Source organism: Pungitius pungitius, chromosome 8 (assembly GCF_949316345.1).
Source record: "Pungitius pungitius chromosome 8, fPunPun2.1, whole genome shotgun sequence".
In the NCBI taxonomy this organism is placed as follows: Eukaryota; Metazoa; Chordata; class Actinopteri; order Perciformes; family Gasterosteidae; genus Pungitius; species Pungitius pungitius.
In genome coordinates, this window is record NC_084907.1 from 12411605 (window position 1) to 12483693 (window position 72089).

Consider the following 72089-nt stretch of genomic DNA (forward strand, 5'->3'; position numbering starts at 1 on the left):
GAAATGGTCTCGATCGGTGGCTTGAAAGACGAGTCGTCAATAAGTCAGCCGAGGGCTCTGTTTGTTTTGATAGTTTTTTAGTTGTTTTTCTGTGTCTTCCTCCCTGCTTCCAGGACACTTCTTGCATTTTCCAGATTTTTGCCCTGCTGCTAGTTATTGTAGGACGTGAGAGGCCTCTTTGTAGTGTGTGAGATGACACCGTGCCGCTTCATTGATGATCAGCCTCACATGTTTGATTCCATCATTGTTTTGGGCTTCTCGGGTACAGGCTGCAATGCAGTATATCAGTCTAAAGGAAAAGGCTGTGATGTTTCAGTCCTCCTCAATCTCACCACACGTCGTAAATCAAAGGCAGGCTTCTCAATCGGGTTTGCTTCTCCTCCTGTGAGGGAGGTGTACAATACCTTCGTGGGTACGCAATCTTGGTCAATTTTGTCCATTGACCCCTGAAACAAAGGGGCTCAATAAATTATTCAGTGGAATGATGAATGATATTGGTTTTTGGTATCAGATGTTTTTCAACATGTGTTTCTGGTCTGATTATGTTGAGTTGTGAACCAGACCGGTAATCAGGTCCTCGTACATACACATTTAAATTGTACATATGCAGGCTCAGTGGGACTCACGCCTGTACAAATAACTCAACGTCTCATTGTAGTTAATATAATGAAAACAATTAAAATCTTTTTTTGGGAGGGGGCTAAAGGTGGGGCCACGCCCCATTGCCCAGGCGCCACTGGTTGGATTTATTGTTATGTATATACATTATATTCAGCCAAACAATGTATTCAGCCAGTGGATGTCTCATAATGCTTTTAACAGATGGACCAACCATTGCAGATAAAAACAAACATTTAACCGGAATAAACTAGAAAGGTGATAGTTCAACAAGCATATTCCGTCACATTACTTTGATTTGATATTGATATATGAAGAGCATTTAGAATTTCACAAGCATGTGGCCGCATGCCTCTCAGAGCAAAGAAGAAATCACTTTGTTTAGGTAGTGGCGTGATTAAATCCATTTAGCTTTTTAGTACAGCACTTCACAACAAAGCCCTTCTCACACCATGTAAAGGCTCAGGCTGCAGAATAGGGCACAATATGTTGTTATATTTCCCTATATTCAATGCATACAATGAGCTTTTGTATGGAAGTGTTCAACCTTTCCTCTACTTGCCCTTCATTGGCAGCAGAACCCCTGCATCAGTGAACGACCCAAACACGGTAAGACGTTGAGATTAAATACTGGACGGTTTGCTTTTTCATGTCCTCCTCTCTCTTTTTATACCTTACCATAAAATCGCAACTCGATCCAGGCTCTTTCTACCGACACGATATCCCCGAGACCAGCAGCGGAATGGCAGGTGCCCACAGCCTGGTGGCGCATTACAGTGTTGCGATGGGTGTTTCTTTCTTTCTTTCTTTCTTTCTTTTTTTTGTTGCCACGCGTCACCAGTGGGCGCTTCTTTCCTGCGTACAAGAGCGCGCAGCCCGGGGATGCGCACAACGTGAAGTCCCACTCGGCTCAGAGGCTGTCCTCTCTGCTCTTCTGCAGCACGAGGACCATCGGGGAGCATCCCTCGGTACGGAGCAGCGCAGCGCGGGTCCTCCCCTGCTCGTAACCCCCCACCCCCCCCACCCCCCTTCTACCCCCCAAAAAGAACACTCCCCAGTTGTGGGATTTAAAGCTGCCGAGCTTCGTTGTTAGTTGTCCAATCCTCTTTTTTTTTGTAGGACGGAGAGCACTTGGAGGGAGAAGCGCAAAGTGCAGCGCGCAAATCGCCAGCGGAGCGCAGAGCGCCCTTCTTCTTCGGGCTTGTGGAGAGAACAAGAGTCCAGACAGTGAGAAATGCCATCCGCTCACTTGTCTACACGGAACCTGGGATTACAATCTATGCAGTTTAACAAAGGGGAAAAGAGAATCTAAATCTAAAACAAGTAAGTGTCCAGCCGAGAAATCCTCACTTCACGTTGTGTGTGTCTCCTCTTTTATTGTGCAAACGGCGTGGCTGGATTTCTATTTATTTTAACACAGAAGTTATTTTGAATCAGAATGAAAATGAATAACCCAGAAAAGGCCACGTCTCTGAGGCGAGATGGAGTGTAGAAAAGAGGGTCACCGCGTGCTGAGCGCGTGGATGCTGATGATTGCGTTTTCTAGTCGAGTCTCTAATGATTCAAATGGTCCTACTGGGATTTGTACCGCTGGGGCTGGTTTCCGGCATCCAGGACAAAGTCCATATGGTGCTGCTCTGAGAGACAGCATCAGGGCTGGGATAAAAAAAAAAAAAGAAGCTCTCCCTACAAGTTGAAAATGTGTCTCTGCAGAGGGAAGAAAGTGAGCGTTTTATTCTGCGATTTTATTTTTCATGAAATTGCATAATCTATTCTGCATTGAGGATTATGCTAGATGCAGCCAACAGGGGAGTGTTGCTGCAGGAATGAATGCCAAAGCTCTAAAGAAATGCCTCTGAAAAATCAAATATTTGGCCACCAGCAGTATGCACAAAAGCATCCTCTTTTCCTTTCTTCCCCCCCCTCCCCACCCCCAGACGGACACAACAGTGATGGGGAAATCGCTCAGCCTGCTCCATCTTCAAAGTGTTTTGTTTACTATTAATATTCATCAGCACGGATTCTAATTGTTCTCCCCTCTGTGCATGCGAGAGGTGAAACATCTCTTCCTTAATTCACGCAGAATTCTTGGCGACGTTCGATTGTTCAACCACAGTTGTTTTACAGAAAGCCCCCCCCCCCCCCGCCAAAAAAAAAAAAAATCTGTGAAATGGATTCAGTTGCAACAAATCTAATTAATAAATAATAGAATGTAAAGAGCCTGTCTGAGTGTCTCTTGCTCTTCATCCTTGGACCCCCCCTCCCCCATCTGAGTGTTTGTGGCTGGATCTGGGATGAGGATCTTTAGATGATCCGGCTGGCTGGTGATGGGGTTGAGAAATGGACCGTCGCTCCCCTCTCTCATAAGTGCACTTCTTCTCCTGCCCCCGTGTTAGGCATCAGCTGAGGGATGCTGCCTGGGGGGGGGGAGTCACTGGGGGCATCCTGCATTCTGTTTTCTGCATGAACCTCCACAGGTCTGCAGAGCCTGCTGCCCAGATGTTGCCCTTCCACTGTGGCAGGCTGGATATTTTGCGTGAGAGGCTACATTGTGGAAGTGGAAGTTGAAGATACTTTGTATCTCCGCCGCTTCGTGTTGGACTGACATTCCACAAGTACTCACACATGTTGAGGTGGGACCGCGTTTGTTTTTTTTTTCCAGCGTGCAGCCTTGGAATGAAAGGAGAGAAACATCCAAGGAGAGAATATGCATTCACCCGAATTCCCACATTACTGCCAATTGTAACAGCTGTCGAGGCGGCGCCGTTTTCTTTTATTCGCAACCACAAAAAGTTGAAACAGGAAGAAAGTCCCTCCACTGAGAGGTGGCAGTGTTGTGACGCAATCAGTGTCAAACGATTAACACATCGGGTTGTGTGTGTTCTTACTTCACAAGCAGAGATTTTTGCTCTCGATAAGAGGCTTCTGCCTTTAATTGTGAATTGTTACGCGTCTTCTTTTCTGCTCGTGCGAACGTGGACTGGTGCCAGGCCCCTTGAAGTAAATTAGGAGGCATCAGTGGACGGTTTATAGTGAATTCTTCATTCATTGAAGCACAGAGCAGCTGTGTATTCAGACCGAGCCCCCCCCTCTACTGGGTTCTCTACTCCAAGGATCTCCTGCAGAGTGATTTGATGGAGACAGTGATGAAGAGGATACAATGTTCTGGGGTGAATACATATATCCTTTGTGCCACTGGTGCTCTATTTTGAGAGTGAGTTTCCCTTTTTTTGTCTCCTTGATCTTAGAAATTTTGATCTCGCAGCTCTGTGCACAACTTGTGAGGTGAATACAGACCTTTAGCGTGATGGAGAAACTCCTATCCCCTCCCTCCCTTTATCGGATTCTTTTGCAATTATGCTGCCCTCAAGGGTGGGGGGGGGGGATGCATGCCTACATCCACCTTTCCTATCAATTATGTACCAAAACACTAACCAAGAAGGCATCTCAGTTACTCTGGAATGCATTTAGTCCAATGACTTCCATTAGGTTTATCTTCTGCAGAGGTGAAAGCGTGATGCCTCATTACATTTGGCAGAGCAATCTTTTGCTCATCATTTTCAGCTGAAAGAAAAACGCCCGCCTCCCCTTCAACGTTTCAGCGACCCAGAGAGGAGTTTTTTTCTCTTCAGTTTTGCGAGCATCAAGAGTTCTCTCTTTTTAATCCTTTTTCTTTTGGTTCATTAAAGCGTTTCACTTATGTGCAGCTCAAGGCTTGACACTGGTGCAGTTTTTTGAAGGTCAAAAGTGATAAAAAAAAATGCTTTTTGCAGCTCGGAAATGGCTTTTGCAGCGGCACGAGACACTTAAGCTCTCCTCAGAGAGCCAGCGCAGAGCTGCCGTGGGTGACACACCCTTGTTACACAACGCTTGGACAAACTGGCACATATGTTGCTTTTAATCAACGGTTAATTCAGTCAATTCTTTCTCAAAAATGAAAATGTCACCGTGGGCTTTAGAAATGAAGCCGTGCTCTGGGCCAAACATCCATCATGTCAGCGCAGACGCTGCGCTATGAGCTGAGCAACAGCCAACCTCTACCAAAATCTTTTCTTTTTTGAGGACATTTTCTTCTCGGGGATCTCGAGGCTTTTTGGACTGATGGGTTATGGCGACGAGCTAGACGAGTTGGTGCTGCACTCAAACCGAAAACTGCAGCAGTTTTTCTCTTTTTCTCTCCTTAAACCCAACTATTCAAGTTGCAAACCCCAATTTTTTAAAAGACACCAGTGAATCCGCTCTGGAACTCGCTGTGCCTACAATTACACCAGATGCGGAATAATTACTGGCATCAGGAGAATGGAGTTAAGCCAACACTGGGCATTAAAATGTGATCAGGCAAATGGTATGAATCCCTCCCCCTCGATGAGATTATGTCGCCATGCTTTCCATGTTGAAGCCCTGCCACAATCCTGCAGTTTCAAGTTGGTCTGAACCAACTCAGTAGTTAGTATGTTTGGAGAATTAATCCCCATAACAGGGTTGAGTTGTGACGGCTGGCTTGAATTCTTAATCCTGGGAGTGTAAGTTTCCACTTAGTGTGATCGAGGCTAAAGCAAAGTCTCAGGGCTCATGAGAAGGTCACTGATCGAGGGACACATGGGGATCTGATACAGGTGAGCGTAATGGTGATGGGGGCGGGAGATTGACCTGTTAGAACACAAACCTCCATCACAATATATTTTATGCAGTTACTCTATATTTCTCTGTGGCAACAAATCATAGAAGTCAAATACTACTAATAGGAATCATGCTGCCACACAGGGATCTCTGGGTCAACCTTTTACGTAGTACAATGGAATGAAAAGCAACTATAACAGCAATAGTAGTAAAAAGGAGAGAATGAAAAAAATAGATCAATTAAATAAAATCAGAAAATAATAACATACAACCTTAAAACATTAATTGTTTTATTAATGAAATTGACTGGCCTTTACCTACCACTTTCTTTCTTCTGTCCAGCTAAATTTATAACGCAAGATTAGCCACTGCAATATGACTATTGAATTCCAAAATGTATCCACTTGCTCTATCTGTGTTATTCGCAAACGCGTTACAGCCCAAACATGTTATTCCCCTGATGACATTAATGCTAACGGCAGACTGAGGATCACAGACACACAACACGCAACCTCCCAGCCTGCTTTACGTCTTTAATGATCTGCCCCTTTAAATTGCGTGGTAGAAAACCACTAGAAGTACTAATTGTATTGGTTTAGTCTGTAGCCCTTTTCTGAAGAAATGATCCATTTACACATCAATAAAAGGACTTTGCATGTTTTGAGGATTGCTGGTACACAGTCAGCTCCTGTTAAAAGTCAAATGGGAAGAGAGAACTGGATCTTTTCACGTCATCATTTCCTTCCTCATTCCTCTCCAAAATTGCATCGTTGAGCTTGTTAGGCGGGATGACAACATTTAGCAGCTGTTTCTTCTTCTGTGCCACCGAAAAAATCACAGTGCCGGATTTCAACCCTCAAGCTTTCAGTCTGCAGGCTTCTCCCCCCCCCCCCTACCTCCTCCCATAACTCCTCCCCTCCTCAAGTTTAACGTTCTCTCCACTTACAGCATCTCCCGGATAAAATGAACCAATTATGTAACTTAGCAGTGCCATAATCATCATTTTGTCTGTGTTTTTTTGCTGATGAATGCTTGTCGTATCTGACTCAAAATGTCATGTTTTAATCACATGTATAATTACTTTTCCTTAAGATTAAAATTCTTGTATTCAAGGGAGAGCATTCACAAGCAATTGGATGAGAGTCTTATTCGCCCTCGCCAACTAAAGATGACGTTACCATGGAGACAAATTGTTCTGCTATCAATCACTGGATGCCTTGCAGGTAAGATGTTTTTACACATATTATACTTGAGACTGCAGTTTATGTCAAAGTAACATCTCGTCTATAATTATATAGTACATTATATATTCATTTTGTTTTTTTCCAAAGCACATGGATTATGATGATTTTCCCATTGTGCTTTTTCAGTTGGGTTAAAGGCTATCAACACGGTTTCATTCTTAGGTAGCAGTGTTTATATGGAGCGGGGAGTCTCATCCATCAGTGAGCAAGAGATCTTCTCAACCAAAATACCGATTAGGCTGCAGTCATTACGTGCACGGTGTACCCAGCAGGATGTCCTTCTGTCAGGCACAGAGTCCGACCCCCATCCCCGCTCATGGCCCGTTCAGATCATTATTGGGACCCACACAATGACCCCCCCCCCCCCCCTATTTGCTACTATCTTGCCACTACGTCTCATTCTGCCCTTGTGCGGCCACCCGGGATTTGAGAAGCACAGACACTCCACCAGAATGTCAACCCTTGTTGGAATGACATTGTAAATCCCAATGAATGGTATTCAAATTGGCTCATGGGTAATTCACGCCCCAGTGCTCAAGGGAGCCAGATGCCAGCCGTCTCACCTTCCTCACGGACAAGTGTTTTTTAACACAGGCTTGTTATACGTGCTGGTTCGTGTTCAATGTTGTGATGGAAAGCCCTTAACTAAATCACTGCAATCATTGTGACATCTGAAGTGACACGCTGTCTGGGTGTGTATGCTGACATGACACTCTGACACCTCCGATGTTAGCTCGCGTGGCATTTTACCCAAAGTCACATTAGGAAGAGCTCGTTCAACCAAGCTGTGAGGGGAACAAATTCGATGTGACGCTATAGTTGTTAAATCCTTTGTTGGTTGTTGCGCTACCTTTTTAGAATTGATACAGTTTCATTTTCACCCCGGTGACTCGTTGTCACCCTTTCGACCCCTCCGTCTTCCGCACAGGGAAATGTGTGGGTAATATTACTGGTTAAAATCATGTGTAGAGTAGCTGCCCACATGCTGCAATCTGTGAGCAGTAGGATATTAATTGTGCCTTCTCCAGCCGTCTGTTGGCTCTGCTTCCATTTAGCAGCAGACTGTGTTCCACGTCCTTTCCTTCTAAGCGGCTGGCAGATGAGTTATTCCTCGTGGCCTCATTTAACCGCTGCATGCAGAGTATACATAGATGTTCTGAAAATATCAAAACTGTCACTTGTCCGGGAAACGTTAATTACAGTGGAAATATGTAAAATAGCTGGACGATTGCCTCAACCTAAGTCCTCAGCTACTATTATTATGGAGTAATTGAGTTCAGTTAAAGGACTCACAGTTGTCTTTGTGAGTTCTGTGTAGCTGTATTTAACTGGCCCAAACCCCCTAGCCAGCTAAATATTTACAAAGTAATCATTGCATTATATGAAACCATTGTAGTAATTTTATTTACTTGCATTTTTTACAAGGGTGTTGTGAGGCAGGGATATTAATTATACTGGACAACAGCAACAATGTGATGATTTAGCGTGATAACCTAGTGGCACAGTGAGGCCCCTTCCCATGGGAAAAAAAAAGGCCGAGCATGCAGAACGGAAGTGAATACACATAAGCCATGGTCAGTGCTTTTGTCACCATTCCAAGTGTCAAATACAAAATGTGTCAGCAATAGCAGTTAATGCCTAACAAGGGTAAGTGGGATTTGCTCTTCTTATCGCAGAGGGCTCACACAACACTTCTCAGGGATTGTCCTAATGCATTTTGTTCCTTTTTCTTGGAAAACTGTTCATATTTATATATATATATATATATATATATATATATATATATATATATATATATATATATATATATATATATATATTGAAAAACTCATACACAGTGTGTGTGTCAGAACACTGCTGTATTTCAGCAAGATGAACTGTTTGTCCTCACGGGGTCTGTATTTTCCCAGTATTTTCTCCTAAGGTCAAAGAGACACTTTCTCTGGCTTGTACTGCGATAGACTTTCTCCCCTTTCCCCTTCCCCAGCCTGTACAGACGATGTCATATTTCAAGGGCCAAGATGGAGGACCGAGCCAAGCGACCTCATTTTACCGATCAACACCCCGGACCAGCGGGCCACCGTCACGTGCGAGGCAGAAGGGAGCCCTCCCCCGCAGTACAGGTAAATTACCACATCAAACATTCATTTCCTCACAAGCCCCCCCCCCCCCGGGCTCAGCTGTGCAGGCGCGTCGTCTTCTCATCGCCGGCTTCTCATCGCCGGCTTCAAACTCATTGCTGCTTAATTGCTTGTGAATCTCCATTTGCTCGCTTCCGCGGGAAATCAAAGAGGGCAGCGATAGCGTTGATTGCTATTGATTCGTCAAAGAACAACGTTTTCTGGACATAAACGCTCAAGAGAGATTACGCACCATCTGACAAAAAGAGCCTCGGCTTAATTGAGCATCCGTTTCTAATTGAAAAAAAGCTTATCTAAGTCAGCCGGGGCTGTGATGGAGAGTCAGAGTCGGGGCCTCTGTAGTTGATGAATATGCCGACACCTCAGATACGAGGGAGGTTGACTTTACTAATGATAAGGTTTAAGCCACAGCCCAACTGAAGCGGCTGATTTATGCCGCACGGCTAAAGAAATAATTAAGAGAGAAAAGGAGATTCCAGCGACTCCTTTTTACCTTGAATCCTTTGATATCTCCCCGGCTGTTCCCTAACGTGGAGCCTGCCCTGAAAAGAAAGCAGCTGCCGGTGTTTTCTTTTGGAGGTGGATTGTGTTTCGGAGCTTGGTCAGCACCATGTAGATGCTCAGCAAGCAGGGAAGAGAGGCAGTGACCTTGTGAGTGACATTCTGTTAAATGCTTACATTTGGCTCAAAACATGGTCAAGGCCAGACCATCAGTTGCCTTTTTTCGTTCTTGTGGTGTGCAAGATGTTCTGTTTTCATCCAAAAATGAGTGAATGAGGGTTAACATTTTGTTCCCTTTTCTCATTTATGTTCATAATAAGTCAAATCAAGGCTTTAAGGATATAGTCTGTTGTATCCAGTGCAGATTGTGCAGAAATAAAATATTCATTACTTGAATAAAGTTGTGGAATGTTTAGCAACTAAATGGCAAATCTGATACTTTGGTAGCAAATCAATTCCAATATTTTGAAAGCGTAGCGCTACTAGTTTCTCTAGCGTATCATTAGCAGGACTCGATGCTGACAGACGGAAAATGATGAGTGATTGATGCACAAACAACATCCATGTTGAAATCAGGAAGAGGAGATGGAGTCAACGCAGCAGCAACTAGTCAGGCTACAGGAACAAATGAAGGCCTCCGTCCACAAGCAATGGTTTGGTGAAACCCCGTCTCAAGATCTGTGATTTTAAACTTCCAATAATGTAAAGCAGTGCATGCCATTTATTATAACCTCTACATTTGTATTTAATTGAGTACACCATTACCCTCATTACTCTGAATTCATGTAAAGCTTTTGTTTTTGTTCATTTTTATTGTACCGTAGCTTGAGTTCATTAACTATCCAGTATTTGGCAACACAAAGCTTCTGGCTGGAGTGCTTTTTCATGCAGGTCAGTAGGTCCACTGTTTGGAGGCACTGCCCTCAGTGGTGAATATAAAACTAGTATCTGAAACCAGGTTGTAAAGGAAGGCTTGAGGTTTCAATGAGCCAAGTCACGACTGTGGATTGACAGCTCTGGTAATGCTTTTAAAGACACAAGATTTCTACCCTTAATCTTACTTTGAGGAGGGAGGGAGGGAGTTTTTAGTGGCTTTATTTGGGTTGCATCATTTCTTCTGATACTGATCGTCCTTGGCTGCTTTACCTCCAGGCTAAAAGCCGACTTGCTTTTGTCCCCATGATAAAATTGAAAGTGTAACTTTGTGTCAATTTATTTCCCAAACACTGAAATTAGAACCACAAGATGTCCTGTGCAGACTGAAAAAAAAGACTGAAATCGTCACTCTGACTGTAACCAGAGACTATTGGCCTAAACCCTGCAAATGAAGAGGATGTAAATTAGATATGCCATGCAAGCCATGGTATTACATTCGGAGCTGCAGACTTAATTTCTTCAGTTACTGCAGCTATTAAGAAAATTCATCCATTTTGGTTTAATAGCCATTAAAAAAAGGAGGTCACCCAATATTTGATTAGTTGGAGAAGATGATGTCAACACGGTGGCATTGACAGTATCAGTTCTCCCACAATAGGGTGTTTCAGCCTCCCTGCATATCCCACAGTGGTGAAATATAGAATGAACAGTCAAATACTATTTCAATCCAGAGGAGCAGTGGACAGATCCAGGACAATGAGACATTAAATGTGTTATTCATGTGGATCACCACACATCAAGAGGCTGTATTTTTATACCATGTGAAAAAAGCGAAACGTTTTAATTTTAACTTAAAAAAATAGGGACGGACTGACAACATTCTATTGAAAGATCTTTATACTAATAAAGTACACATAATAGTGCATCTTTTTAGCTGTATATTGTTTGCGTTGTTAGAATATATAGAGATATTGTGATTTCCCTTAGCTGTGTGTCTCTGGCCTCCAAGCCTTGGTTCCACACATTTGTTAAGAAAAGAAAAGACACATTAGTTTCCCCAAAACATCTCAGCATTCCACAAATTAGTGTAAATGCATTTGTGAAGTGGCGGATGAACACAGATTGGATGTTCCAGCCAGCAGGACTAAATAAATAAATAAATCATGTTCAACCTAATGGAGGAACATGTGACACGGAGTGACTCACCAATGCAGCTGGAGCTCTTTGTTAGCAGGACTAACTTACTGTTGAGACTGATCAACAGTAAAAAATAAGACATTTAAATCATCCACAATGACAGTGTTGGGAATCAGGAATCAGGAAACGTTTATTGCCATAATATGTGAGACATAAATGGAAATTGTCTTGGCGGTTGGTGCATGACAGAAGACAGTACAATAATGACAACATAGTGCAGCAATAAGATAAAAATAAAATAAAAGTATAATACAATATATGCTATGGGTTAGTACGCTAAAGCTAAAGCTATGGGTTAGTAAGTAAGAGGAGATAAGATCAAATTACAATTAAAGTGCACCAGCTAAACAAAGTGACAAGTGAAAGTGACAAAGTGTGTGTACATGTAGAGAGCGAGAGTCAGTCAGGGGGGGCCCCGGCTCTGTTGATGAGGCCGACTGCCGAAGGAAAGAAACTGTTTCGTGTGGCGGGAGGTCTTAGTCCTGATGGACCTCAGCCTCCTGCTGGATGGGAGGGGCACAAACAGTTCATGTCCAGGGTGGGAGGGGTCGGCTACAATCTTTCAGGCCCGCTTCAGAGCCCTGGAAGCGAACAAGTCCTGGACAGACGGCACATTGCAGCCAATCACCGTCTCTGCAGAGCGGTTGACACGCTGCAAACTGCCCTTGTCCTTGGCTGTGGCTGCAGCGTACCACACGGTGATGGAGGAGCAGAGGATGGACTCGGTGATGGTCATGTAGAAGTGCACCATCATCGTCTGTGGCAGGTTGAGTTTCTTCAGCTGCCTCAGGAAGAACATCCTCTGCTGAGCCTTAAGGGGGACAAACTAAAACCCAACTGCTCTACTGAAATTCAGTGGACCAGTCGTTGTTGACATGCTGCCTGACAGGTTTGAGGTCCCGTCTAGTCGGCGTGCACACTGGCGTAGAAAGAGCGCCTACCACAGAATGGAGAATACCTGCGTGTCGTTTGTGTTTAAGCTCAGAGCTTCGTATGGTGGGATTTTCTTCTCATCACATCGCCCCTCTCATCCGACTCGCCCCACTCGCCAACGCCATGAATATAGGAACGCGGAGCCCTGACAGCTCTCCAGTTGACGAATAGTCCAGTGTAGCGCCAGAGCACACTCCAGGGCTGCGAGCGGTGCTTTATGAATACACCTGTCACTGTGTTTACTATGAATCTGCTGTAACACAGGATCAAGGGCACAGCAGTGATTGGAAAGGGGGAATAAAAAAGTGCTGTGGCTGGTGTCTGCCATCATGTAATGTGACTTCGGGCAGATGTATGACTCTGCCTTTGTTTACGGGTCTGTTCAGGGGAACAGGAACATAAATAGAACTGGGAGGGTGATTAGAAGACGTTTTTTTCTGGTTTATTTATTTAGTTGCAGCATCGACTCAGATAACGGGGCTGAATCCAGAAATTGCTTCGGATCGTATAGGTTTTTTTTATCTTACGGAGGGTGATTTTTCCTTTTGTATAGATAGTTATATAAAGACAAATTGAATTTTAGTTATTTCTTATTTCACCTTTAAAATAATAAAAGCAGCATACATCCAAGCTGTTAATTGTGATTGTACTTGGTATTTTATGTGCTCGTAAGGGTTTGTGAATGTTTGCTTACATGTGTGTTCATGTACTATATTATTGTTAATTCTTTTCTAAGCTGGCACACATCAAAACATTCACCTTGATACAGGGGGTTCATTATGAAATTGTATTGTGTAACATTTCACTTTAAAGCCAAATGAACACCAATTTCTTTTCAAAAGCAGCAGCGATGATCTACTAAACCCAATTGTACGAGTACCCTGGTCAGCAGTTAAATTTCCATTATCAGCTCCAAGCTCTGCTCAGGAGCATGCGTGTGCGTAGCTGTGTGCGTGCGTGTGTGTGTATCTGTGTGCGTGTGCACACAGACTGCGGTGTGTGTGTGTGGTCACTGCTGTCTGTGTGGGTGTCTGGCCTGAAGCAAATGGCAGGTGAGCCGGTGCTGCAGCGCGATCCCCAGTCTATCTGATGAGTAGACCTCGTGCAAAATTAATGTGAACCTCAAGGTCACGGGGAGTTCATTGGGAGCATGCTCAGCTCAGCCAGCGCCCTGCAGCACGTCCTCCCTGTAGGAGCTGCTCTGCACCGAGCGGGGGGTTGGACACTCGACTGTTAGACATGCATCGTTTACCCGGGAGAAGAGCATCTAAGAGGGGATTGTAAATGGAGGATACAGAAGACAAATGTCACCACGTAAAATGTATTCGTCAGTCTCTGATCATCACAATGATCAATGGCGTACTCCTGAGACAGTTTGTTCACTTCAAATCGCTTTTTCAGACCTGAAGAGGTATTTCAGAAGAAAATGTCATTAATAAAAAATACATACAGCTGTTGGTCGTTAAAAATGAAAAAGAATAACCACATATAAAGCATCTCCATAATCACCCAGCTTTCATTCCTTTTTGTGGTGTGGGTGTCTAATTATAATAGCACTTTGATGGACTCAAAGAATCCGGAATACCAATCCCCAAATTATTTTGGTCAAAGGCTCTTAAATAAACCGTCAGGTGCCTCAGCCAGATGCAGCTGATGGCTGCACGCGCGGCGATGCTCATCCTCCTACCAGACCTGCCGCAGCACGACCAACAAAGGGATGCCTCTTAATTCATGACAACTACTTTGTATTGACAACTTAAAATCCTCTTATTACGGCAAACTGTTGTAGAAAGCCTTGCCTTGTTTATATCCACAGCGAGGGGACTGGATGTTTTGTTCTTCTCCATTAATGACTTCATGAATAAAAAATGACTCACCAACTTTTGCTGTTGGCTTATTACCAAGGTAGCAACCAAAGTAGTAGAAATCATAATGCTGTGTTTTGCAGCTGCAAACAGACAAATATGCACCAAATATAAACAGTCCACCAAACAGCGGTGAAAGAACACTCCATTAACAGCGGGTGGAGTTTGTCATTAGTGGGTTTTATCCGCCTGGTGTAAAGCAGCCCAGCGGGGTTTATGTACGCCGCGTTCTGCTCAGGTTTCTTCCCTTTTTCCTTCACTTGCATCTCAATGTCACCGTGACGGAAAAAAATATGCGACTTTTTTGTTCGCAACCTGCTGTTAATGACGAGGAGGGACGCAGTCAGAATCCTCCTTGAAATGGCCTAGTTACCCACAAGGCCGTCTGCTTTATCCCCCATTACTTCTGCTTGGCCTCCACCTTCAAATTTCAAATCGCGCCCACCGTATTACAAGAACAAAGTTCCCTGTGTCTTCAAATAGCAGAGCCTGTCTCTGGATGTTCTTTTTCTGCAGCAAGAGTGGGTAGGTGGCCCACTGATTGTGTGTGATACGCACCGACTAAACACCGTCACACCCCCCCAGCTGTCCGCTCCCGGTGGGTGGGTGTGTGATCTGTCCAGGCGGCCCACCTTCCTCCCCCATTAAGTTCAATCATGCTGGGTGGCTGCGAGTCTAACAAGCGCCCCTGTCCTTTTCCGTTTAACCTCCTCCCGCACACACAATAATCCTCCCTTTGGCACAAAGAGGGACGGGTAGAATTCACTAGAACTTCATCAGAAAATCCCTTAACTCGCAACGTCCACGTTGCATACCAGAGACTCGGTTTTCCTGTACAGCAACAAAAGCTTTTTGCATGATCAGTATTGTGCATGAGTAATATCAGTGTTGGAACAGTGACAAAATCAGTCAGATTAAGTGACTGGCACAGACTGTTAGATGAATAATGCAAACTACAAGATGAGAGACATCTTGGTCTTTTGTAATCTGTCAGGCGGGAGACTTGGGAGAGCCACGGCTGGCTTTCAGACGCTGTCTGACTGCCTGTTAGTTTGCCTCCGAGGGCAAAGGGAACCATATTGATTTGATTGTTTTCTCTTCATCATTTGAATTGTCATTTCACAGTCCTGTCTCATAGGTAGACACTTTAATGATTCCTTATTTTTCAAATTCTATAAGGCTTCGGGAAAAGTCATTTTTCCTCTGTGTTAATGGTTAAAATAAATTCCTGTTACCCTCTGTGCTCTTTTAGGTCTCACTTTGTTTGCGTCACTGTCATTCCCAGCAGACTGTATATTTCTGGTGAATGTATTCTGAGGCGTGGTCATTGTTCAGCAAGAACATTGTTTAGTGTTTTGTCTCCATTGCTCGCAGTGATTAATAGCTGCCACTTGCTTAACTGAGCTAGCGTGACAAAGTGTCTCGTGACCTTTCTTCGGAGGAAATGGTCTGCACACAATGCAATATAAAAGGTGTCAGAAAGCAATACGTCATGAGACCTCAAAGCGTAGACGTAAAAGTAATGAGACGACAATCAGAGAGCTGCACAGTCTTTAAGATTTCTAATTTCATTTGACAAAAAGGTTCAGGCACATCCAATCGAGATCAAAGAACGTATCTGAACGACATCATGCTCACAAATTGTGCAATATTTATTTTTTTAAATTAAGAGTGCTGTGATTAATGAATGAAAAGTCTATAGCTGATCTGGCGATCGAGCTAAATGCTAATGTCCAAATGAACAAAAGGAGCATTGTAGAATGGTGACGTTTTGATTAATTTGATAGATTAAATAGATAACTGTTGTTCCTCATAGTTAATTCATGTTATCTGAGATTAGCTTTAACGTCAACCCACCTAACAATACTCTAAACGGTTAGTAGTACTCTAATAACACCCTAGGCATTAGGACACATCCTCTGGGGAACATGAATATCATGTTTATCAATGCATCCTGTATTTCATGGCATACTTCACTCTACACCATCAACCTCCTGGTGGCGCTAAAAGTAAATTCACTAAAGGCATTAGGATATACTAGATCCCTGTTTCAGAGCATGTTATGTACATTTCAATCTTTGTGTTTCAAAAATAGCAACACTGCTCCCTCACTCTATGCTTTAATGCAGGATTTGGGGTTTTCATATGTGCAATTAAACAATAGATATGAAACAATTCCCACCTAACTATGCAATTGGGAGGATAGTCAATAGTCCCCTACGATGATGGATATTAGTAGAAAACTAAATTAATGGCATCCGTTGTTCGTCTTGAAATATAGGAATGTATTTTTTTCTTCCTGAATTGCCGTAAAGGATATTCACAGCATCCCGATTCCTCTGATAACGATACAGAATTCTACTCCAATTACTCAGCTTTTATCTCCCCAGAATGACCGATGCAATCGATCCCTGTGATCGACACTGTGAGCGAGCATCTCCAGAGGCCTCAGCCACTGATTGTGTTTGCGTTTTTCCAGATGGTCACTAAACGGAACGCTCATTGATCTGGGGAATGACTACCGGCGTCACATGTCTGGGGGCAGCTTGATCATTAGCGACCTGGACAAGGACCAAGACACCGGGGTGTACCAGTGCACGGCCTTCAACGCGTGGGGGTCCATCCTCGGCCGCAGAGCCAGCCTTCAATTTGCATGTAAGTGATCCCTCTATTGATGACTCTGAAAGCGTTATGACGTCCTGGCATGGCTTCGGATCTGCTGTTTATCAGTCAGACGTGTGTAATGTGTTTGTGGCTCAGGCCTCGTTGATCTCTTTTTAAATCACTATGCCAATTTCTCGTTTAGATTGCCTGTGAATGGATTTTTTTTTGTAAGGGAGATGGTAATCGAATGAAAAGTCAGATGCAACAAACACTCACGGTGGGTGAGGCAGCTTCTGACTTCTTCTGAACTCCATTGATTCTCATTAGCGGTTCCATCTCGTGACAGCATCTTTGCCCGGTCCAAAATTGGCTCATACTCTGCCAAGTGATGAACCAGCCCCTGTGATGCGGACTCAACACAAAGGAAACAAACGCAAATGAAGCCCTAAAAAGTGTTTGCGTCTCTGTAATCACATCTTCATGCATTATACATACAGCAGATCAATGGCAGGCTGCATGCCGCTCTGTCCGGACGCCGCGCTCACATACCAAAAGGCCTTGTTGGGAAGGTGATGCCGCGGCGCGTTGTGCGACAGTTCCTTCCAGACCCGGCACCGCTGAGGCTCCGCTCCCCTCCTGATCAAGCCGGTGACTATTGATCATGTCCCGAGGATAGAGAGCCTTTTGCTTCCTCTCAGGAGATGGACTGCCATTATCCCGTTAGCCAGCAATGAATCCTACTTGTGGGGATCGGGTGAAGAGCAGAGCTGCTTGACATTTATTGTCTTGCCTAATGCACAGCGAGGGAGGTCTGGGAGATCAGCATGGCTGATACTGGGCTTCTCCTTGTAATGAGGCCACTGCCCTGAGATAGACATGTCGGGCCTTCACACACCACACAAGACAAAACGGCTGCAATAATGCATAGAATGAATAACGTCATCAGCATTAGAAATGTATTTCTCATGGGTCCTTCTTTGCCTGAGTTGAACTCAATCTGGGTTTTATTTTTCATTGGTTGTTACATTCTACTAAACCTTTGCATTTGGTAAATGATGTGTCTCTGCCATTGATACCAATAACTATTTAAAAATGGATTACTGCCGGAGGTCCCAAGTCCCCAAAACTCTCCAATCAGAGGTCTGTATTCTTGGTAATTGCAAAATGTATTCTAATTTAACTATAACTATGGTTATTGAATTAATTGTTTTTTTTGTGTGTATTTGTAGTCCCCCCTCGGCTCTATTGAGCCCTTTAGCATCTCCATTCTCCCGTTTCAGCTTCGGTGCTCTGATCTCAACCCACAGCCAGCGTGTGATCAGCACCAAACACTTTCTCACTAGCTGGTGAACACGGTGGAGCACGCATCTCCTCCAGAGTTGGTTTAACAACAGAATGAACGTTGGACTTCAATTTCATCACCATAACACCATAATAAATGCGTTAACAAGGTGACAATGTGTCTGTGTTAAAAGCAGCGCATCCATGGCTGAACACACGGGTGGTGTTTTTACAACCTGTTATCATCCCACCGCTCCCTTCTGCTCTCATGATCTCCTGTTTCCATTCTCAAATAATTGCCTTTTGATTTTAACACAACAGATGAAGTTGGAGAAGGAAGCAGATTGTTGTGTTGAAAATAGAAAACGCACATTGAGGCTGCTGCATTGTGTGGCCTGTGCAGCAGGTAAAAGTTGCTTTGCTCATGAACACTGTCGGTCCCAACATATAACAAGGATACGGGCGGCGCCATCGCCCAGACTGATCTTCTCCGAGTAATGGCTGCTCTCTCTAATCTCCAGGCCAGCCATACACATTTTTTTATTTTATTCCTGCTTCCCAATGAATCCATGCAGCGACAGGGAGTTGGGCCTGTGGCTCTCAGAGTTACAGTGTGCGGTCAGTTCACTCCAGTGAAGCCCATTCTTCTTGTGCACAGTGGCGGGGGGGGAAAGACAGAGGTGAAACCCTTTCAGCAGCGAGCCCAGCTTCATCTCAGCTCCTCCTCCGTACCATTTTGCACAACCTCGGTGAAGTAGTCCTCCTACTACAAAACCGCGGCTGCTCTCGTTATCAACTGCTATTATGCCAGAGGTCTGTTTCAACCAACACAATATCGGGACTGTCATGCAGAAATGGAGTGTATTGCCTAAGGCCCCCTGATGGGAGCAGAGGACGTAGCCTCCTCCTGTGACCTCCTTGGTGTCCTGCCGTGACTTGGCTCTGTTTGATTCCACTGCGGTCATCTGAGAGCTGCTCATTAATCTCACCAACACTCTGTCCCACTTTTCTCCATAATCTTCCCTCCCCTAATTTCCCTTATCGGTCACACTGACTTTCCTTTGTTTGTGTTTGGATGGCTTCCTCCAGGCTGTTAGCCAGAGGGTGCAGACAAAGTGCGGAGGGGCTGCGGGCGGCTTACCTCCATCAGTCATGAAGCCAGGGGTGGTTTATCATCCCAGGTTTGGTTTTTTTCTGTCTGCCGGCGACTGCTCGTTCATTTGTGAAGGAGATAGATTGTGCTGAACGTGTTGATGGGGAAGCTAATGTTTTTAAGGGAAAGATTATACCACATTTAATAATGATGTTAGTTATTGCTGCTCGCACTGCAGACTGTCGTTGGCCCCCCCCCTTCTCATTTCATCCCATTCTCGCCTAATCTTCTGGTGTCGCAGGGTGAGCATCGGGAGGTCAGGCCCATCTATTTGATTGGCCCCACAGATGTCTTTGAAAGTGTCGGGGGCTGTCGGGTCCCTTGGCATCCGATGATGACTTATAAAGTCCCAGCGCTCAAAATGTAACATCAAAAACATGCCTCTAGAATCTCTGAAGCCACTTTTGGAAAAAAAGCTTAAGTCTTCTACTTTTAGAAGTCTGCTTTTCAAAGAGAGTTGAGGATGTGGCTTGACGTGACATAAAGAACACACTTTGTTTGTCTGATAAAAGGTTCAGTGCCGTGGATGAAATCTTTTATGGTGTGTTGCAGTCTAATTTGAGTTTGATTTCTTTTTTTTTTTTACTCATCAGATCTTGATAACTTCAAAACTCAATCGGCGAGGAGCGCTGTCAACGTCCGTGAGGGGCAGGGGGTGGTTCTGCTGTGTGGACCCCCTGCGCACTCTGGAGGTAAGCTTCCATCTAGGCATGCCGCTTTTGTGCTTCCTATATAAACGTGACTCATAAGAAGTTCTATAATTACAATAAAATAACCTCTGAACAATCGCTCCCTTTTATCCAAGCGGAATCTGTTTTTGCACCCATTCATGTGCACAGTACTTAATAATTACCCCGTGAAGTATTTCATGCACAAAATGTTAATGTTTCTTTTTTTACCCAGCAAGGTGTACAATGTCTAAGTCCATGGGGAGATCCTGGTTGTGTGTGTGTGTGTGTGTGTGTGTGTGTACGATCAGGGTAGCTGTCTTGCTAATTTCACATACTGCTAAATCTATCAGCCTTATATTGTGTGTGCAGACGTATGACTTGTTTGCTCAAAAGCCCTTTAATGGCTCCAGGGATTTACATTAAAAAAAAAGTATATATATATAATTTCATGCCTTTATTGACTGCTGAATCCTTAACTTATGGAACGAAAGTGATCAACAAATGAAGCATTTTCAATTGGCAACACTTAAAACAAGCCTCATTTAGTCAGTTGCAGGTCAAATTTGGGCATTTGCTGTCCACCATCTGTACATTAGTTGCATAGAAGAGATGATATGATCCATGGGAGCTAACAACAGAACAACATGAATAAATCAGCAACTTATTGAAATTCACCTCGTATTTGCTTGAGCAAAGAGAAGGGGACACATCGGACTGAGGGCTGCAATCTAATGAGTGTCCTCGACAAGCAGCAGCGGGTTTCCAAACATTTGTCTCAAAGGAAAAATTTGGGATTTTGGAAAATCAGCTTATTAGTTTTGTTGATGAGAATGAGATGATAAGGTTTGATGCCTCCATTTCTGTCCATTAAGTTACAGCAAGCAGCTGGCTAGCATAGCTTAGCATAAAGAATGTTTACGATGTGTATCTATTGTTAAAACTGTATATAATAATATTTGAACAATTTGAACTTATTTGACTTTATAAAATTTCCCATTTAAGCAAAATAGGTACAAAGTGGCAATTTTTGTACGGCTGGGGTTCTGTTTCCAGTCTGAAGCGAACGAGCTGCAGCTTCATAATAATTCACCATATCATCAAAACAAATGGGTTAATTGTTCAACCGTGAAGCAGAAAATGTCCTCCTTCAATAAGTAGGAGACGCAGAATGCTCAGCAGCGAGTCTGTGACCACGTGGACAAAGGCTGCTGCCTCGCTTGTCTCCCTCTTGATGAAGTAGCCTGCACATTGGAACAACCCATTTTCTTCATTGTCCAGCCGGTGTATGGGATGATAGGTCAGACTACTCTGTGTGAAATACAGTTTGACAGCTTTCCTCAGACCTGGGTTCATGCTGCTGTAACTGTGGGGCTATTGTGTGTTTTTTTTTTACATTTTTTAAAGTGAATGAAAGTAAAGCAGAGTCGACCTGCTGTCCCTTTCTTCCTTTCTCACCCTGCTGCTCCTTATCTTTCTCTCTCTCTAACACCTTTCTCTCCTCTCCACGCTCGTTTTCCTGTTTTTTTTCCCTCCGGAATTTCGAAAGCATCAATTTACTTCATGACCTTGAACACCATTCAACTTTGGTTTTGTCAACTTTGAATTCTGCAAAAGGCTTTTACAATCTCAACAACCAGATATGATTAATCAAATTCTAAATTGTCAAATGGAAGAGTAATTGTGCTCCACTGTGTTTACTCAATGCACCTTATGTCGTATTCCCAGTGTCCACCTGACTGCCAATCAGAAGCAGCGTTGTGTCCGCATCGCTGCTCACAGCTTCGGACGCTTGATTCCGCCCAAAGACGCCAGGCCCGCTCCCCTGGTGCAGCGAGGCGGGGCATCGGATGTGATTGACAGTCCTCACACATTCCTTTTGACTCTGAGCCCCTCAACTCCAAAGTGGTAGATTACGGCGAGCATTTCCTTCGCTCTTGCTCATCTGTGCGGCGCGCACTTCTGCAGAGGACACAGTGATTCCCCGCGGCAGGCTCCTCTTTTTGTGCGGTAGACCTGCCGCTTCTGAAGAGGGCGTTGGTCCCTACTTCCTAACGTCAATCCATGCCTCCCTCCGTTTGTCCGTGTCCCCCAGGAAGCTCCCAAGGAATGGAGGCCGTGTGTCAGGGGAGGGCCACTGACGCGCTGTAATCTACTTTGTTTCGCTCCCTTTCCCCGAGTCTCCCATTGCTTCTGCACTGATAGCCGTTACATTGGCCATGCCTTGGTGTATCTTCACGGGGGAAGTTAGATAAGGGAAGGAAAATGAGGTTATATGCTAGTATTTTTAGGCATCTTCTTCTGGTTCAGCCGTCCCGGCCGTAGAGGTCACTGTTAGCAGGTCGGCCATCGATTGCCGCGCTTTAATTGTGTTGAAATTGTTTTCTCCATTCCAGAGCTGACATTTGCGTGGATCTTCAATGAGTACCCACACTTTGTCCAACAAGACAGTCGGCGGTTCATCTCTCAGGAGACCGGGAGTCTCTACATTGCAAAAGTGGAGCGCTCCGATGTCGGCAACTACACCTGTGTGGTTAACAACTCTGTGACGAGGGAGAAGGTGCTCAGCTCCCCCACGCCTCTGGTCCTTCGAAGTGACGGTAAATCCTTTTAACCATGCTCAACTACCCGGACTGAGAGTGGAAGTAATCCCTGGTTGTAGACTTTAATATACTACACTATAAGAACTCCCATCTGATAGTTTGACGTTGGACTGTTAACATCTAATGATACTGTCGAAAGCTCGGTTAAGTTGCCTGAGCTCTTAATACATGGACATCTTGATGTGAGCTGCAGCATTTTATATCATCTCATACAAGACCTACTTTACATTTAGACATTCATGTGAAAGGTTTTTATTCTACCTGACGTCCTTCATAAAAGGTTTTTCTACTCGTCTCATAAGGCTTTATACATGTTATTAACTAATTCCACAAATCATATATATACCATTCTGAAAAAAAGCTTTTGGGTCACCAGGTTGGTTGGTCGTCATCCTCGTCCAGCAAGACAGTTCCAGGACCACAATCGGTTTATTAATGATCAACGTAACTGCCTGTTTGATGGCTTATTGGAGAAAAAGAAGCCCATACGACTTTCATGCATCAACACACTTGTGATAATTATAACTGGATTTATATTCAAAGCCCCTGAATCCATTTCTTATGATCAATAAAGACTCAGTAGATCATTTGTTGATTGCTGATGAAGCCACTGGTTACAAGGTGGCTTATTTGAAATGCAGTACAGTGTTTTTCCTTCAGTCCTTTAGACATGAGCGTCTCTATTCAGCCATTATTCAGAATTATCACACCATTGATTTGTCTACAGGCTTTCATGAGCTGAGTTACGGTTTAAATTACGGTTGATATTTTCATACAGGAAAATGCTGCATGTCGTTAATAAATAATCATTTAGACCCAGTTGCATTGGGAATATTTGTAAACCTCGGGATCTTTTGAATGTAGGCGTTTCTGCGGAAACGATGTCGTCGTGTTGCAAAACGAGCACTTAAGTCTACTTGTGTTGGGTAGAAAAGTGATGACGGTTTGTGTGGAAATAACAATGTTACATTACAAGTGCAAAGTGCACGTTTGCTTTTAGTTTCACGCAAGACACAAACAAAGTCCAACATCCCCATCTGTCTCCTGCCCTCATTGGAATATTTAGTGGTTGGGAACACTTACTTTTGAATGTCTTCAGTGATCTTTAGTAGCTCTCAGTGCAGACGGGTTGCCTGCCTTTCAGGGTATGCGCTGGGGACAAGGGGGGGGGGGGGGGCGGCATTAAATGCGTGGCGCAATAGCTGAGGGAGTAGTGACGGGCAGGAAACAGGACATCCGGTTGAGGGGTGTGGTTTGCGGAGGTGTGGAGGTTCTGGTCATCATCCGGAGTCCCTCTGGGATTGGGCTGAACCACGTTGGGGCTCCACTCAATTGAATAATTGTGTTTTTGATTCACACTGTGACCGCACTGGGGGGGGGGGGGGGTTTCCAGGCTTTGTGGTAGAATAAACATTGAGTTGATTTTAATTGAACCATCTATTTGGATTTATTGTGACGACGGACCTCCAGAGAGGGGCCTGCCTCACAAGGACACAAATTGCTTACAGTAATCGTAAGGGGCATACTACTATAGCTGTGAAGATCCTCTGACTAGTTCCTGTGATGTGAATATAAATAAAGTCATTAATAAAGTTACATTGCCACAGGTGATGAATCTCTAAAAAGTCTTTACCCCGATGTCTTCTCTGAATCTTTTATGAGCTTCATCAAACCTTCAGTGGGCCCTTCTCCCCTACATGCATGCGTAGAGTCCTCTTTGTGTGAGCTCTGTCACTGCGTCTCTGCTCTCTATTTGATCCAACTTGTATAAAAGGTGAGCTGTTAATCGTTGATGTGAACACCTTGCCATCCGTTGTGTCCCTTTTGCAGGAGTAATGGGCGAATATGAACCCAAAATAGAAGTTCATTTCTCTGATTCAGTTCCAGCTGCGAAGGAATCGGTGGTGAAACTGGAATGCTTTGCTCTTGGAAAGTAAGTGTGTGTGTGTGTGTCTGCATGTGACATAACCTTTAGGCTCATTTGTGCATGAATCAGTGTTACTCAAGATGATTTAGGGATGCACAAGCGTAACCATAACCACTTTCAGATTCATCAATCCGTTAAAGAGCAAAGGCCACAACAGGACAAGACAACAGTCAAAAGTTCTTTTAAGAGCTTCTGAAACCAAGGCAATCACGGTTTGATTTGCGGGGAACAATAACTCACAAAGCATTAGCTTCAACTGCTTTTCTTCTGTGCTTAATCAAATTTGGATCACCGGGAGTGACAGTTGCCAACACGTGAACTCTCTCCTGTGTCTCTCTGCAGCCCCGTTCCAGAAATAAGCTGGAGGAGAACCAGCGGCATCCCTTTCCCCAGCAAAGTAAAAATGAAGAACTCAAACGCCGTCCTTGAAATCCCCAACTTCCAGCAGGAGGACGCGGGGACATACGAATGCATGGCGGAGAATCGGCGCGGCAAAAATGCGGCGCGAGGTCGCATTTCATTCCATGGTGAGTGAACGGCTTCAAACGAACTGGGAACGCAGGGAGACGAGCTGGGAGGGAATATCTGTTGTCTGCACAGGAAACATGTGACTCGCTGCTTGAATCTTGTTCTTTTGATTCGTCCACAACGTTTGGTGCACAATGTTAAATGAATGGATAGGCTTTGGATCTACCCTTAAAAAACAATTCCCGTCAATGTTAAAATCTGTGGACCAGTTTGCATTCTTCATTGTGCTGATAATCCATTTTAACCTTAGATGATTTAATGCAAGCCTGCTTTAACGGCCTCATGATTTCTGAAACCAGCCTTTGCTAATCCTCTGTCTCTGTGATTGAAACACATTTTGTAAGCTAATCCTCTCATTTATTCCAAGCTAAACCTCACTGGCTTCAGACAATGGCGGACACAACGCTGTCCATCCAGGAGAACCTGTTTTGGGAGTGCAAGGCCAACGGAAAGCCCAAACCGTCCTACAGCTGGCTAAAGAATGGGGAGCAAGTGTCGGCTGAGGTACGGAGAGAACAGCACAATAAATACGTGGGGCGCCACGAGAGAAGATGTTTCCATCGCGGTTGGTTATGCCGAATGAAAAAGTAACAGAAACCGTTTAAACGAGGATTAAGGAACATACCCTACCTTGGTGAACGCGTGTTCTCTTTGAGAATTGGTTTTTGATGACGAGAATTACCTCTCATCCATTTACCACTTGTTGGATAGAGGTGCCGCTCATGAAATTCAAGAGGTGCTAGAGTGTTTTACTGCTTTGATAATGGGGCAGTCAGGCACACCTATCTGTATCTAAATAAATCATGTGGATAAGAACATCTGATCCAAGGGCCTTTAAATGAATACTTGATAATAACAGGCATTCACTAATTTCTTTTAAACCAATTTCAATATTACTGAGGTCAAAACCATACTGCCAGTTTCTTTTTTAATGAATAAAATCGGTTCTCGTGGTTTTACCTAACTCCCAACATCATGCCGAAGCTGTTTTATAGAGTATATAGTTATGTAGATATGCGGATGGCCCCTTTAAATCAGCAAATGGAGCAAAATGGTGTACCTCACCAATGCGTTCTATTTGACTGATCTCCCGCTTTCCAAATGTGTCTATAATTAAGAGAGCGCAGACAGAACCCCCTCCGCCCCCCTGCAGCCTTGAGGATATCTGACTAGCTCACTGGGTTTAAAAATCAATCCAAGTCATCATCCGAGCTGTCATCGCAGTTTTTACAGCTGAGCAGCCGCAGCAAATGGATTCCTTCTCCATGTGCTGCTGGTGCTGTTGTCAACATTGCTTCTCTTCTCTGCACCCAAGACGCAGGTAGCAGTTTCCACGGCTGCCTCTTGGTCGATTTCCTTATTCCAAGCTCAACATACGTAGACTGCCAGGATGCCCCCCCCCCCCCCCCTGTTTTTTCCCTCTCTCTCCTCTCCTGCTGTACTCCTCCCTTTATGGTGCACCAGTAATTGCTGCTGCGCTTGTGGATATAATAGGATGGCCCTGCAATGGATATGTAGAACTGTTTCTGTCTCCTCCTCAGGGCCGGGTACAAATCGAAAACGGGGCTCTTTCCATAGCCACAGTGAACCTGTCAGATTCCGGGGTGTATCAGTGTGTGGCTGAAAACAAACATGGCATTATTTATTCCAGTGCCCAACTAATGGTGTTAGGTAAGATTGCATTCCCCCCTCTGCTTTTATCCTGCTTATCTGTCCGTGTGTTTGATCATCTCTTGAGATAAAAAAAAAAAAACAGCAATCAGCTAAAGCTCTCCTCAGCAATCAGTCTGTAGACTCATTTCATGTCACTATGGGCTCTTCCAGCAAAAGACAAAAAAAGAATCTGATGGAGTGTCTTACTTATGGTCCTTTGATCATAAGGATTTGAACAGAACAAACACTTTGCTCTGTAGCTTTCTCATGTAGATGGGGTATTGATTTATTTGCGACACTTTCTTGACTTCCATCTTGTTGGCTTGATGAGAAATTCAATTCTGTTTTGACACATGTGAGGAGACTTTGAAGCAGGCGGCCGGGTCCCAAGGCCTTGAGTTCATGCTGGGAATTTAAGGTGCCCTCACTGAGGGAGAGAGAGAGAGAGTTGATCTCGATATTGCACGGCTGATATGCAAAGGTACAGGTTGCCTAAATTTATTCTGATCCCAACCATGCCTTCCTCTTCTCCCTGTCGCTTAGCTTCACCTCCCAGTTTCTCCAGAAGTCCATTAAAGACCTTGCTAAAAGCTCGCTCAGGCAGCCAAGTCACTCTTGAATGCAAGCCCCAGGCCTCGCCCCCAGCAATTAGCCTGTGGAAGAAAGGGAACGAGATCCTGCAGAGAACCGAAAGGTAGGATAAAAGTCCACATGCCACATGCATATTCCTGATGGCTTTTAATTGCATTCACCGCAAGCGAGACATGCTTAAATAGTGTGTTTGGGATTTGTGCAGGTGCATAAAAGGTAAGGCTAATAAGAAGAATGAAGGCAGGACAACCCACCCACCGGGAAAATGCACATGGCTTTTATACTGCGTACATGTGCAAATAGCTCTGTGTGGGGATGAAGTTGCAAGCTGGTGGTATTAACACGGCAAGCATGAAATGTCTAACACCATCAAAGATTAGCAGATGAGTATAAAGGCTGTAAATGGTGGAAATGAAACAAAAGCTGTTGCTCCTGCAATCATCAGAGGTAAATGCTCTCTTCCTCGTCATGACAAACTGAGTTTCACGTGTGCAGTCACTCGTGCCGCAATGACAAAAAAGCCTTTTAGAGGGTTTGAGAGAAAACACACACAAATGTTATGCAGACAATGAGCAAACTTAAGGGGCCACTGCAAGCAGCACAAAGTGGTAGTTTGTTGTCCTCCTCCGTCTCGCCGAGGGGCTAATTTGAGCTGCTGCAAAGATTCTACACGATGCTAAAGGACCAATTATGAAGGCGGAGGAATCCAAATGGGAAATCACAACAAACGACACATTTAAAGCAATCCCTCTGCATACTTGTCTTCATCAGAGGTGGAGAAGAATAGCGTTAGCGTTGACTAAAACCATCCGCTGACACATCGAGAATTCACTGCAGGAACGGCTGAAAAGGGGAGAAACTGGAAAAGAGCGATGAAGAGTGAAGAAACGCTCGAGTTGGAATCGCTCCCATTGCAGCTTTTTCAAAAGGAACAATACGAGGAAAGAACCTTTGCCAAAGCAGCAGTGAGGCTCCTCGGTTGGCTCCAGACCGCGAGCCGCATCCATAGCTGCAGAAAATGGGTACAGTTGAGCACACAGCATGTGTAGCCCACGTAGTCTTACACCTACACTAGTGGTGCTTAGACAGTGGGACGGGAAAAGGGTTTTACTGTTTAATGCAGCCGACGCTTTCAATCAGAGCCGTTTCTACAGGGATGTGCACACTGAATAGCAATGAATTAATGGAACTCTCAGTCGTATTATGAAAAATTAATTTCTAATACATATTTCCCCAGACGTGCATATCCTTTGAGCTTTGTTCAGTCACTTAAGTTTGCTCATTTCTGAAAGATCTCTCAAAGGGTACTCTGTAACTTGGTACTGTTTGAAAAAAATGTAATTATATCATACATGTCATTGCCATTATCGTTCGCAATCCGGTTCAACCACCGACTACGAAACTTTTGAAATCATTGAATTTTTCTGAAAAATTTCAGTACATTTTCAATTTTTGTATTTTTTTTGCATGCGCCAAAAGATAGAGGATGGTCTGTGCTCAGGTCATCATCTGATGAACTAATCGTCTTCCTCCGCGGAGCTTCTTAAAAGAAGTGTATGCAGTTTAAATATAGTGGCAGTGCACCCGGAAATTGGTCACAAAGCTTGGACCGTGTGTGGACCGGCCCTGTCCATGCACCCATTGAACTGGGCTTTGACTGGGAATTCTTCACAAAACGCATTTCACAAGGTTTCTGTCCGATTCAAAGAGATATCAGCAGGAACTGCAGACTCGCTGTGTGATTGTCGTTTTATCGGAACCATCTAGCAAACACATTGTTTGCATCAATTACAAAGCTCCGATAACACCAGTTGTCACTGAGGTCTGAGATTATGTTGATATTTTTCAAATCCACCCCAAAATCACAATTCTTTTCACCTTTATTGCTTTTGAAGGTGTAAAGATTCCATTGTTTTTCCTGTAATTGAAAGAGAGACTGAAAAAACAAATGGGAAACACATCCTTCTCCTGATTTTTTATTCTTCATTGGACTCTTGTAGCTTGGGGTCATTTTTGCTGTTGCTGCACTGTATAAAGGACATTGCTAATATAGACTGTTGGAGCCATTTTAATGTTAGCATTAGCATTAGCTCACGCCGTCTGGCTCTGCAGTATACAACAACAGATGACATTTACTCGCCTGTGGGGTCTTGCTAATACTACATATATTCCATCCCATCGTTTTGTCTTGGGTTCCCAGCGTGATGCCGTCCTCAGTGACCGTAGCAACATAATGCCTGTGAAGCTCATTGAGTTATTCAGTGTTGCTGTCTGTACGATATCATTCAGTAATGCGTAGCAGAACTAGCCCACCACTGAGACAAGGTGGCGGCTCACACATCCTGCGGCTTCACCATCTCAAAGAATTTCATTTTCAGTCGAGAGCTTTCAGACACCATGGTCAAAGTCCTTCATTTTTAAAAGAATATAGTTTGCGATAGGTCACGATAGACTACATTAACAGATCAATGACTAAGTGTACTGTGTCAGTGAAACACTGTTCTGCTTCCACCAGGATTACTCTGCTTTCCAACGGGACATTAAAGATCGCCAACGTGAGCAGACGGGATGCAGCCAGCTACACGTGCGTCGCTAAGAATCAGTTTGGCACAGCGAGCTCAACCGGGAGGCTGATTGTCACCGGTGAGTCCGGCTCTCTCCTAACAACGCACCCTTTCTTTAGTGTGCAGTATCAGGACAAAAGAAATGTAAGATAATACATGCAAAACTCTTGCGATGCTAATTATTATCACCATACAGTCTTAGTGTTTCTAGGGCCAGTCATGGTTACAACACAATGATTGGACTTGATTTAGTTGATGGTCAGTTTCCTTTATTTCAAAGTAAAGGTCAACAATCTCTTCTCAATTACGGCTCGCGGGTACCTCTTATTTAGATTGAATGCTGCATTGCACGTTTAACAACAAATACTATTGTCACATTAACATGACTGCGATACATTATCAAAAAACAGCTGTTGAATAAGCAACAACGGCAAAATCCTTGATTTAGTCAAAGGTCATTATTTATGAAGGCAGTGACATAACACGTACATGTAGCGCTCCAGTTTTGTCTGTTGTGTGTGCGTAACCACCTGACCTATTTTTCTCATTAGTTTCTAGTCTTCTCACTCACTGACAGCTGAACCATTTAATTACTGTGACCTTTCCTCAACAAACTCCCATCCGCCACAGCCACCAGTGGGAATGTGCTCCCATCTCTGTAATCGTGTTTCAAACACTTTCTCCAAAAACACGATCCCAGAGCATAAAGTGCTAACCTGATATGTCATTAAATGTTGCTGATGGACAGGGAGAGCACACATCTAATAGGAAGCCTTGATTCGGCCGTCCAACTCAAAGCGAGATGCCAGTTTCCGGAGTCACGGCGGTGTCAAAGGTTTCCTGTGGCAGCAGAATTAACATGCGTACGCCGTCGTGTGTTGTCTGGCCAGAGCCCACCAGGATCACCGTGAGGCCCACTAACATGGAGATTATTGTTGGCGAGAGCATCGTGTTACCCTGCCAGATTGCCTGCGATCCAGCTCTGGATGTTTCTTTCTCGTGGGCATTCAACGGCCAGCTCATCGACTTCCAGCGAGACGGCAATCACTTCGAAAGAGTGGGCGGGGTGAGTCATCTTGAGCATCATCCTCAGCCACATTCCGGCTATTCGCGGAATAATTGGAACACGCTGTGTGATGTGTAAAGGTTTTCTCCGCTGCCCTCCTGAGGTCTTCTCAGACACCCGGAAACCCAAGATGTTTGCCAAAGCTTGTTCATTTGAGGGTTTCATAGCGGTCGCTGGCGGATGGAATATCCAAAAGATGTTCCTTACCTCTATGGATTGGCTGTGGGAGCTACACCTGTAAAGATATATTAGGGTACTGCCATTCCAGTCATAAAGAGGGTCCTTCTTAATACGATCTTTATGCGTTTTCCTCCCTTCACCTTCAAGCTCTCTTACCTCAAGTGAGCACATGTCGTTATCGTCTCCCACTGTTGTAAGTGACTTGTGCCAAGCTATTTGTGAAGCTTGAGCCACAACATGTCCAGTATTTGTCCCTTTTTGATGAAGGGCAAAGTAAAATGTCCAGAGCAGGATGACATTTCTTTAAATGCCCCTTTCTGCTTTATATAGTCCTCCATGATGGTGGTCAGCGGCCTGGTCGCTGCCATTCACGTCTATAAGGTTGTCATGATATTTGAACGTCCTCACGGTGTTGTGGACACGCACAATTCAAATCTTCATGAATGCAAATGGAAATGACTAATGACATTGAGCTGTGCAATGGAATATAATGAGATATGGTTTTCACAGAATCTGTTTCCCCTGGCCAGAGAGATTACCAGCCCCCTGCTCAACAGCTTCGGATGAATTCATTAACATAATTAGAGGAAATCTGCCTCATCACTGCCTAGGACGGACGTCTTGCTCTCTCGGGCTCATGCTCCCAGGTTGGCCAGGTGGCGGCTGACATCAGAGAGAGAGAGAGAGAGAGAATGTGACAGAGAACTGTCACGCTGGGGGGAAAGGAGCTGAAAATGAAGGGCTATGAGAGAAAATAGAGGGCAAGGGGTAGTGTCTTCGGCCCGTGGACGCATAGAAGTCCTGCTCTGCCCTGGCCTGCTGTGTCCGGCGCCTCGGAGAGGCCGGCATCCTGAGGCGATGTTGCTGCGGATGCGAGATGTGATCACTTGCCACTGCAGGGTGATGAAATCCGCTACGACTGCAGCAACTCTTACCTGGCTCGTCCCCAGGTGACTCGTTTCTAAAAGCAACACACTTCCTTTCACAAGCCCATGTGCTTTATTACAGAGTCTTCAAGAGGTGACTTTCAGAATAATGGTGTCTGGATACAACGTGTTACTACGGGAGTGTAAATCACGTTTTAACTCTGCATACGTTGGGTACCCATGGCCCACGTGATTTTCCGTTTTGATTCATGTTTTGTTTCATTCAATGTTGCAATCCGCTCAGCTGGTTTGTAGGAATGAGTCATAGAAACCAATATATTGGGAGGATTCAACACTTAATTTGATATATTATGTAAATGTAAAGTTCCTCAGTGTTATTCGTGACCCCAAATCTTTGATTGACACGCACATCTTTTTACCTGTGTTGAGTAGTAGTAGTAGTAGTAGTAGTGTTGTTCTGTATTCAAAGTCCTGTATGGCTTGTTCTTCTGTGCTGTTGAGCTCCACAACTGTCCAAAAACTATTAAGTGAGTCCCAATGTGTGATTATTCTTCACAAACAACATGGGCAGTTGATTTTGAGTTGATCCCACACACGCAGTCCTGCTGTTTTATACTAGATCAGACATAAGAAAACCAAAGAGATATTCATCCATGGCTGAAAATAGTCCCTGACAAATTGGTCATTTATTCCTTTGACATTCAGACTATTGTCTGGTTTTGTTGTTGTTGTTTTCAAGTCAGTAAGAGAAGAACAAGCTCGGGTCTGAGCAGTTCTAAGAATTGAGAGACAGACAAAGGTATTGTTGAATTTTGCTCATTTAATGACATTTGTTGACACCAAAAGTATTGAAAAAACGCCAGCGTGCCTCTCATGCAGCAACTAATAATATACATGTCAAGATCACAGTGTTTGTGCTTCGCTGTGCAGACACAGGCATTCGGCTTATGTAAAATAATATTTGCTTCACCATGGGAGTTATACTCATATCTTGCTTGAGCTTATGTGATTACAGAATAATTAGGATTGGCTTGCCAATTAACTCAACTATGTTTGTTTTGTGGGTCCTGTGTTTAGCTGGTAGCTGTTTGTATGGAGCGGGGTGGGGGGGGGGGGGGGGGGGGGGGTTGGCAGGGGCTTGTTGGTCGGGTTACGCCTGAAGGACAGCCAAAAGCACTATTTGTGCAGACTACATCTGCCATGCCTGTTGTTAGTGTTTGGAGAGATGCAGAAATCTGTGGCCTGGAGACAACATGATTGCGTAAAGCATTATGAATGTTTCAAACATCCTCATGCCAGAGGCCGAGTGATGAAATAACGTTGCATGTCTTTCTTAGCCTCATGTTTTCCAACCATCATATCCCCCCCTTCCAGAGCATATCAGGGGATCTGATGATTCGAAACATCCAGCTGAACCACGGGGGTAAATACATCTGCGTTGTTGACACTGACGTGGAGAGCCTGTCCACCTCTGCCATCCTGGTTGTCAAAGGTAAGAATGCCAAAAGGATTTCGGGAGCTTGTTAACATGCCAGGGCATGAACTCCCTGTTGCATCTACCGTGAGATAATGTGGCCGTTGAAGCATCCGCACAAGTATTCAAAGACAAAGAGGTTTAACAGAGACGGATGTAACGGATTGGGGCTGCCCCACTCAGTGTTGTAAGCTTATGTTTACATTTACATTACTATAAGTCTTGCTGAATAAAATGAGAAAAATCTTTGTTCTTTGGTTGCTGGGTGTACCTGGCTCACAGTGCAGGCTTATCTCTGATGATTACATGTTCATGCCCCTTAACAAACTGTAATAGCGTCCCCAGGTGCTTTAAGAAGGCCCTGATTGTAGCATAAAATGACTAATAATTGGCTCATTTGCACAAGGGCAAAATATCATCATCAAGGATTTAAATAATTGAAGTGAGCGACAGTAACAGGGCAACATCGGAGCACCTAACGGTCTCAGGCTGCTCGCTCCACTCTCCGAAATGGACTTTCCTCTCGTCCTTTTCTCTGGTGTCTGCTCTCATCGAGCCCCCCCTTCCCTTTTGTCATGAATGATCCCATTCCGTTGGGTAATCACATGGTAGACGCGCAGTGACTGAAGAGTCCCCGCATGCACGCGGCGAGCGAGGAGCCCGCGATGGAAGGGAGCGCGGCAGCCTTGATGTGTAACAAGGGGCAGAAGTCTTAATGAGTTTGATGAGAGGAGGCTTCACGGCTCTTCATTCTCTGACTGATTCAGGTCCGCCCGGTCCTCCGGACAAAGTGGCAGTGGAGGAGATCACCGACAGCACGGCCCAGCTTTCCTGGACTCCTGGAAGGGACAACGGCAGCCCCATCACCGGCTACGTCATCCAGGCCCGCACGCCCTTCACTGTGGGCTGGCAGGCTGTCGACACAGGTACAGTGGAACGCTCCCCCCTGTCCCTTTGCAATATTTATCTGGATTGTATTCCGGGGTTTTATTTATTCATCGTTCAATTTGAGTGCATGCTGTGCGACAACCTGGTTTTCTAAAGAACACGTTTCCAATCGGCAGTGCCCGAGATGGTCAACGGTAACACGCTGACAGCGACAGTGGTGGGTCTGAACGCCTGGGTGGAGTACGAGTTCAGGGTGGTGGCCCGCAATATGGTTGGCCTGGGAGAGCCCAGTCCGTCTTCAGCCAAGACCAGGACAGAGGACACAAGTAAGTGAAACGAAACCGTAATCATGGAGCAGGGAACTCTCTGAATGAAACATGCACTGTGTACATCTTTTGTGCTTTCTGTTGGTTGTTTTGTTACATGGAAGCAGAGCAACAACGTCTTTGGACAGTCATGGACCGACAAATGTCCAATACACAAATGAACAGCTCCAGAGAGCTGTGGTTTTAGAGCTTAGTGCATCCGGGCAGCTTGAAATATGAATCTAATATTTGACTTGTGGTTACTTGGATAGTGATCAGCCCTTGCATTGCATTGTTGGGAGGTTCCAATAATGAATGAGGTTTACATGTTTCCTAAACTCCAGAATATATTCAGTGACATATGATGAGTATTATCGGTAAGATTGCATAATTGACAAGACAAGCAGAAATTAATTCCACTTACATGGTGTTTTGAAAAAACTTGATATCATTAACTTCATGATTTAACTGTAAAACAAATATTAGGTAGTGTTCTTTGTATTTGGAATTTTGGGATTTTTGATGGGGACATATGAGGTCGGATGAACTTGATCCAAAATTGCAAATTGGTTCCTTGACAAAAAATACTGTTTTCTTTCAGAGAATAATCTTGTTTTCTTTTCTTTTCTTTCTTTCTTAGAAGACAGTGTATGTGCATCATTTAATCTAAGTGTACATCCTTGTTTTTTCTCAAACTATACCCCTGGTCTGGCTCATACCTCTTTTATTCTGCCTTTCTAAGAAGTGGTATTATTATTATTCAGGTTTTCCTCCGTGGAAACAGGAGTGGATGTTTTCCCCCAACATTTAACCCTATACGGCCTTGCCTGAGCAGCAGATATGATTGCTGACACATGAAATGCGACGCCCAACTGACTACAGGACACTAAAAAGCATGTGCACAAGTGCTCCTCCTCCCACACTATCAGCTTTTCCATCTCACTGCGCTGCACAAAAAGTGTTTGAGTGGGAGCACGAATGATGTGGGTTGGAGCTGGGTGTCATTCGCAAAGCGACAGATCTTGGCTTGGTGATTATGCACTGTGACATTTGGGAAGTATCGGCAATACACTATTTTCAGAATTGTTTGTGTTTGAACTGTGAGCGGTTTGCTGGGTGTAAAATAGAAGATGGCATCTGCAGCAGGAAGCCTTGTCATGACGCTAAAAGTAGAGTTGGGGCTTCTATTCAAGCTTTTCAAACTGTGTTCTAATTGCTCCCCTCTGGGCTCTACCTCTCAGTTCCTGACACAGCGCCCACTGACGTCGGAGGTGGAGGCGGTACAAAGTCTGAATTAGTGATAACATGGGAGGTAAGTCATCTTTCACATTTTAGTCGTCCATCCACTGACGGTTAATGCTTCCGCTCAACTGCGCACAATTGAACGGGCCAATTTTATGACCTACATTAGAGCGAGGCACCTAAGGCCCCAAGGGCCCTCTCTTCCCGCATCCGGTATAGGGCCGGAGAGCCTTCGCTCTTCAGGGCTTTGTACTTTAGGCACCGTCGCACACCCACGCAGGAGAAAAATAGTAAGGCAGAAGGTGATCGAGGAGGGTGGGAACGGCCAAATTAGGAGCCCTCGACGCAGGTACAGCGCAGAGACGGGCCTGTCCGTTTCTCTGTCCGTATGCGTTTTAATATCACTATAGTTTTGTGTTTCGCTCCCAGCCTGTTGCCGAGGAACTGCAGAACGGAGAGGGCTTCGGCTACATCATCGCCTTCCGGCCCGTTGGCACGGTCACGTGGACCAGGGCGGTCATCTCCGCGCCCGCAGCGGCGCCGTACGTCTTCCGCAACGACACCATCCCGCCTTTCTCGCCCTTTGACGTGAAAGTGGGGGCGTACAACAACCGAGGGGAGGGGCCCTTCAGTTCCATCGCCACCGTTTACTCGGCAGAGGAAGGTAAGCGTGGAGCGATGCTTAAGTAAAGCTCTAATCTCTCTCCTCACAACTGTGACCTTGAATAGAAAAGATAAAATGTGCTTTGGCATTTCCCACCCCTCTCAAACTGGGAATGTCAACTTGATATTAGTTATCATGCTGGTAGATTACAGGAAATCCTAGCAGACACTTACCACACCGCGCTGTCAGGAAGGTATTGTCTTAATTTAATTTGCCGAGTAGATGCTTCCCTTATGTCAGTCAAAGATCCCATTAGAAGAGAGAGGGGGAAATAGCTTTTCAGCTAAACTACAGGTCTATTGTTATTGCTATTAGCGTGTGTGTGTGTGTGTGCGCGCGTGTGCGTGTTGTATTGGTGTTGGATAAGTCGAGGGGATTCTCACCAACGCTCTATTTCTGCAGTCCCCAGCATGGCTCCTAGGAAGGTTTGGACTAGCAGTGTGTCCGCAGTACAAATGGAGGTGATCTGGGAAGCTGTCCCCACCATCTCAGAAAGAGTCCTCGGATATGAGGTACAATGTGAAAGACTGTTAGATCATGCTTTCCTTGTTTCCCCCCTCAGATGAAATGGCAATTGAGCTTCTCCCATGTGGCATCTTAATCTGATTAAAACCATCCTCTCTTAGTTCTTCGGGTTATTTTTCTCTCTCGTAATGTTCTACAACATTCTCACATACAAGGAAATTTTCTTTAGTGTCATGGTATCATGAAATTACCCACACAAGGAAAATAACAGCCCCCATCCTTCCAAGAATGCAAAGAGGGCTTTGCTGTTTTATTCCCACCCCCCTGCGGTGCTCTTTCAGTATCTCTCACCTCGGGCCCTCAGCACAGAGCTCTCCAGTTGCCATGGCGGTGGCCACATTGTCCTTTCAGAACAGAGCTCTTTTCTCCAAACCCCATCCTGGAGTGGATTTAAGCTGAAGAATCTCTATGGGCCACCGACAGCATGAATGGACTTGTGTCCTAGTGCTCAGCCTTTGATTAGACGTTGTTAGTTGTGAACACTATCCATCACCACAATTAATGCTTAAAAGATTACATTACGGTATTGTATGGCTGAGGCTTCAAATTTCATTTTAATTACATATCAACTCAACTGTCCCTCAATACACATGAATATTGAAGATGACCCAAAGCAAGCGACCAAGTAGTCCATTTTCCTTCATCAAATATTGTGATTGAAATAAATAGCCTGGGGGAAAGCATCTTCAAGAAGAAAGCAATCTTTTCATACGCAATTTAAAGTAATTAGAGACAATTATCTATAACCTCTTCACTTTTAATATACAACTTTCTAAGACAAAAGTTAAAAAAATGACGTGGTTCGAAAGGACAAAAAATCCGCTTATCTTTAATTTTTCATCTTGGGTCAGTCATCATGTCACTAACTCACTCGTTGTTTGTTTGGCCCGGATGACAGAGAGGATGTGCATCAGTAATTAAGATTTCACGAGGGGAAAACTCTATACTCGCAATGATGGGATTGAATGCACCACTAGAAGCAGGCTATTTTTGCCCAATGATTGTGACTTCTTTTTTCCCCCCACCCAATAGGTAGTGTACTGGGAAGACGACACCAAGCCTGAAACTGTTGGCAAAGTGCGCATATCTGGGAACTACACCCTTGTGAACATCACTGGGCTGAGGGCCAACACGGTCTACTACCTCTGTGTCGCCGCATTCAACACGGCTGGCCCCGGGCCACAGTCGCCACCCATCAACGCCACCACAAAGAAACCTCGTGAGTCCCCCCCCCCCCCCCCCCCAGTACGGTGACATCGTACTGTCCTCAAAATGACACGCACAGCGTTTCTTTTCGGTTTCTTTTTCGTTATGCTCGCGAAATTCAATGTGACGTGAGAACTCCATTTTCCGCGGGTTGGAATGAAACGTAGTGGGTGGGTTGAGGGGTGCTGCAGTGCTGCTATTCAAAATGTCTACACAAAACGTTTCACAAGCATCTTGGGACCCAAGCCCAAGACCCAATATTCTACGATATGAGGGAAAAAATAACCCCAGCATATTTGTGTTTCATGACACTACGAGGGTAAAAAATAAATAACTAAAAACACAGGCAAATGAAGATATCTTCACTTCAAGTGAAATAAATAATACATGTGCAGCACTGAGAAAAAAACAATACAGAAATGCAACCTAATAGGGAAACACGTTTAATATCTGTTACATTTTCAGGATGCCATGTGATCGGTGTGCTGTGTTTTGCTGTATTTGCTTATGTTTTAGGATCCAAGGGCCTCTCTTGATTAGTGGTGCTATGCTGCATTGTATGATTCAGTTTCTTTTAAAACAATCAAAATTCCTCTGTGCAGCCGACTGTGCTTCATGAAGCAGGAATTTGAAGCTGGTTCTAAATGCATATTAGTTGAGAAAAAAAACCCAAAGGAAAAAGCTACGCAGCATGTCCTGAAGTATACCTTGACCTCTTCCTTTTCCAGCTCCAGATCGCGCTCCGCTCAACATACAATGGACAATGATTGGTTCCACACTCACAATGGAGTGGGATGCGGTAGTAGCCATGGAGACAGAATCGAGGGTCACTGGATATCTGGTCGGTCCCAATTCACTACAAAGCTCTGACTTATCTTCAGATAAGGTCAGGTTTAGAGGTTCCTGGCCAGAACTAATTTCTCCACGTCACCCTCCTCTCCTTCAGGTGTTGCTGAAGAGACAACGCAACAACGACATTAACGCCATCCTCATCAACAAAACCACCGTGGAGCTCAGCCTCTTCGCCAACGACAACTATCTGATTCAGATCAAGGCCATGAGTGAGGGCGGCGAAGGTGTGGGCAGCGAACCCATCCACATCCATAAATTAAGTAAGTTAACTTTTGTCTCTTATGCCTCACTGCACTCTCCGTGTGACCACTGATAAAGCATAGGGTTCAATAATTCAGAGGGTACATTTAATTCGGCTTCATCGCATCCCTTTCCATCCGTGTGTAATAGACTTATTTCGAGTGCAAGAAAAGCGACCTTTTTAGAAATGCGTGCACGGTGTCATCCATCTCTGCCATTCGGTTATTATTCCTTGTTGACTGGCTGCAGAGCGCTGCAGCATATAAAGTAGTTCCCATCCCGCTGCTTCGCAAAAAAATTGTGAGGCGGCTCAGTGTTCCGCTATCCTCTTTGATATGATGCGAACTTTATCATCTATCTAGGATTCTTATGCCGCCTCTCCTATTGGAAGTCGGTATTAATGTAGATATGGGAGAGAATAAAGGTTTATGAAATTAAATGCCAGTTGCCTTTTGGTCCATGATGACTTGGAAGACATTTAGGAGGTAGCACTATGGAGTGCAGGGGTTTTCTCTTTTGATTTGAGCAGTTCTGGATCTTCACTAACTGCTCTTTGGTTTGCAGGCATGGGGGCGCGGGGCTCGGGTGCAGCCCGCCTCATCCCGTTGTGCCTATCAGCGGTCGTCATAGGCGCCCTGCTCTGCTCCTCCTGGTGATGTCTGATTGGAGCCCACAGAGCGCCCTCCTACCCCTTTGGTCCCTTTAGTCAGCCTGTCTGCTGGACTGGCACGAGGCCTGGGCTTTCTGCGGCCTGGACCGGGAGAGACAGGAAAGGACCGGACTTTGCCAAATTCTTTCAAGGGACCATGGCGCTTTCTTTTCAAAGGGCCTTCAGATGGAGGCGTGAGGATTTGTTTTGCGTGCATGATACTCTTCAGTATATTTACCCCGGTCATAAGTGCCACCATGCTCTAGGTTTTTTTACTCTTTTATTTTTGAAGTTATGATAACTCGTGGTATCTTTTGGAGATACTAATGCCTTAAAAACAAATTTTGCCCATAAAGTCCATACCAAAGTAGGTGACAGGCTGCATCCTCTATGGTTTCTCTTTCTCTATGACAAGAATTGCCCTTTCAACAGTTTGATTGCTTCAGTGATTTCATTCCTATTTCTTTCTCTCAAAAATTGAATTTAGAAAAAACCATTTACTTCGACAGAATATCACATTCTTCGCAGCTTTTGCCAAAAGAAACAACAATTGCGGGCTTAAAAACATCCAACCAGGCTTTGACAGATGTACGAAAGATGCATAGCAAATTGATCAACTGTGTGTGGAACATACTGAAATAATAGTATGTCTGTTGTAGAGCCACAGTCTCCTGAGCTTAAGGCCTTCACTACAATACTCTGAAAGATCCTGGCATTTTGCCATATCTCGCTCCTCTAAATAATAAATACCCATCACACTCTGTGTTCTGGGTTGCGGAAGATATCGGCCTATGGTGTCAGATCCCGTGTGTGCTTTTCCTCCTTCACATTTAGACAACCCCTGTTCTAGATATGCACACCATATCACAGAGACATGTAACATGTTCACGCCACAGATGAAAACACCCTACAGCATAACAGTGCCTTCACTAGAGCTCACTTATTTCTCTTTCTTTGCTTTTTAAACAGCTTAGGGGGACGATTCATGTTGCAGAAGAAGACCTTGTTAGCTCTTCTCTCTCTGAAGAAGTTTTTCAGAAAGGAGGGGCCTGTTGTTGGAGAGGGTATCTTGATCAAATTTTCATTGGAACAAGTGTTTACCTTTGACTAAATGGGTTGGAAGCTTTAGGAGAGGCACAATAGATTGAGATATATGGCGGAAACTTCTGCCTCGGTATTTATGGTTTGTGGATTAATAAATGTATGACTCCATCTGAAGCATAATTTCTGGGCCATTAAGATATCAGAATAATTGAGTCCAATACTGCGGTGCGAGTGGCCTGACTGGAGCGAAATGCCCGGCTGTCATTTTAGCCAGACCCCATCACGGCCAATTGGACGCACACAGGGACAAAGCAGCGTTGCTACTCTGCCGAGGGGGATCTACTTTTCACGCCCTTTTTATCATGTGGATGAGTCTGTCAAAAGAAAAGGTGTGATTACTGGGGTCCCGGTGATAGTCTCCGTGGATGTGGAAGGATACAGTTAACTGAACTGCTACACATTACTGTGCCTTTGCTGAACATGGGGCTGTGTACGGTCATTAGCTCGCAGGCTGTCGTCGTCTGTATTTTGCACTCTCTGTTACCCCACCGCCCCCCGCCTCCCCAAAGTCGAATGAAAGCACAAGGAATTGATGCAAGGCGACGGGATGTTCTCCCTTACCCGTGTGAACAGGTGCGCGTTCCCCAGAGGCCTCGTCAAACGCCCAAGCGGCCGACATAATCAGGCTGTCCTATCTGCTCCCTCGCCTGTTTCATAAAGTGCCGTGCTCTTTGATTAGAACGCTGCAGACCAGTCAATGGAATATTGATTTTCTTGCTCCATTATTACAGCTGTCACAATTCCGCTGCTTGATTGACTCATGGCCACGCTCGTATTGCACCTGTTCTGCTGTGTTACAGTACAGTCAATGATGTTTCAGAATTATTGGACTACTTCAAAGGCATTCTTTTTCTCTTTCAGTTTGCTTTTTTACTCAAAATCACACTGTAGTTGCGCAATTTGTTTCACAGATTTTGAAAAGTATTTTGTGGTGTAGTGGTAGATTGTGATTTTTCATTGAAGCAGTGATCTGACAGTGATTGGCTGGTTGAGTAATTTGGGTTAGAGATCTAAATAATAATCTCTTTCTTTAAACATGAAAAAAACATTAAAACCTAGTCACACAACTATTTCAAACAATAGTCTAAATTCTCATGGCTCAACTAAATCATGTCAACCGGTGAGCTATTTGTTCTGGGACCATTAGCAAACAATTAATCCAAAATAGAGTAGGCTTATCTAGTTTATCAGTTTTAGACAACTCATGAGACAGGTTTTTATGGTACGGATATGTTGAATGAACTGTAAAAACCAAATGGTCTGTTATATACCAAGCTAATGGGCTACACTGAACAAGCTAGCTAGCTTGAGGAGTTGTTTTAATGATAGAAAACAAAGAAACAATAGCCTGGCTATTACTAGCATGTTCCTGCTCTCTGTTGGTTAGCTCGTTAGCTACACGAGGTCACAAAAACAGCCCTGTGAGACCTCATGATGTCACCGAGCCTCGAGCAGGGCCTCAAAGCAGCTTGATCCAAGTGGTGTCAATATTTCTGTTATGTTTAAATACCGTAACCTCATTGCAAGGTGGCAGACTCATAGGTCATTAATTATTGTGTGGCAGTTCCTCAAAGCTGTCTTAATTTTAACATTGTTGTAATTCAGCCTAATGTTTCTTACTTCTGCTCATAAACCACATAAGAAGCAAAACTATTGTTTCTGACCTTTTGCTTCAATAAATACAACATCCATTACAATCTAATTGGAAATGAAGGCAGTGATTAGTGGCATCAGCTGAAATGGCTGAAGTGTACTGATCACAGAACAGCAGCATCGCTATTTATATCCACAAGGTCTATTATGTTAGGTTGGTTTCCGTGGTTGTCGTTACTAGAAAGGAGTGTACCTGGTGTGGTGTAAATAGCTTGCATATATTTTTTAAACATGGCCATCAAAGATAAACCTTACTGCTTTTTATATTGTGTGTTCTCCAACCTTAATACTGGTGTATTAATCAATGATCTCTGTGAGATACTGACATGTAGAGTGGTATTTTCATATTGAAAAGTAACTGTTTTGTCTTGTATACTAAAATTGTGCATGTTCATCATGGTTTGTGACTTTGTGTTTGATTCTTTTCTAAAACTATAACTTAATAAAAATGTTTATTCCAGCCAGTAGTCACTTTGCTTTTGTTTTCACATGGGCTACTGCATATTCCTAAATTAACTTATTTTAAGTCAAGTTACCGCAAACACGGCTCAACAAGATCTGCTTTTTGCGTGTCATAGTTTAGTGCTTAGGCAGAAGCCTTTCTGTGTAGTGTGTTGACAGAGAAGGGTTAACACTACACAATAATGCTATTAAATCGTTGTAGTTACGCTTGGGCGAGAAAACTACTTCTTCAGGGTTCGCAAAACAATGGTAATGATAAAAATACCTTTCTTTTGTGTGACTTGAGGGACAAACTGGTCCTCTGAGTGAATGTCCTGTGTTCGTTGGACACGTTGGAAAAGAGGCGAGGATGGAAGGCAGGTTGCACTGAACTTTTAGGGAAAATACTGTTTGGAGTAACACATTTTTGAAACATTGACATAGTTAAATTAGAGCAAAACACATCATTAATTATAAATTAATGGGAATTCTGAATTATCATCCAGACATAATCTCAAATCAGGTAAAATACAGTTCAAGTTCCCAAGATGATGAGAATAAACCGGAGACAGAAGCTGGTCTTGAGGGTTTTGAGGCTGAGACCAACTGGGGACTACATTTTCTTAGAAATCTCAACAAGGATTAAGGGGTTTCTGAAGGATAACCGGGGACGTAGGCTGTAATAAAAAACTACCTACATCGCACCACTGATAAAAGGCAGCATGCAGCATACATTTTATTTATACTGCATGTATTAAAACAAGTTCTCAAAGCTCCCGGGGAGGAAAACAAACCACCACTTTATGTACAATTCTGGTGAAATTCATTCGTTTTGTTTCCTTTATAAAATACTGCATTGTTAAGATCCCCTCTTCTTCCATAAATTATTCCGAAAGTTCCAAAAGGGTAAAATAACACAGTTAAGGTAGTCAATGTAAGACATTGTCCTACAAAATGTGCTCTGACTGCTTTTTCAGTGACTGCTCTGCCACAGTGGTGAGATGTCTCTATTGATAGAAACCTTTTGTATTTTCTATCCCTTTTGTGTCACTGTTCTCTGAGGGAATGTTGGTTAGCTGAAAGTGGCAAAACATGTTTCTCCTTTCATGAGCACAATTTGACATCAAAATAACATAAGTTGATGTTAAAATCAGTATTATAATTGCGCCATTTTGGCAAAACCCTTGGGGCTCTCGAATGGCGGTCTACCAAGGCGCACAAGCACGGAAACATACAGATGTTTCCAGAGGTCTAAACCATTACATGGTTTCTAGTTTCTACTATCAATAATTTGACCTCATTTTACATATGACCTATTTCACCGTAGATTGGATTTAAAAGTAGCATGTAGAGCATTGGTCGATCGTTGAATAATTCACATGAGTTAACTGCCAGGGCTTTAGAGATATCGAGTGAAAATCCAATGTGCAACTGAGATGTACTATGTTTAACATCAATGATGACATCACAGCAACGATTCCATTGAAGTAAATGTGGCGCCTCCCTAAACCGGAAAAGCTACTTTGATGTGTGGGATTCACACATCAGTCCAAAGCAGGGCCTTTCAGTGAGATACAAACTTACTTTGTGTGTCAGAATATAATCACCTGATTCATCAAAGGATGTGCATTTTACCCATCATTAGCCTCATACATTCTGTGAAGAATGGATGTTTCTTTGTCTCTGACCGAAGGCCGTCTCCAAGTAATACATTCGACCCGCATGGTTCAAACCTGCTTTCACAACTTGTTGGCCTCCTTGTCCTTTTCTTTTTTCTGCAGTAGCTTTAAAGGAGATGCATTCTATAATGAATATGAAATGATCCCAACTGAATATCATGTATCAAAGCCTTTCTTGTGCCATCGCCTCTACCCGTGTGGTCCGTACTTGGCCTGAAAAGGGAAATTTTCTTCAGATTGGTGAAATTGTTTTTAAAATATAGTGGCAAGCCCAACAGGAAGGCTGTTTCATTAGTTCCACAAAACAGTGACGTAAAACCCAAATGAAAGTTCATTTGAAGGCTTTTCTCACAAAAAGCAATGGCAGTAAATGTTCTGCCACATTTTGATCTGCCAAATGAAAGTGGTTTGCAGACTACATTTATTACAGATAAGATGTTTATGAATGACTCAAGGTCACTTCTTGATTTCTTATTTATTCATGGTATATGTATCAGGGTTTTATAATTGCAAAAGTATTTTGGTCTTTTCACACAGAACCGCTGATGGCCGCACCAAGAGTTCACAACTTTCAATAAAAATATTCATTGAATTGAGAAAAATACTTTCACTCGCATGGTATCTTAAGTTATTTTCTACAGAAATGCTTAATCTTTCATAAGATCCACAGGGATTGACCTTTCACCAATAAAATTGCCAGAAGAAAAATCGGATCAATCTTTTAGATCAATGAAAATATCAGTGCAATCATGCCTCGACACAAGCTGTCACTCTTCCTTTTGAAGTAATGCTGTGAAATATTTTTTTACATATTTTCTGAAATTGTGTCAATATGAAATCAATACAACAAAAGGCTCCATCAAAACACACAGAGTTGTGACTGGAAGCGGGAGTCAAGGGCTGTTTTACGAACAATATCCATATTTGTTGTTGACTTTCATAAATGTTCATTTTGGGGGAGTGCCTTTAAGGGTTACAAGTTAAGTTAAAGTTACGATTTAGCAACTTTTGAAAATATCAACTGAATACTTTCACTGTAAAAGATCTGAAAACAGCAGGCCGGGTTCTTCTGATGGATTCCTTAAACCAGTTGCTAGAAGTTAAGTAGAAGTTACTCATTTCAAAAGTAGATCAATTCACCCTCTTGCCAAGTGTTAGTTGATGATAGACTGTGAAATAAAAGATCGAAAGAAGTTATCTTAGTTTAACTTAAAGTAAAAACAGTAGAAAAGCATTTGTACACCATAGTTTTTGTTTGGACTAATTGTGTTAAGGTCAGTAGTGTTACAGTTTATTATCCCTGGATATTCTTACTTAAAGCCCAGCAATAATACAATTAATTTACCATTCACGGTCCATATACTTACTGGACAGGGCTATTGCTTTAAATCATTCATGGCTATGGATGTTGTATCCATAGCCATGAATAGAGCTCTCCCCTCTCTGTGTCTGTCATTAAGAAAGTGAACGACACCGACTGGTTCACTATTTAAAGACTTAAAATCTTCCTCCCTCATTCTGGGACGTACAAAATAAAATAATAAAGTGCACATTTCAGGTAAACAAGAACTCAGCCTGAAGTGCAGCCTGAAGTGCAGTGCAGCTTAAACTGTTCTTTTATTCAAGTTTGCTGTGAACAAAGCAGTCAAGGATCTGATTTCAGAAACAATGAACGGTAACAGTAAGGTTACCAATAAAAGGTGAGCTGCTACTTCTTTGCTTTCAGCAGCTACTCAAACAGACTGATGACATTTCAGACAACAGTCATCCACCCCCCCCAAAAAAAGAAATTGACGTTGTTAAAATGGGTTGGCATTAACGGTGTTAACGTGTTTAACAGACAGCACTAATGTATGTGTGTGTATATATATATGTATATATATATATATATATATATATATATATATATATATATATATATATATATGTATATATACACACACACACAGCGGGTGAAATAAGTATTGAACACGTCACCATTTTCTCAGTAAATATATTTCCAAAGAAGCTATTGAGATGACATTTCAATATAAAAACCAAAACAAAGAAGTTCAGAAATAAAGTTATTTGTGATAATGTGAAATGACACAGGGAAAAAGTATTGAACACATGAATAAAGGGAGGTGCAAAAAGGTATGGAAAGGCAAGACAACAGCTGAAACTCAGTAATGAAAAAGCAATCCAGACCCTTGTCAGTGCAAATTAATATCAGCTGGTTCAGTCCCAACTGATGGCTATAAAAAGGTCTCATTGCCAAGGTGTCACACAAGACATATCCCATGATGGGTAAAAGCAAAGAGGCGTCGCAAGACCTTCACAACCTAATTGTTGCAGAACACAATGTCAATAGCTCCTTTGGAAATATATTTACTAAGAAAAACAGTGATGTGTTCAATACTTATTTCACCTGCTGTATATATATATATTCATATTTGTGTTTAACATGTTTTGCAACTTGATAATATGTTATCTGACTGCTAAGTCAGAAGGCCATTAAAATGTAAATGATGAGTAAATGATGTATCCCTTCAGGCAACATGCACTAGACTTGAGGTACAGATGAAGGGCTCTGCCACATTGAGTTGGCTATTCATAGACTTCTTTTCAACAGCTGGACTGTTCCTCAGCTTTGTCCCCTGGGCTTCATAGATGCTCCATCAGCGTTCACTAATTAGGAGGGCGCCCTTTTTTTTTTTATTCCTCCGCTCTCCTTACAGATGACAAGAGAAGGGACACAGGACGGATGGTTGGAAATGAATCAGAGAGGTTTGCTAATGAGGGGCTTTTCTGCCCTGTGTGGCCAGAGAACAATATGAGAAGGAGCATCCTGATGCAAGCTCCATCTATCACTGTGGAGACAGCGTGGAGACACCAGAGGAGCAAAGCTTTTAAAGGGGATCTATAATGTCGGCACAAATCAAGAAAGGGAAGGTATCATCTCAAACAGCAAATGATGAATCTGGACCACTATGAACTTCAAATACTTTATCTTTATCATTGAAAAACCGAATATGTTGAATGTATTAAATTCTCTTCTGAGAGTTCCTGAATGTCAGCCTGGGAGACTCCTATTTCCCACTAAGCATTGAATTTTTCTGTCTGAAACATGCAGACTTCATGAGCAGGGTCTAAACTGGCCAGAGCAATTACATAAAAACACATGATCGACACCAAGTGATATAATTAATATTCAGCAGAAATGAAGCTCTAGGAAAGTTCAGTCAGTAAGACTCTTGCATCATAAAACTGCCAACCCCTCACTAATGCTCACTCATAATGTCTTGCTGTCATTGTTTGAGGGTGTCAATCATTGTATCAGATGTGCATCAGCTGGTCCCTTCTATCCAATAAGCACAACAAAATAATGTAGATAGTTGCCTAACATCTTGCTGCTGTTTCTTAAAAATAGAATTCTCGCTCTACCTTCAGTACATTCATAATGCTTTTACTCACCCCTCCACCTCCCCATCAGCTCCTCATTCTGCCAGCCTCATCAACCAACACCATCACCAGAACAGGGGGGGGGGGGGGGGGTTATCCTGCTGCTGCTCACAACAGAAGCTCTTCTCCATTACAAAGAGTCTGAGGGCCCTAGTCTCATATCATCTGTTAACAAAAAACCATTATCTTTTCTTCATCAGACTTGTCTCTTCTGATTGAACTGAAGATGGTAGAAGAGAAGTCTGCCATATTGTACACTTCAGTAATGCTATACGTTTAAATTGAAAATGTTTCAGTACCGTAAAAAGCCTAAATGCTAAGATCCGCATGTCGCCGGCAGCAGGCGTTCACAAGTATTTACACAAGTTCACTTTCCACAGTGAACCTAACGCTGCCAACAAATTCCTCTTCAACGGACAATTAGCAGTAAATAGACAAACACAGTTATGCTGTAGAGTTTGGGATGCCTACTTTCAATTCAGAATATGAAAACAATATGACGATGCGAGAGGGACGGACTGGGGCGAGGTCTTCCCTTCCACTCTACCGAGGTCGTCTCCCAAGGGAACTTTGACTCACGGGGAGCTCCAGCCAAAAGCACCAAACCCAGTGGCCTGCATCTCGCTGAGCATCTCTTCAGGAGGTTGGTCAAGCGTGGAAGGAGAGAAGCCTGTGGATGTGTGCCAGCGGCTTCCTCGGGTTACTCCATAACTGCAAGTTTTGCATTGACTTACTTCAGCAAATTAGGACATTGCTTTGTATCTCAAAACCCAAAGCCTTCGGAAGACTGTTGGAAGTCACAAGGTATTGATGTGGGAAGGAACTGATTGTAAAAGTGATTTCCTTTTGCTCAGAGATCAGGATTGATTCAAGTGCTCTTCTATCCGTGGGGGTCCGGCAGGTTTCTAAGTAGAAAGTTTATACTTAAAATCTCAGAACCAGCGAGGGAAATCTAAGCAGGGAAACTGAATGAGGAATGTTTTTTCCCCCCTCTCAACGACTAGCATCACACTGGCCCCTGTTAGAGGCACTTAGCCCCCATTTACCCTTGTGGTGCTGCTCTGTGGCCAACAGCAGGGGACTGTGGATGGCTGCTCCTAGCAGTAAATGCAGCGGAATGTGTGGGAAGCTTGGCATCTCCCATCTCTGCACAGATAAGGGATAGCAAATTAGAAAAACAAGGTTAGCGTGTTCCTCTGAATGCTAACAGCGTTTTATTTTCAAAGGGTGGCCTAGATCAGATAAATTGAGTTTTTCAAGCTCAGAATGTGACAACACACAGACTTAGTAAAGGGATTAAAAAGAAGTTTATGCAAGATTCTTCTGTGAACTCCTAAAAGTACAGAGGTTCAATATGAAAGGTCATTCTTGAATTGGATTCAGCGTTCAGAACATTCTCACCACTTTAGAAGGAAAAATGTAGTATACATAATATTCATCTCCATATTTTAATGAACTGAAACTTTGCTTCACGAGACGAGAAAATATGTTAATCCTTGACAATCCCAGTCCTTTGGTGTGATGACTCCAGAGTTAAAGTGAACGGTAAAGGACTTTGTTTGTGAGGACTGCAGTGAAGGCCGGAACGTGAGATGTTGGTTTCCTGTGAAGGGAATCAAAGGAAATCCAATCTACCTGCATGTGTTCTGTTACTGAAGGCCCTTCCAGTGAGCATTCTGTGGTATCTCACAACCACTTTAACAGTCACTACATCCACAAACATGCTGCATCGCCACTGCTGGTACCAGAGATGCGTTTCCCCTGAGAAAGGGTGCTTTCAACACCTCTCGCCCCAGTGTGCATCTCTTCTACCAGATCTTCAGACTTCCAGGAGACTTGAAATCGGATTGAGTATCTTTTCTTCAACAAAGCTAGTCTGCTAAACTTGTTGTTGCTTCTGCTGTTTTTAAGTGAAACTTGACTGCTACTTGCTTTATCTGTTACCGTTTCTTGTTTTAAGCTAACATGACTGCCAGTTGTTCACTGATTAGGGTGTCAAAGTGCTCGTCATTTTGCAGCTTTGCATTTGGACGAATTTCGGCTGAGGGCAATCAACCTGTTGTTTCCTAACGACGGGGGAGTGGTCATCGCAGCCGTAGCCGACTTCCATTAACGATGGAGTATTTAACTGGAGACTAGGTAAAGCGTTAGCGAAGACCCTCCGCACGAAAACAAGAAGAACAAAGACAACTAAGGAGTCTTTCGTGGAGTCTTTCGGGGTGGCCGAGTGCGGCGCCTTACATATTAATTCGTAACTATGTGTTTTATCCTTGTACCTGTTCGAATTTCTATCAGCAGATACTACCGCCTCCGGAGTAGATCAATTCTTTGTCGTAATCTCGCCTCTCTTACCTACCCCACCCGCTCCACACACGTCCAACACCTTGTCACAGGAGGACTCTGGAACTGCCAGTCAGCTACTTGCAATGCAGACTTGATCTCCGGCTTTGCTATCCACCAGTCACTTCACTTCCTCGCCCTCACTGAGACATGGATCACACCGGAGAACACATCCACCCCAGCTGCTCTGTCCTCTGCCCTCTCCTTCAGCCACACACCCAGACCCACTGGCAGGGGTGGCAGGACAGGTTTACTCATTTCACCCAAATGGATATTTTCCCTGTACCCTATATCTTCCTCCCCCCCACTGTCTTTTGAAATCCATGCTGTGACCGTCACTCACCCGGTTCAATTAAACATTGTTGTCCTCTACCGTCCGCCAGGCTCTTTCAGTCACTTTCTGGAAGAACTGGACATCGTCCTGTCAAACTTTCCTGAAAATGGCCCTCAACTCACAAGACTACTTTGTCTCATACTCTCTTCCGCTCTCCCCAACTAACGACCCCACCCCATCAATCGACTCTATACCCATCCGCCGTAACATTCGCTCACTCTCTCCCCCCTCCCTGGCCTCCTCCGTTCTATCGGCTCTCCCCTCAACCGACTCTTTCGCACTCTTGCATACGAACATTGCCACAGAGGCTCTCCTAACAACTCTGTCCTCCTCTCTCGACTCACTGTGTCCGCTTAAGACTCGACGGGCTGGTAGATCCCCTCCGGAAAAAAATTGGGCTTACCAGCTGTCTGAACCGGTGCGTGCTATGAGAGCCACTCTGCGAGCATCCGAAAGGAAATGGCGTAAATACAAACAACCTGACGACCTGCATGCATTTCAGTCGCTTCTCCCTTCTTTTTCTGCCTCCATCTCTGCTGCAAAAAGCGCTTTCTACCAATCCAGAATTAAGTCCTCATTTTCCAGCCCCCAAAAACTATTTTCTATCTTCACTAACCTCCTCGAACCCCCCAGTCCCCCTCCCCCCTCTTCCAGAAGACTTTGTCACCTACTTTACCAAAAAAATAGCTGACATACGCTCCTCTTTCTCCAACCCACCTCCTTCCAACTATATCCCACAGACTTCACCTCTATCGCCCTTGCTTCCCTGTTTCACACCCCTGCCTCCTAACAAAGTTCTTACCTTGGTAACCTCTGCCCGTCCCACCACCTGCCCCCTTGACCGCATTCCATCCCACATTCTACAGTCGATTGCCCCCGATCTTCTTCCTTTCCTCACTCGTCTCATTAACAAGACATCATCTGGCTGTTTCCCCAACTCTCTGAAGGAGGCAAGAGTTAACCCACTCCTGAAGAAACCCACCCTCAACCCTTTTGAAGAAAACAACTACAGACCGGTATCTCTTCTTCCTTTCCTGTCCAAAACTATTGAACGAGCCATCTTTAACCAACTCTTCTCCATTGTAACAACCTCCTTGACCCCCATCAGTCAGGCTTCAAGGTGGGCCATTCCACAGAAACTGTCTCGCTGTCTCGGAGCAACTCCATGCTGCTAGAGCCGCCTCTCTCTCCTCCGTCCTCATCCTTCTGGACCTTTCTGCAGCATTTGACACAGTAAACCACCAGATCCTTATCTCCGCCCTTCAGGAACTTGGTGTCACAGGTTTCGCCGTCTCTCTTCTCTCATCCTACCTTGACGGCCGCACCTACCGGGTAACTTGGAGAGGATCGGTGTCGGGACCTTGTCCTCTTACTACTGGAGTTCCTCAGGTCTCCGTCCTGGGTCCCCTCCTCTTCTCAATCTACACCAACTCTCTTGGCTCCGTCATTCGCTCGCATGGTTTTTCATATCACAGCTATGCCGACAACAACCTACTAATTCTCTCCTTCCGACTCAGACACTCAGGTGGCGGCACGGATCTCTGCATGTCTGATTGACATCTCCCAGTGGATGTCCGCTCCTCACCTGAAGATCAGCCCCGACAAGACCGAAATACTTTTCTTCCCTTGAAAAAACTCTCCCACTCAGGACCTGACTGTTAACTTAGGCGACTGTCTTAACGCCCACTCAGAATGCTACGAACCTCGGCGTGACACTCGACTCACAACTCTCCCTGACTGCCAACATCACAGCGACAACACAATCCTGTAGATACACGCTCTACAACATCAGGAGAATACGATCCCTTCTCACTCAGAAGGCGCCGCAGGTACTGATTCAGGCTCTTGTCATCTCCCGCCTTGACTACCGTAACTCTCTCCTGGCAGGTCTCCCTGCTACCTGCATTCGACCACTGCAGTTTATCCAGAATGCAGCAGCTCGACTGGTCTTCAACCTTCCGAAATACTCCCACACCACACCACTTCTCTGTTCTCTTCACTGGTTACAAGTGGCATGCCCGCATCCAGTTCAAAACATTGGTACTGACGTACCATGCCGTGAATGGATCGGGACCAGTCTACATCCAGGACATGGTGAAACCCTACACCCTAACCCGCACACTCCGCTCTGCATCTGCCAAGCTGCTTGTTCCTCCCTCACTGAGAGAAAAGCACTCGGCTGTCCTGGCTCCCAGATAGTGGAATGAGCTCTCTGATGACATCAGGACTGCAGAGAGCCTCTACATCTTCCGCCGAAAACTCAAGACACACCTCTTCAGACTATACCTTGACTAAAACGCTAGCAAACCGTAGCACTAACAAATCGTAGTACTTAAATTGTACTTATAATGGCAATTTTCTATAACATGTTTTGAAACTGCTTATTTGAGGAAAATTGTACTTTCTTGTTACTTGTTCTTATGAGTCTGTATCTCTATGAGGAAATGCATTTATTGTAAGTCGCTTTGGATAAAAGCGTCAGCTAAATGACATGTGATGTAATGTAAAAAGGCAGCCATTGCTGCTCTGCACAGCTATGAACTGCTTCGCCCTTCCTGCTACTTTCAGGTTGCAGAACCAAAAGTGGACCAAAAACTCTGCAGTATATACGCTAGCAGTAGTTTTGTCTGTGCATATATAATATGTGTGTATAATGTATAATATTTCCTTGGGTTTATGTGGTCATTTTTGTTATTGCTTATTTATAATTGTATAATCCTGCTTTGCAGAGACATTTGCATACATGTACATTTCCACGCAACAGGACAAATAAACGTTAATCTTATGGCCTGCTAGTTCCAATTATTTGTATCATTTCTGTTGTGCATCTTTTACATTGTTTATTCTGTACACATGACATCCATTGCAGTCTGTCCATCCTGATAGTATTTTCTGGTGGGAACGGTCTCATTGTTAACATCGATCATGACCTGTGTGTAGGCGTTTGACAGAGATGCTCACAAGTCTCTGGGCTGGGGTCCGAAGTCTTTCTCAAGTCAAGTCTGAAGTCACTGTGTGTGCGACTTAAGTCGCACTCGAGTCCGAGTCTCAAACTCGAGTCCCCATCTCTGGCGTTTGGCCAATGTATTGCAGTCTCTCCACCCTGATGGAGTTAATGATGAAAAGAATAACTGTTGATTTTGTGACACTTTTGTGTATAGGAGCGATTGTCCTCAAATCCTTCATTTGAAAACAAGACATGAGTGAAGATGTGGCCCTTCAACTCCAGACCTCCTCCACTATAACAACCTCACGGCCCCAAGAGATCCTTGTTTGGGAAACATAAATACAGTTCTCTCTCTCTGTCTGATAAAAAGCTCTCTTGCTCTGCGTGTTGTTGAAAATGAGCTACTTCATACACTCCTGATACCACTTGTCTCTCTGCAAACCGTTTGAATGCCGTCCTTGTCCTTTTTTTACTCTTTTGTGTCACAGGCATTTTTGAGCAAAGCCCTTGTGGTTGTGTCGTCATGTAGAGGACTCCACGATTTCTCCGTTCCATATTCATCACTTTGTGTATTTGCAAAAAAGTCTGTCTCCTTAAGGTCTGTCCTCTTTTTCATGATCTTAATCAAGAGCCTAAGGATGGAAATCTGAACCCAATTGTAAAGCCTTTGAAGCAAATTTGTGATATTGGGATATATTAATGAAAATGCTCGGCCTTCACTGTATTTTCTGGTGGGAACAGTCTCATTGTTAACATCGATCATGACCTGTGTGTATGCTCACAAGTCTCTGGGCTGGAGTCCGAAGTCTTTCGAGGACGAATCTCAAGTCAAGTCTGATGTCACTGTGGGTGCGACTTAAGTCGCACTCGAGTCCGAGTCTCAAACTCGAGTCCCCATCTCTGGCGTTTGGCCAATGTATTGCAGTCTGTACACCCTGATGGAGGGATCCTCATCCAACGTTCTCACTGAGGTTTCGGGACAGAGGATGTTGCATGTGTACATACTGTAAAGGCCTCTGAGGCTAATTTGTAATTTGCGATTTTGAGCTGTACAAAATAAAATGAATTGAATTAAATACACCATTCAGTTTTTAACTTCTTCAAAAACAGTTTTATTACTCAGAATATGTTTCTTACTTATTAGAAATATGGTTCAGAAAATGTTTGTTCCCTGGAATGATAGATGTGTCACACATACTGACTGAATTGGAAAAAAATGTAAAACTGTATTTCAGAGAATCCGGCTACTGTGTCACTGAGAGCTGTAGCGCTCGGTTTAATACTAGATGTTGTTTTCCAATACAGACTATTTACTAATTCAATTTAATGTCAAAATGAAGGACCAGATCTGCCTTTTTCAAAAGAGCAAAGGTAGACAAAAATCAGCTTGTAATTATTTCATATGTACCGTATTTGTGGTCTTTCTCAACCATTTTCCTGACCATTTGTTTTTTATTAACACGTCTGTTTTATTGCATAGCAGTGCACAACAGAACATTACACCAGTACATTCACCAGTGTGATCAGGACATTGATGGATGACATTCTTCATGCCTGCAATATTTTATACCATGAAGAAATATCTGCTTTAACAACTTCAGAATATTATGCCAAAACTGAAATAACAAACCTTGATGATTAATCCCCTGGATGGAAGTGGTAAGGTGTTGAAACTAGATATATAGACTTGATCCACACCACACATTCAATACTTTATTCAAGTGATATCTACGCTGGCCCCGAGGGTCATTACACATTAATATTTCCGTCAAGGAACAACATTTAAAGAGAAAACACAACAATGGCAAGATAAGACTTAAAAAGCAAAAGAGAGGCGAGTATTGGACAATTCTTTTTCGGCCGTTGGTTACTTTGCTTTGACATTTATTAATTCTAATTGTTTATTCATGTTATTACCTTGTAATTTTACCAAAACAACAACATATGGCAGCTCCAATGCTAGTCCATAACCCCTGAGTACAGAATTTGGCTGTAATGTGACAATCCAAAGGCCAAGTATGCTGGATTTATACACTAATTCCAAAAAGGTATCTCCACATGCACATTTAATGTTGCTGGATCTACTTGGTAAACAGGCTGTAAAATGTGTCCAATTCAGCACACGCATTATTGCCCTGTGAGTTACATGCATCCTTGCAAGCCATTTAAACCGGCTGGTGGAAGTGTGACAGGTTTAAGAGACGTGCACGGAGAATTTAAACAGGCATTTAATTGAGCAGCTAGCATGGAACCAGGGCCTGGCAGATGACATATGTTAATACGTCAGTTCCTTTTCTGCTCCATAATATGTTCTCTTACACAGGCCATATTAAATATGTTTGTGAAATATTTGAATTATACATTTCTTTTCAGCGGCAATATTTTAGCATTAACATTGCTAAACTGCAGTACAGAGTCTGTGTGTTTAAAATGTCTACACAAGTACAATTGCATTCCTATATTCTTTTACAAAACATCTGTCTGCACCGATTAATATCTTCCAGGGAAATCAAGAGAAACTCCTGTTTTAGCTTTCTGTCCTTTCTCCCTTTGTGCATCTTTGCGGTCTTCAGTTTTGCTGCAAAACATGATTTCTTCAGCCTGTTCCTGGTGCTCATGTCGCCCTGAGGTTTCCTGAAGACCGAGGTGCCAATCATGGAGCTTATAGTGTGATAAATGAGGTCTGACACTGGGCTCCAGAAATCCCTCAGCTGGGTGTAGCACCCCCACTTCTTAATTACATCTTAATTAAGCCACTCAAACACAGATGTGGATTTTGATGGTTGAAACCCTCGGTTGAACGTACTCCCAGGAATGTTTCCGCTGTCGGAGGGACATGGGGGCTTTGCAGCTTTCGCAACCGCATCTGCCAAGATGTGTCTATCAGTAAAAATATCAGACGGTGGCTGCTAATAATGGTTGTGATATCCAGCTACGTTGGGTGCCTCATAGGCTGCTGCAAACGGACACTGCAGTGGGACGTTTCCTATCATCACACAAATGACTTTTCCAAATACCTCCCCACAGTGTAATTAGGATGTCGCTGGAGAACAATTTGCACAAAAAATGCACAGAAAACGTGTCACATACATCTGTTTAGCTCCAAGTAGGCCAATAATGGAAAAGATATGGGTTTTCTACTCAAAAACGTACAAATTCATGCACGGGCACACACTGAACTGCCGACTTATGAATCGTCCATGTGACGGCGAGGTAGGGCAAGTCAATCGTTACTAATCTAGTTCAAGACACAGCGGCTCTCCTGTGGCTTTGACGCAAGGGGCTTCCTTGATCAGACTCCGGCGTTTCATGGCAGGACCTGGATTTAGTGAGGCCTGTCTGGGCGAGAGAATGTGAAATACGGCTCAATGTTCCTCGACTGCGCTGAGCCGGTGGCTTCATCTGTTCTGACAGGCACTTGACTGTATGTGATGATGAGAGACAGCTCCGGGTTGGTGCTCGGCACCGGCTCTTCAGCTGACAATGTGAATTATGGAGACCCGAAGGAGCAAGAGCATGCATCAGCAGACCCCTCACTCCTATTAATCCTTCCCGTAGAGGTTGCTCCGCAGAGACTCTAGACGCAACTCTGTGCTGCTCACCCGGATTTCAAGCACTGGTTGAAACATGATGGAGACAATGGACCAAGTGCCTTTAGTAACTTACGTGGCAGCTTCCCAAATTCCATTTGAATCGAAATGTAATTTGTGTCGTAATTCATAATGTGGTCAGTATTGAAATGTAATCTGATTGACTTGATATTGACATGGATTTGAATGATTTTTAATGTGTCCATTTGTTATCATGTGCCCAATGTGCACTTTTACAAGAACCCATATATAAATTGGAAATTCGTTATTTCATTGTTCATATTTTAACAATTCAAACTGTCGGGGACATTTTTATTATTATTACATTTATCCTAGACCCATATCTTTTATCTTTTTTCATCTCAACTCTTGACTGTAGCGTTGTCACCCTTGTCAACCAGTCACACGTTTCTCACTAACAGCCCCAACTACAGCTATAGGATTAAATTAGCGGTAACCGTAGCAACTACAATCTCAAACAAAAACATGTTCCCTGTGAGTTAACAAGGATGCAAATGCTAAGCTAGCTAGCTAGCTGCCACCGCTAAGCGTCCCGTCAGTGAGACGAATGGTACGTGGCGCCTTGTTAAGTTGATTCAAAGGATGATCTTGTGTCTATATTCATTAACAACAGCAGCCTCTATCAGCTTGATTAAGAATTTCTTTGACATCGTAGTTTTTCAAATGAACAGGCGGAGGTTGTTAGCATTAGCTAGAATCATGTAATAAGCTGCAGTCTGAGGGGCCGGTGACTTGTACTCATTGTATTACAATTAGGATATTATAAACGCATATTCAAACAATAAATTAACGATAGAAAGATGGTGAGGTGAAGGTGAGCTCACAGTTTCAGATTAACAATTATCAAGGTCACTAGATCATAACAGCCAGGAACTGACTGGCTGTTTTTTCAGCTAATAGCAAAAAACATTTCTTAAACCATATCCGTCATTTCACTTAATTACATTCCTGAAAGAATCCCATAGATATTCTTAATTCTCCTAACATGTTTTTTACCCTTACTCGAGCTTTTGTTGAAGAAAATGTGCCGATCGAGCCAATTCGGAGAAAAGACAAATCCTGTTGCGTGTTCCTTCGCTAATCCACACCACACATGCAATGTACCATCTCAAGGAGACAATAGAATCGGTGAGTGTAATTTCTCATCTCATGTCTCTGCCAAGTTCACACCCACACAGTGCCAATATCATCCCTCTAGCACTAACAACCCATCCGCCACCGCAAACCACCAATATGACAGATTAATATGCCGAAAGGCATTGGTTAGACTATATAGAAACTAACAAACTAACTTTAAAGATCTTACACTAAGAGACAGACTGTGGACAAAAATGAGCAGGTAAGTAATCATCAATTCATCGATTGAGATTGCATTCTCTTTTGTAATACTAATTTATTGTTGATGCAAAGCTAATGGATTCCACATTTCAATACAGCCACAGTAAATGTGAGCAGAATGTGGAGTTAGTGCATTGCTTCAAACACTATCCTGTTGCACAAATGCTGTCAGCTAATCTCATTTTTTAGAGAGTGGTCCCAACCGATGGCACGTTGTCTGACGTACACACACACTCACACATAGAATGCGTTGTTGTTAAATATATCCATTTCACTTTCAGTACATCTGTATGTGTCGATAGAGATCTTTACTCGATACTAATGACGTTTTCGATTGATTTTACATTCCGGGCATGGAATGTTTTCCAGGACGTCCGATCTGGATTGTTTCAGAATCCAAACGCATATTGTTTCACTGACTAATGCATGTGTTTTTGCGCGAAATTATGTATCTGACTGCAGTGTATGTTAAGTAAGTCACATCATGAACGTTTTCCTTATTTCTTCCATTTATTTTTAGTTTTCAGGTTATGAATGGATGGTAATTGCTTGTGTCTCCAATTCAAACTGGCTTTACACACATTTGAATGTTTGTATAATCCTGAGTCGACGGAGCGGGAGGCATTTATTCCTTTCATTGTTTTGTTGTTTGTCAGTTAGAGGCCATCTTTCCCGACTGTCAGGAGCAATAAGATCTTCACGAGAGAATTGCTTAGTCATATCATCGGATTTTAACCTCTGCTGAATTGAATAGGATTCTGCACCAGGAAGGACACATTATTGAATTGACAGCTCCATACCAGTGGGAGCCAAGCCTCCTCCTTTCACACAGCACTATATGCATTTTGATTCCACAAAATTAAATTACTTTGAAAGCGGTCACATCTCTTCCACTCAGTGTTTTCACACAACATCAGCATCATCTTTCATTATAGGCCACTACTTTGGAGGTCCTCCACTGCACTCATAAATACTGTGGATTATTCAATTGCTGTCAATCCGTCTGCCGTCTCGTAGATTTACTGCTGCTGCGGAGGGGGGTCAGGAGGTTTTAAAGGGTGAGCTCTTGAATCTCAGGTTGATTTCTGTGGTGGATGTGACGTATTGTATTTGAGCACTCTCCAGCAGCAGCTTCCGATGAACATACGCTGGATTCGCTCGCCCGGGGCTACCTGATCTGCACCGTAGTGAATACACACATACCACCGGCCTTAGACATGTAGCTCCGATGAATCATTAATGCTGCAGACGCTGTGTGTGTGTGTGTCTGTGTGTGAGAGTGGGGGTGCTTGCAATCACAACACACCTGGCTGGTGAACTAATCTAGTTTTTCAGTGGAATCAGTAAACCCTTAATCAAACTATTTATCATAAGAAATATATACACACATAATGAATGATTTGAAACACACACGTATGTGGTTGTAAGCCTATGTAAGGAGATTTTAAGAGTTGATTAACATTTTTTTTAATTGTCATTCATCCTACTTAGTGTATAAAATAAACAAAATAATATTTCACCGGTTGACAGCTTAAAAATAGTTTGTGAACAAGATTATGGCAGCTTTTGAAGGAGAAGCAGAGTGTGTTTTCTGCCCTCAGTGTTTAGTTTATATGGTTCAGTGAGTGCACTTTCAACCTGGAAGGCATTATTAATATACACAACAATGATAAACAGTTTGCAATGAAAACCTATAACTCAAAACTATCCAAGATAACTCATTCATTTTACATCCTCTGTACTGGCGTTGAGATGTTGTTTTTTTACTTTGCTACTTTCTCAATAGCACGTGCTCCCCCCGGACATACATCGTGATACAAATACAATGCGCTTTCCAAGTCAGTAGCACTGCTAAAATTGCCTTTCGTGCTGCATAAGCATGCGTACCACTTCAGGAAACTGGCTTTCTTGCATGTCCTCCTTTTTTTCTAACTACTCAAAAATCAAAATACATGCAGGAGCCTTTTGTTGGAAAATGAAGCAGTTCATCTGTGGGTCAGAATGAGGGAACAGATGGCTGAAATTCATCTGGTGACTCCTTCACAAACGAGCTTTCATGGTCAAATAAGATGGCAGCATGAAAACACACAAAAGTTGCTGTGCACACTTACTGTACTTCGTTAATAGTGGATCATCAAAAGATTGGTGCTCAAATGAACATGTCAGAAACAAAATTTGGACCTTTCTGACATTGCGATCATAAACTGTGGGATGAAATGTGTACTATAATATAATATGGTATGGCACTTCCCAGTAGGCGTCTTTCTCCCCTGTTTTCAGGAAGGAGTCTTTGGCAAACACAACCGCCTCTCACACTTTTCCACCGGACTGAAGCGTCGCGTTTGTTTTGATCTGGCCATTCCCTCCATAGGCAAACGCCGCCGCTGTCACTCAGGGCCCCCAGATCCTCGCTGAGCTCTGAATACAGCAGTGGCCTGTCTATCAGATGGCTCATTCTGTGAAGCTCCTGCAGTGCAAAGAGACCATGTCCAAGGCGCCACTCTCACCCTCTCCCGCCTACCCCCTCCCTCACCCCATGTATCCTCTAATAGCACTTGATGTGCGAGAGCACAGCTTGTGGTAGACCACAAAACATTGAATCATTGTTTGCTGATAAAACACTCAACACAGTGAACGTGCACGGCGAGTCCATCTCCAGAGTGTTTAGCAATGACTGCAGATGAGAAGGAGCAGCCCAGCCCAGTCGATTTCATTACAGCCTGATATAATTGCATTGTGCTTATTGGAGAGAACTGCAACTTCTATTTCCCAGGTTTCACGGCATGTTTCTTAAGCCTGCAACTATCATAATAGGATCAGCAAATAGGATCGGGGAGGACTTTGGTTCAGGACTATAAAAGGATAATGGTGAGAATACTGAAACAAGTCTCACTGAAGGGCTCCTGTTAAGTAATTGGACTGGCCTTCAAAATAGGATGTAGATATACAGTACAGTCAGTGAAAGGGGTGAATGTTTGATGTAACCATTCCATTTCCATTTCCTCCACCACCGCACCATCTAACACATTCAAACCAAAAATGATATAGATGAAATCGCCCTTGCGACCTTATTTATTTAGCCACATCATTATCGGACAAAAAAACCCTTCTCTGTAAAAAAAGAAACAAAATGTTTGGAGTGCCGACATGAGGCTCCTGGATTGAGGGTTTCGATATCAACCAGAGTTGTGCACTTAATGATAAAATAGCATGTGATACATGCAGAGCTTGTTGTGCTGACTGAGAACCTACAGGCAAAAGAGGCTGAGGCAAAGACTGTCAAATTAGGCACCAAATTATGCATTAGATAGCGGAGGCAGCATGGCTGGTGACTGGGTGTGCTGCAAAGCGGCACAGGTGCTCTAGGACGTGAGGTTGGAAAGTTGTCTCCTGCTCTAATAGAGTCTGACAACCCCGTGAAAGAGCCCAGAGAAAGGGAAAGCAATTTGTTTTTACCTTTTTAAATACCACATGTCACTGAATCACTTTAGTTAATAAAGAATTTGGTTTATTGAATTATTCTCACTTTCAATTAGTCAAATACAGGCGTCAGTATTCTACGCTCCAAACTATGACATACAACTCAACTGTATCAGAAGTTACGTGAGAAAAGCAACTAAATTTGTAATCACAGGGAACTTGAGCAGTTTAACCCATCTACCCAGCGCGCTCCAACCCCCTAATTGGATTTCTCTGCTCTTTATAAAATACTCTGCTATGGCTGTCTAATAGTCCGTCAAGAAGCTATATCTGAGGAGATGTATGTGCTGGTAGGTGCACCATGAAATCAATTTTTATATAACCGGTCTTAGAGCCAGGAGACTGCTGGCCGCTCCCCACGTGAAATGAGAAGTCAACTTTGATTTATTAGTTAAGGAACTTCCGCTCTAAAGGAAGACCACTTCCAATGGTTATTTCAACCCTAAACCAATATTTTATCCTAAACCACAGTAGCCTCATGGCCAAATTCTAACTAAATTGTTTCCTGTGAAGACCAAATGCAAAAGACAAAAGGCATGTAACGGATGGGAGGTTGACACGCGTCGATGGACTTTAGCCAGAAAATCCACGAAAAATGAGAAGTACATTATTTATAGGACATAATACAGTGCATCCTATGAGGAGACTTTGAATACTCATTTGAATAATGACATGAAAAGTGAGTGACACCGGGTTGATTCATACGGTTTTGAACAGACAAACTCAATCGAGAAAAAACCACCTCACTCAAGCTCCATCTACACCTGATCAGGTATGTAACCGCCTTTGCCAAATTGATCAAGTATTTCTAATATCTTAAACGAAGGTCTCAAAACCTTTAACTATATTAACGAGAGTTACTGAGATCCCACAGAAGCTGTCCAACAATTTGTAATACTTTCGTGTTAAATTGCTAACTCTCTTCACCTCCACAGGGGTAAGGTTTTTATAAGGCTTCTTCCCTAACTGAAAACTATCTGGTTTGTTTGTATTCTGACACTTGCATTCTTGTTTTTATGCTTACAGTTTTCTTGTGCACGCTCCGTTCTACCAAATTCCACTATTACAGTTCCCTGCCCCCTCCAGCTGTGCCTTTGGTTGTGTATTTATGTCTACTCTTTGACTTCTTTTCTGTTCGCTTGACGTCGTTCCCAGTGTTGAAGACAAAATCGTTGTTTTACCTGTTCTATTAAGTGTTTATTACGAGAAAAGTCTGAAGGATTTCATAAAGATTTTTTGTGCTAGTGTTTTTCAATGTAGTCTTTTGAATTGTGTTTTTTGTCATGAATACTTATAAAATACTTTCACACCAACAATAGAGAGAAAAATCGATCGCGCTTTTCAATGTGACAAAGGCATTGCGGTCTAGTTCCACTTCTGACATTTCACAATAAAAGCCAGAGACATAACTGGCCTAACTGTTTACTAAAGGAATCTTCCCTCACAGCATTTCCCTAAAAGAAAACACAATAAAAGCTGAGGTTAACTTAGGCTATACAACATTGCTTAGGCACTTTTAGATGAACATTTTGATTAAAAAATAGTTATAACTTTTACAGATTGACATGGTTGCAAGCATACCTGTATGCTAAGCTAATCTGTAGGATGGGAACTGGGGAGTGAAACGTATGTAAGAATGTTCCCTTTTTCCGCTGTCTGCCTGAAATGATAAAGTGGTTGCCTGCAGCTACATGCTCTTAGACGGCAGCGTCCATAGTCGGCCAATCGCTACAGCTGAGCAGAGAAGAAGAGCACAATTTCTGGAAATATTGGATTTAGGCGTTGGTATTGCCTCAAGCTAAAAAGTTATCATTCCTGGTAGAGAGAAACATTTGTAGGATCACTAAAATACAGATGCAGGGCCGCTGGAGGCATCTTCTCTTTTTTTTCTTTGAGCAAGGAGAGCATCACAAAGTAACAAATGTGTTTTCTGATAGCGCTATGGCCGAAGAGTTGTGGAATCAGTCTCCTCAGAGCTATGTAGATTACTTCACATTGGACTCGTGTCGTGTTGGACCAACAGATCGACAGACCGAGCGACCAAGAGCACCGCCGCTACAAAACACACACGCAAAGGCTCTGATTCTATTACCTCTCCTGTGTGTCTTACTAAATGCACTAAATTGTTGTTTTCTTGGATTAGTATCATTCTTTGTGCTTTACAAACCAATCTTTTTTAAGAATTGGAGTGGACCAATGGCACGGCCTCCCAATGAAACGGTGCTTCCACTATTCCAAAGCTCTGAAATCCTTAATCCCTACTACGGACAGTGTGTCGCCTCTCCTGCCCAACCATCTCAAAGGAGGCGCACCAAACTAATTAGTTTATTAGAAATTTCCATTGGCCTCTCGTGCTCCTTTTCCCGCACATAGCAGCAGGACAGCTCCTCTCAAGGTGATGAATGTCTTGCTTTTGGTAACGAAGGTGTAAAATCCTGTTTTAGTTTCTCCCAGATCTTGTAGCAGGTTTTGACACAGACGATCATTCACTCCTACTCTCTGGGTTGGCATCACTGCCACTGCTTTAGGCTGCGTTCACTTCCCTATCTGCTGCGCAGAACTTTATCTGATGCCACTGGAGAGTTCAGGTCATCACTGCAGCATCCTCCACGGCTCCACTGTGGGTTCAGATCTTTTCCACATATATTCCATCCTTACATTAGATAACATGCTATCAGAGAACAGTGGGGTTCTAACATGCCTTGACCTCCTCGAAAACACTAAATCTATAAGTCGGAATGTATCTTATGTTAGGCATCAACATGAGATATATTGTATGAGCGATGGCGTGTTGAAGGGAAGACAAAAAAAATGTTGTTTTTTTTAACTTGTCAATTTTGAGACTTTGGGCTATTTCGCTTGCTAAGATCTTGTTTCTGTCTAGAGGGGAAGGAAACATAATCAAAAAGCACTGTTTTATTTTATAATATAGCATATATTGTCCGAACATATCTCCAATGTTCACTAAAATGTAAGGTTTTAAGGTTAAGCCTAACTTGCAGATTTTCTCCTCAACCACTGCCTGCAGTAAAATTGCGTGTGTGCTTGTTTACTGTCACCTTTTTTAAATAGTTTCTTATGGTATGCTTTGATTTTGTTTTGTCATTCAGCTCTGTAACTGAGTGCAACATGAAAAGATCCTGTCGAGGCTCCTCTTATTAAAATGTTCACACAAGAAAGTCCTGTGACACGAAGAACAATATTCTGAGCTCCTGATGCCAACGGCAGAGGGCCTAATAGTCTACAATCATTGTCTCCGTTTAAGAATTGACATTGCAGTGCACGGGGAGAGATGTGGTATTATTATGGAATCACTCTCCTCCGTGTTCAAATCAATACTTGGATTCGTGAGCAAGGCTGCAACATTTTCACCCTAACATTCACACTGGAGGGCAACTTAATTGCTGAACTATTCCTCTGATTGGACATACGGTACATTCACTTAAAATTAAAGAGCACAGTAAAGAGGCCGCTCTGTTTAATTAATTAACACTTGCATGAAGATAAAAATCAATGGCACAGTCCTCCGTTTATAATTCAGAGAAAAAAGTAAAAAATTAGCTTCTGGTCCCCATTGTGATAACATTTACCCAGACAAGACACAATGTTTTTGCACTGCAGCACTGGGAGAATGTGTGAACACGACAAGTGAGATGATTTGAAATGAGTCACATGCAGACACGTTAATTAAAGTAAAATGCATTTGCATAATATAGCACTCCAGACAAGTACCATAATTGTATGACCCTGGTTACATCTGTTAAAAGATTTTGACGTACCACATTGTGATTGTCGCTAGCACACCTCTCCACTATGTTGTTAGTAAAGTTAGCAAGGTTTGCGATGCAACAGAAAATTGGCCAATGTACCGTCTCCATCTTTCATGTTACTAAATTTGGTAAGTCGCCCCACACGTCAAAGTACGATAGTCCAGTAAACCTCCATTTTGGACGTCAATTTCCACATGCAAACCCTGAATAGAGATTGATGTTCACAGGAATAGTTTACAATGCAAGATACATAACACACTACATTTATAATAAAAACACCTGACATTCTCTTTGTGCTCTTCTCTAATCTACAGCCTTTGCACAGGAATAGTGCTGCACTGGAATGAGATTTTGGTGGCCATTGTGAAATAGCAGGATGCCATTACGTATGCTAGCCCAAAGACGTCATGATCAATACACACAGAGGTTGTGAACGTTTTTTTGCAACCCCTTACAATGACTTGCATTATCACACTGTGGTATTTCAAGCCATCACATTCCACTGGATTGAATGGATCGAGGTATTGAAAAGTGAAAACTTCAAATGATTTTAGTCTTGTTTAAATGCTGATGAAAATAAATAGTGTTTTTTGCTTGCTGAAAATGAATGGTGAATCATTTGCTTTCAACAGTCAGATTTGTACAGGCCTCCAGCATTTTATTACAATGGCTCTTGTCTTCTCCCTCCTACTAAACTAGGCGCACATGATCAAAAAGGAAGCATTACAACCCTAAACCAAATTTAAAGCAGTATCTGTAAAGTAAGGAATAACACATTTCAATAATATATATTTAGAGAGAAGAAATTGCCCTGGGGATGTAAATTGTTTTGATGAGACCACCTGAAGACAGGAAAATTCTGTTTTTGGGGGGCAGAGGTCTTGGTCGTGATGGAACTTGAAGAGTTTGTGTCCAAGGTAAGCGATGTCACCAACAACTTTCTTTTCTAACCTTACTCAGGAATGCGAAAGAGGTAACTTGGTATCTCATCACATTAGTTCATATAGAGTCAGACCCAAAGCTTTAAGGCCTCAATCAATGCTGTGTGTGGACTCAAGTTGAGCGGCGAGGCCGTGCCTCGTGCCTGTGCTGTGTAGTAGGGGCCTTTGCTCCAAACTGAGCTCATCCAGACTCCCTGATTACACTTGACCTCACCTGCTCAAGCAACCAAGCTGGCACTAATCACCCTGCAGCATAGGTTCTTTATCCACTCGTCGCCAGATTGCAGTTTCAACCAACCTAGTAGTTCGGTTCTGTTGAAGAGTTTTTTTTCGAGATAAAGATTTTTTTTTCCTGCCCGTTCACTAGTCTGTCTGCTGTTTCCTGCCTGGATTTCCGCATTCTGCATTTTGATGCAAAAAATGTCTCCAAGTCATACTTTTTTAATTGTGCTACTGAGAATACATCAACATATGATTTTATTGTTTTTTGTCGTTTTGGTGTAAAAATGAATGCACGGAGAGCATCAACACAATAACCGCAGCTGTCACCAGCTATATGTTGCCAACAGTTGTAGAAGGATAATAAAACATAACTAGATAATGCATTTCCTGCTGAAAATGCGTTGGAATGCTGACATTTATTTCAGAAAGTTGCTTAAAGTACAGAAATGAAAAAATGAATCTTAAACATTTCTGAAACCATATAAATTGGAAAAATGTATACAAATTTTAAAAATTGCTGAAAATACTGAAATGAGAAAAGCTGAAATTAATTTTGAAGAATTGGAAAAAAACACAGAAATGGGAGTGTCACAGGGTGAGGTCAAGTTGGGTTTTTGTCGGCATGTTTTGGTCTTGTCATTTCCGTTTTATTTTGAAAGTAGTAACCTTCCTCTCGTTTCAGGTCACTTGCCCTTCCTCATGTCACCAGTCCAATCGTCTCCCCTGATTCCTGATTGTGTCCACCTGTTTCCCATTACCCTCATGTGTCTTATAGTCTGCGTCTCCCTTTGTCTTGTGCCTGAGTGTACCACCGTGCGTTCACCCAAGCCTCGCCACAGCCACAGGATTTGCTTATACCATTGCCTTGTCTCGGAATGATTACCCCTTTTGTTTTTTCCTCTGAGTAAGAGTGACCTTTTGTTTGAGCTTCTTAGATTTAGTTTTAGCGCGCTTTCGAAGCCGTTCGTTTTCCTCGTTTAAGAGAGATTTTAGTTTGTTAACTTTCGTCGGAAACGCTGATAGCTCATAGCCGTTTGTTTGTTTTTTCACGACGCGAATAAAGACGCCAAACCCTCTGCATCTGAGTCCTCATTTTAATCTGGTCCTGACAGAACACTCAGGCCAGTATGGACTCAGCAGAGGCAGAACAGATGGCGGCAGCCCTGGGTGCCCAAGATGCCCGTCTTTCCCGTCAGGAGGAATTCCAGACGTCACTGGCTTCCCACATAAGCCTACTCTCATCCCAAATTCAGGGTCTGCGTGACCTTTTCGTCCAGGACACCACAGCCCCCAGGGCCTCGACAGTAGACGCTGCTCCTCCCCCAACAGCGGTTGTCCATGGGTCTGGAGGAAGGTTAGCCCCCCCTGAGAAATTTGCGGGGGAGCAGGGACTATGCAAAACCTTTCTCATTGACTGTTCCATTCATTTTGAACTGACTCCTCATGCTTTCCCCACCGAAAGATCCAAGGTAGCATTTATGATGACACACCTGACCGGCAGGGCCAAAGCATGGGCCTCGGCAGAGTGGGCTCGTGACTCCCCACTCTGCTTTTCCCTCACCGACTTTAAAGCAGCCTTACAGACGGTTTTTGACCCAGTGTCGACCGACCGCGAAAAGGCTCAGGAGCTGAGCAGGTTGAGGCAAGGCGACAGCTCTGTTTGTGACTACGTCATAAACTTCCGCACCTTGGCTGCAGAGAGCGGGTGGAACTCCACCGCCTTGTACGATGTGTTCCTGAAGGGGCTGGCTGCCCCTGTTCAAGACCTCCTGGTGCCTTTGGATCTACCCCCAGATTTAGACTCTCTAATCGCACTTGCCATCCGGACGGATAACCGGCTCCGCCAACTCAGACGAGAGCGGAGCAACAGCTCTGCTACGGCTGAGGGATACCCACGCACCCGTGCACCAGGCGGGCCAGACCCCCAACGCGCTCCGCCCGACCAACCGGGGCCTTTCACCACAGAAGAAGGGGGGGAACCTATGCAGCTGGGGAGGGCCCGGCTGACCACGGGAGAGCGACTGCGACGACAGCAAGAAGGGCGGTGCTTTTATTGCGGGGATTTGGGCCATCTTGTTGCGGGCTGTCCAGCCAGGAGACCCACAGTGGTGAGACAACTCGCTGCTCCAGGCTCTGCTTCCCGAACCCTCACAGCAGTCAAGGTAATGCACCACACCACCACAGAACTTGAGGCGCTATTAGACTCGGGAGCTGACGCGAGCTTGTTGGACTGGGGACTAGCGGAGAGACTCGGTATCAAGTCCGAACTCTTGGTAAAGCCTATCCAAGCCAAGGCCCTCAACGGAGCAGAACTGTTCACCATCACCCACACCTCCGAACCTCTCGAAATGCACATAAAGAACCATAAAGAGATCATTCGTTTTTATTTATTTCAATCCCCTTCTCAGGCACTGGTCTTGGGACAGCCATGGCTGTTTCGCCACAACCCCCATGTGAACTGGAGAACGGGAGAAATTATAGGGTGGGGGGAGGACTGTGTTGGGAACTGCCTCGACGTTTTTAGTCCGGCAGAGGATATTCCAGTGCTTAACCTTGCTTCCGTTAAATCTACCACAGACTCAGAGTACCCGGACCTGAACACCGTGCCCTCCTGCTATCGCCACCTTCGTGAGGTTTTTAACAAGACTAAAGCCATGTCTCTTCCCCCACATCGGACATATGACTGCGCTATAGATCTGCTTCCGGGCTCTGTCGTTCCCAAGGGCCGCCTGTACTCTGTTTCGGGGCCGGAGAAGGAGGCCATGCGGGAGTACATCCAGACTTCACTCAAAGCGGGGTTGATCCGCCCCTCGTCATCCCCAGCAGGCGCCGGCTTCTTCTTTGTGGCAAAGAAGGACGGGTCCCTGAGGCCCTGTATAGACTACAGCCCTCTAAACGACATCACAATAAAGAACCGTTACCCTCTACCCCTCATGTCCTCTGTGTTCGATCAGCTTCAGCAGGCTAAAGTCTTTACTAAGCTAGACCTTCGCAGTGCCTACCATCTAATCAGAATAAGAGAGGGTGACGAGTGGAAGACAGGGTTTAATACCCCAAGGGGACATTACGAATACCTGGTCATGCCGTTTGGGCTAACAAACGCGCCCGCAGTGTTCCAAGCCATGATTAATGATGTCCTAAGGGACTTTATAGACCATTTCGTGTATGTGTACCTGGATGATATCCTCATTTACTCACCTGACCTTGACACCCATAGAGAGCACGTAACCAGAGTACTTCAAAGACTGTTGGAGAACAGACTCTACGTCAAAGCAGAAAAAAGTGTATTTCATGCCGACACCATCTCCTTCCTGGGCTTCATTGTAGCCCCTGGAAGGGTGCAGATGGATCCGGCAAAAATTAGCGCTGTGGCAGAATGGCCCACACCTGATAGCCGTAAAAGGGTTCAGCAATTCCTCGGCTTTGCTAACTTTTACAGACGGTTCATCAGAGGCTTTAGCGCAATAGCTGCCCCTCTCCATGCTCTTACCTCCTCAAAGGTGCAGTTCCAATGGTCTCCACAGGCGGAGACAGCCTTCCAGAACCTCAAGCGTCTTTTCACCTCGGCCCCCATTCTCACCATGCCAGACCCCCGGCGACAGTTTGTGGTCGAGGTAGACGCCTCCAATGAAGGGATCGGGGCAGTCCTCTCACAGCGGTCGGAGCAGGATGGTAAAATGCATCCCTGCGCCTTCCTGTCACAGCGGCTGTCCAAAGCAGAACGCAATTATGATGTTGGTAACCGGGAACTGCTGGCGGTCAAGGTGGCCCTGGAGGAGTGGCGACACTGGCTTGAGGGGGCTAACCACCCATTCATTGTCTGGACTGATCACAAGAACCTTGAATACATTAAAAAAGCCAAAAGACTGAATTCTCGCCAGGCCAGGTGGGCGCTTTTCTTTAACCGGTTTTCTTTTTCCCTTTCCTACAGGCCGGGGTCCCGCAACGTCAAGCCCGACGCCTTGTCTCGACTCTTCGACCCCGAGCCTGTTGCCAAAGAACCAGAAACCATCCTTCCACTAACCTGTGTGGTTGGAGCAGTGACTTGGCAGATAGAAAATGAGGTAAAGCAGGCTAATGGTGAGACCCCACCACCTAGTGGGTGCCCCGCGACTCGGTTGTTTGTTCCGGTTGAGTTACGCCCACAGGTGATCCACTGGGCCCACACCTCACTGCTTTCTTGCCATCCGGGAGTTCGGAGGACGATGTTCGTCATCTCCCGGAGATTCTGGTGGCCAGCCATGGAGCCGGAGGTCCGGGAGTACGTTGAGGCATGTTCGGTCTGCGCCCGAAACAAGACTTCTTCTACGTCACGCATGGGACTCTTACAGCCACTACCCATCCCCTCCAGACCGTGGTCAGACATCTCTATGGACTTTGTCACGGGGCTCCCGGTTTCACAAGGTAACACCACTGTCCTCACAGTTGTGGATAGATTTTCTAAGATGGCTAGATTCATTGCTCTGCCAAAACTACCCTCCGCCAAGAAAACGGCGGAGGTAATGATGAACAATGTTTTTAAGATCCACGGCTTCCCCAAGGACATAGTTTCGGACCGGGGGCCCCAATTTGTTTCCCGGTTCTGGAGGGCCTTTTGTCGGCTCATCGGAGCGAAGGCCAGCCTGACCTCGGGATATCACCCAGAGGCCAACGGCCAGACCGAACGCCTCAACCAGCAACTGGAAACCAGCCTCCGGTGTCTGGTGGCCCAGGATCCCTCAACATGGAGCAAGAACCTGGTCTGGGCCGAGTATGCCCACAATTCATTGCCTACCTCAGCCACTAATTTCCCACCATTTCAATGTGTGTTTGGTTACCTGCCCCCCGTGTTTGCAGACAATGAACCGGAGGTGTCTGTGCCCTCCGCCCTTGCAATGATTCGTCGCTGCCGTCGCATCTGGGCAGCCGCCCGGCAGGTGCTGATTCGCCAAAGGGACAGAGTAAAGAAGGCTGCAGACCGCAAGAGACGACCCGCCCCTGCCTACCAGCAAGGTCAGAAAGTGTGGTTGTCAGCTAAGAACCTCAACCTCAAGGTGCCTTCAA

The 72089-nt window shown here is 43.9% G+C and overlaps 1 protein-coding gene across 1 annotated transcript; it reads left to right on the forward strand.

Annotated features, from left to right (window-relative positions):
• Positions 1-1494: 1494 nt before the first annotated feature.
• Positions 1495-42962, forward strand: cntn3b (contactin 3b). Its single transcript, XM_037490174.2, has 24 exons — positions 1495-1586; positions 1738-1941; positions 6352-6461; positions 8470-8605; positions 16475-16650; positions 19627-19725; positions 22098-22301; positions 24135-24237; positions 24574-24758; positions 25127-25263; positions 26301-26430; positions 26956-27106; positions 29519-29646; positions 30458-30633; positions 33075-33192; positions 33942-34100; positions 34239-34388; positions 35609-35679; positions 36039-36273; positions 36676-36785; positions 37831-38017; positions 38733-38845; positions 38951-39116; positions 39661-42962. The coding sequence occupies exons 3-24, from the start codon at positions 6407-6409 to the stop codon at positions 39750-39752; spliced, it is 3081 nt and encodes a 1026-aa protein (XP_037346071.2). The 5' UTR covers positions 1495-1586; positions 1738-1941; positions 6352-6406; the 3' UTR covers positions 39753-42962.
• Positions 42963-72089: the final 29127 nt, after the last annotated feature.

Excerpts from the sequence above, each read along its gene's own strand:
- cntn3b (XM_037490174.2), top strand. The coding sequence starts at position 6,407 with ATGACGTTACCATGGAGACAAATTGTTCTGCTATCAATCACTGGATGC. Across the intron at positions 29,647-30,457 it reads CGGGAGGCTGATTGTCACCG|AGCCCACCAGGATCACCGTG; the intron begins GTGAGTCCGGCT and ends TTGTCTGGCCAG. Across the intron at positions 34,389-35,608 it reads GACCAGGACAGAGGACACAA|TTCCTGACACAGCGCCCACT; the intron begins GTAAGTGAAACG and ends TCTACCTCTCAG.